The sequence below is a fragment of the Electrophorus electricus genome, chromosome 10 (assembly GCF_013358815.1).
Source record: "Electrophorus electricus isolate fEleEle1 chromosome 10, fEleEle1.pri, whole genome shotgun sequence".
Lineage (NCBI taxonomy): Eukaryota > Metazoa > Chordata > Actinopteri > Gymnotiformes > Gymnotidae > Electrophorus > Electrophorus electricus.
In genome coordinates this window covers 20444278-20515139 of record NC_049544.1, presented here as the reverse complement: position 1 = coordinate 20515139, position 70862 = coordinate 20444278, and the positions used below count along the sequence as shown (strand labels likewise).

The following is a 70862-nucleotide window of genomic DNA, read 5'->3' as shown; positions in this document are numbered from 1 at the left end:
CTTGCTTTCACTCGTGTATACACACACACACACACACACACACACACACACACACACTTTCTCTCTCTCTTTCTCTCTTATAGACACATTGTTTGTTTCTGTACTCTCCATTTCTTTGTTTTTGGTAGCTTCAGGCTGCATACCTCCATTATGCTGTGGTTGGCATATCTGGCTTTCCTGGATTGTGTGTGCATGTGAGAGTAAATGGTTTAACTCTCCTCTGCAATTCTGTGGTCATTTTACACTGCTACCTCAGTAAGAATGTGTGTCATGGGGGGAGGGGTGGGGTAGACAGACAGACCGAACAAGACAGACAGAGAGAGCCAGTTTCAGTAAGAAAGCCCTTGCACCTTTTCTTTCCTAGGCATGTTTGTGTGTATATCTGACATCCAGTTTACGCACCTACACCCAGAGGCAACTTAATCAGTAACACCTGTTTAGTGTTACAGTCCAGACACAGCAGTGTCAATGAAGGGTTTATGCACATAAGTATCGCTCCAGGCTTGAGGGTGGTGTGTCAGAAATATCCATTAACAGTTCGATTGGGGAAACGGTCACAGGGGATAGGTCTCGGGCGGCAGGCACGCTCCTCCCGCTGCTCCTCGGTGAAGGGGGGGGGGCGGGAGGATGACGAGCCTGCGGCGTTTTTGTCCCGAAGCTCTCGCGACACTGGAGCGGAGGGGGATGCGGAGGGCGTTTCACCGTATTCGGAGCTCCACCTGCTGGTGAGGTCAGCTAGTTGGGACTGTTGAGAATGAGCCCGTCAAAGACATGTGATCACCCTCCGGGTCACAGGGGGAAGAGCTGTCGGAGCTGAAAAGATTCATTCACCGCCTTGGCGGCTTTGATCCGCGTGTCCAAAGCTACATGTTTGTGTTGGCGCAAAAATGGGCCCAGTTATGAGAGAAATACGAATTACCCTTTTAAAAGCGGCTGGCGGTTCAGCACCTGCGCCTTCCTGTAGATCCCCGAGTGCTTTTGCGGAGTTAATGAATGTAAGTCACTGGGTTTCTTGAGGAGACGCACCCAGGAGGTTAGTTTAGTTTACCCGCCCTCTTTCCAATTTCACCCCCTTCTCTCTCTAGCCCCCTGAATGAATGTGGTGTTTCTCTGTTTGCTTTCAAAACAAACAAGGTGCCTGGGTGGAGCGTGATGTCCAGCGGAGTAAAAGTGCACACCCTCTCTCACAGAGAACATAACAGCATGTAAGCGCATTAGCTCCGCCCATTCCTGCTTGTTCTGCCCTTCGGACTTAAGAGACTACCCTTTACTTGTTTCAGAGATTACAAACCCGGCCCCTCTACCCCTCCCTCGCTCGCTCTCTCCGTCTCCCTCTCCTCTTCAAACCTCTTCTGTCGTTCCGAATGTGCCCGGATGGACGCGTAGCGTTTGCCTTGTTTTCCGGACCTCTGTGCACTGACCCTCTTCCCCTGGGTGTGCGACCCCAGGCTGAGACTATGGTTCTGGGCATGGCCTCCAGCGCTCCAGGGACCTCAGACCCTGGAGCTCCACCGTTCACACAGGTAACGTAGGTTTCGTGGTGTCATGGTGAGCTGGAGACCGAAGGGCCTCCTGACGCAGCGCGCACAACAAGCTGTTGGTGGGTTTTAGAGTGCTCGCTCTCTCTCTGGGTCTTAAGAGTTAGGACTGTGTTCATTGTCTTTGTGACTGCATACTTTTCATGGACGTGATCAAATGTTGATTGGCTGTTGTAATAAATTGGACCAGTTCACTCTGCTGCGATTTGGTCCGAGTCGCGTACAGTCGTTTAAACTGTGAATGTGCAGTATCTGTCTGACTTTTGGGTTCTGGGGAAGTTTGCGAGCACAACATGCTGACCCTATTTATTTCCCCCCTTGACTGGGTTTAACCCCTTCTTAGTGCATTAGGACATTGCTGTGGTAACCGTAGCATGGCGTTCCGTTCAGCCTGGCCTCAAGGGCTGGGATGTAGAAGGTTCTTTTTGCGAATTTAACGTCATGCCTGGTAAGTCAGTAATCCTCCTGTGACCGTCTCGGGGAACTGTGCTCAAATGTTTTACAGTAAGTTTTCGTGGAAATGAGTGCTCGATTGCCAAACAAACTCTGTCCCGCACGCACCTCTTTTCCTGGGGGTTTCCATCACCCGTCAGATTCTCTTCCCATGTGGCCGTTGGTTCGCTGGGATGTTTGTGTGTTGGAGCGGTGGAAGGTTCAGAGCCACAGCAGCTGGAGGGGTTTCAGCACTATCGGCCACCGACTCTTGCTGACGTTCCTCTGTTCAGCGTTGGGGATATTTTTATTTTATTTTTTTTCCTTGCGCACACGTGCACTTTCAGTACCCACACAAAGCACACAGACTGTAACGGTCCTGGGTGTCCTGTGTGTGGGTGTGTTATTCCAAAGTGTACACTGAATAGTAGTCCATGGTGTACAGTGATTTGTGTGTTTTGTGTGCGTTTCACCGAATAACTATTTCTGCAGCGTGGCGTTTTTTTAAATTTATGTGCAGTGGATTTTGGTGATTAGTTTAGCAAGTCAGATTTTTCCAAATTCAGATAAACTGTGTGTGTGTGTGTGTGTGTGTGTGTGTGTGTGTGTGTGTTTGCGTACAGCAGGCGGAAGTGTCAGACAGTGCATATCTGGGGTCGGAGAGCGCGTACAGCGAGTGCGAGACGTTTACAGATGAAGACACGGGTGCGCTGGTGCACCCCGAACTGCACGAAGATGTCGAGACAGACAGTGGTATCGAAAACACACTCACAGAGAACGAGGAGCGCAACAGGTAATACACACACGTGCAGTTGAAGGAGAGAACAACTGACTGAGCAGTATCGCCACACACACACACACACACTGTGTTGCAGCCTGAGACCTTGAACTAAATGGTGAACTGCATGTGCTGCAGTATCTTTTGCTGGTTCTCAGTGATATGAGGCAAGGCTATCTGGATGCAGTCAGAAAACGCATTCCTGTGTGTGTGTGTGTGTGTGTGTCTTGAGGTTATGCTGACTGTATGTATCCAGCCTTTGGGCTTTAGAGCCTTGCATCGTTTGCAGAGATGCACACACCACCTGTTAGAGTGACTCATCCACACCTCTGGTACATATCACTCACCCTAGATTAACCATGTCTGAGCGTATTTTACAACGGTTCTGTGTGGGCCAGTATACGTGTGTGTGTGTGCGCGCGCGCAAGTGTTGACACTGAATTCTGTTTCTGGAGTGCCGAGAATTTGGAACTGTGCTGAGCAAGTTGTTAGTGTGTCCTGTGTGTGCTTGGGTGGGTGGATGTTTGTGTGTTATCAGCTTGGGTAGCTGACTGTGCGGTGTCTTTATTTTTCTCTCAATAGCAGGAAGTCTGGACTGTGCTCTTTCCCTCTTCCTCATCCCTAGGGTCTGTCTATCAATCTGTCTCTCCCTCTGTCCCCCCCCCCCCCCCCCCCCCCCCCCCCCCCCCCCCCCGTTGGGGTTTTGGCTTTGAGCAAGTGTGTGTTCGTGTGCACGCGCATGCACGCTGTGCACATCCAGTGTTCTGCTCTGTCAGGTTCACGTTGTCTGGGCTAAATACGCTTCCAGTAAACTCAGACATAGCAGCTTTAATCCCTGCCCCGCCCCCTGGCTTCTATATCTGTTACAGATTCACCTGTCATGCTAGTTTGTTGCGTATACAAGTGCGCGCACACACACACACACACACACAGATTTACTGAGCTACCAGCTTATCTGGTCGTGACACCCCCTACAACCACAGTGGCACGGACACGCAGCTTGTGAAAGCACCGGGTGCATGAGGTGAAGAAGGTGGTTGTACTGGTCGTAACTGGAATTGTGCTTCTCCTGAAATCCGAAAATGGTTCTGGGAATACTGGCCCGAAAGGACTGCCTTCTGAATTGGACTTGGCTGTACTGGTTATGGACTGTATAATCTTTTTCGTGGTTTGCTTAATGTATTTTATAAGGCACTTTTCAAGGACCCCAAGGTTACAATTAACACACAGCTTTCACATCCAGTCCCACGCCGGTGAGAATATAAGGGGTGAATGAAATTGAAACAAGTGAAGATTCATTGTGTTGGCTAAGTGGAAAGCTTTGCTTACTCAATGAGAGACTGTAGCGTAGCCCTGACTCTGGGTCATCCAGTTATCTGGATTTTTGGTTCAGCAACGTCTGAGCGTCGCATGAAAACCTCGACACCCTGCGCTGCAGAAAAACGGTGCGTTTCATTGTTGAACAGGCAGCGCTGTTTGAAGACCCACTCGCAGGCATCGTCTCTGCCTGCTGGGTGGGGGTGTGTGGGTGGAGGTTGTGGGTGGGTGCATGTTTCTGATCGCCGTGCTCACGCCACCTAACAGCAGTAACATGAATAAGGCTGTCTGATTGGTGTTCACATAACATCATCCATGCAGTAAGGAAGAACCTAAACAGACATAATGGTCAGAGCGGTTAAGTTGCTTGAACTAGTTCTGATATTACAGTCCAAGAACATCATCCATTTTAATTTCTTTGGAAACTGTTAAAATTGATGCATAATGAATGGGCTGGCTATATCGAGTTTTGAAGAAGAAAAAAACTTTTATTTGAAGGTGCTAGAACAAACTTGCCCCCAGAATGATGATGATGATGATGATGATGATAATAATAATAATAATAATGATAATAATAAAAACACAGTTAAGCTATAACAGTTATTACTCAACACTACCATAATTGCTACAGATTCATTTAATGCCACAAATGTGTTCCAGCAGACAACATGTAGCTGCCTCTGATTCAGGGTTATTTTGGTCGGTTACTCCAGCTGGTTAAAATATGACTCATCAGCCTGTGGGGTTTCTCAGTAGTATTTCTCGTTGTTCTTCAGCGTGTGGCCTAAGCTGAATTTGTCTCTGGCTGTTTGGGTCACATTGCCATGGAGACCGTGCCAGGGTTCTGAGGTGGCCCATTTCTCTGTGAGTGGGTGGGTGGGTGTGTGTGTGTGTCACTTTTCTATTCTTCCATATGTGGCGTCAGAAGAAACAACATTTTGATGTATCCAAGACACCAAAGACACAGTGTACAAGTTCCATCATACACTTAACAAGGACCTCACGTGTGCAGATAGCGTGTGTGTCATCTGAACTTTATGCCTGTACGTCACCTAGGGCTAAAGTTCAGTTTTCACAAAGAGGGAAGACTACAGTTTTGTCGCAGCCAGCGCCTTAATATACACTGTAAGCCACATACGAACGGTGGAACCGTCCGGACCCGTTTAGAACAGCATCTACTCACTCACGTTATGTAGTTTGGTGTCGTTTTTCCATCATTGCGTTATTGATGCACAGCAAAGTTGTGCAAGCAAATCGTGTCTTTTTTTTTTCTTCATTTTGTTCATATAAGAACAAAAACATTGCATTGTAATAAATCTTTCATATTTACAAATTTAGAAGTTTAGTGTTTTTGTGTGTTTTAGTTTCTTCGGCTTTTTTCCTTTCTGTTCTTTTTCATGTGTTTGTTTGTTTGTTTATTTATTGCCTTCTGGCAGGTTCTCCCTTGGCGCTGATTTGCATGGTCACACCCTGGGTCCTGTGATTTGTGGAGAAGAGGAGCACTTTGAAGACTTTGGGGAGAGTAACTCTGCTGCAGACCTAATGCTGGCCAATCAAGAGGAGGGGAGGGCGGCGCCTGAGGGAGAGGGAGACCCGGAGCCACACCCACATCCTGTTAGCCCACTGCATCGCCCATCAATGCGAGTGCCACCCAGGTATACAGCGGCACTGACACAATAATCATACAGACATACACGCGTACCAAATGCATATTCAAGATTAGGACTATTGGACAGTGGTGTGTGCGTGTGAGCGTGCGAGTGCATCTTCACATTATGTTTAGCTTTTAAAATAGTCTCTGCGTTTAAGAATATGTATAATGCTTTGGTGTATTAATATAACCTTATTACCAAAAATAGCTGTCCACTGTGTGTGTGTGTGTGTGTGTGTGTGTGTGTGTGTGTGTGTGTGTGTGTGTGTGTGTGTGTGTGTGTCTGTGTGTATCAGCACATTTTGTTTAGCTTTAACATTAATTATAGACTCTGATGTTAAAAATAACTAATGCCTTGGTATATTAATACAATAGCTTCATAGCCACAAATAGCTGTCTACAGCTGTGAGAATCGTGTGTTTGTGTGTGTGTAAGAGAGCGAGAATGAGTAAATTTGACTTGGCATATAAGGGTGGTTACCTGTGCGTCAGTGTTAATTATAGTGCCGTTCACATTTAGAGCGTCTGTATTGATTAGCACAGTTGAAACAGATGGCAGGTTGAGAGGACAGGTGTGGTTGGTCCCACCCATGCAGCGCTGCACTTCTGAAGGCCGCTGCTTCTCTCCACCCTGACGCCTGCACATGCTAGCATACGTGTGCGCACACATTCGAGCGTTCTGCCATCCTGTGTGTGTGTGTGTGTGTGTGTGTGATGTGAGCAGTCAGCTGAGGCAAGCCATACATCTACTCAAGTGCACACTGAAGTGAAGCTTTTCCCGTTTTCAACATTATTGCACCCGTCTCTCTTGGATGATTTGAACTATATAAAGAAACTCTGGCGCGTGCGCGCACATGCATACACAAGTAAAATGCTGACTTTGGTCTGGACCTAAAATCTACAGGCTACAATTTATAATAAGCCAACAGTACTCGAATCAGGAAAGGCGTGAGCTCTGCTTTACACAAATGTGGGAGTGGGGGGTTGTGGGAGTGGGTGTGTCTCTGTATTATCCACTGAGGTAAACATGATGTCTACTCCACTGGTGTAGTTGATAACAGCCTCCATGTCTGTCTGAATCTTCTCTGATGCCCTTCAACATTAAACTGCTCCTTAAATCTCACCGTTCTGCACATCCTCTCTGTCTTATGCGGACATGCTGTTCTCCCTCACATCTCCTTTCCTCTCCCTCATTCTCTCTTACATTTCTCTTCTTCCATCTCTCCTCAGTTCCGCTCTACTGAGTTCCTTCCTGACCTCTCTTCTCCTCTCCTCGCATCAATTTTACTCTGCTAAATTCTTCTAATAAAAGTTCTCCGAATTTAAATTCTCTTCTCTCCTTTTCTCCTCTCCTGTCCTCCTCAGCTCTGACCTTTTTCCCGCTAGCTTCCAGAGCTTTCTGCAGTCGGAATCTCTGGAGTTCTTCTGCACGCACTGTCACAAACAGATCAGCCGCCTTGAGGATCTGTCTACGCGTCTGCACTTGCTAGAAATGAATAGGTAACAAGCATGCTGCCAAATTGTGTGTGTGTGTTTGCGCGCATATTTCCCCCATGTCCCCCAAATACACCCCACCCTCACAGCTTGTGCACATGCAGTGTGTCGTGTGTTTATAGCCAGTTCCTTAGGCCCCCTTTTTCGATTGCTTCCCAATTTTGTGCTGAGAATGTGTGTTGGACTGCATGAGCATACATACACAACACTGCTTAATAAATAAGCAACTTGTTTATTTTGTGTTCTGGGAAACCTCCAAAGCTTTTGATATAGGGTTCATCTCCGGTTATGAGCTCAGTATATCTGCAGTGTGTTGGTAGCAAACATTTATGCACCAGTGCCTGTGTGAAGTCTTTTTGAAGGTTTTGATTGGTCAGCTGGTGATGTTGGCTAGGGAAAAAAGGCTTCCGGTGGTGGTGATTGGTCCCATTAAAGTGTTCATGCTGAACGTAGCTTGTCCTCAGAAAGGACGTGAGGACGAGGCACTGTGGTGGAACCGAAGTGAAGGGTGAGGGACACACTTCTGGGTCAGAGGAACAGCGTGTTCATTTCCTGTTACCTTCCTGTAATTAGTGTTTAATAAAGGTTCTTCTGCCCCAGAGGGGGTTGGTAAAGAGCTGACCAATCAGAACTGCCCTCCACCATGCCTTTTTTGGTTCACAGGTTGGAGATGAAGGATTGGGGGGGGGGGGTTTGACCTTTGTCTCTTTCCTCCGTCAGTTTGTCTTCCTGACATATATATTTCCTGTTCTCTTCCTTTCTCCCTTATCTCCCTCTCTCTCTCTCCTGTTTTTTCCGACACCCATGTGATCTCCCCCCCCGTCTGCATCTCTTTCAGCTCCAGCAAAAGGTTGTCCAGTAAGAAGGCAGCAAGGTGAGACTCAACTGAACTTTTTGCAGTTAGTAACTGTCATATTAACCTTTCAATGTTTTGTTTTTATTTATTTTTTTAATAATACTGTAAAACGTGTTTCAATTGTGTGTGTGTGTGTTTAGGCATTTGCTGCAATCTGGTGGGCTGGATGGCATGAGCAGTCTTAGCCGAGACGTCCTAGACCTTGCTGACAGTGACATCACTGATAAGGTACCCTCACCCTCCCGGTATGCTAAAGAGATACGAATTACACAGCATAGACCCCTGTTAACTCCTCATAGATTCATACATCTTAAGTATCACGGTGACATCCAGATGGGGATTATCCAAATAACAAATGGAGACGTAAATGCATTTGAAACACATTAAATCTTCCCCTCTGAGTCATATTTGACAGCCAAATCCCCTTCTAGCACATCAACAAAAAAATGTACAATGCTTTGTTCCAACCTCACAATTGGACTGGTTGAGAAGCGTTCTAACCATGCTGGTATTTGTGATAACGGCACAGGTTTTTCACCGCATCAGCCCCAGCTGATGCACCCAACCCTTAGATAGTTTTGCGCATATACAAACTGGGAAACAAATGCAATCAAAGACTTATACAAGATATGACTTGACCCTCAACTTACCACAGGTGCATCAAATCCCTTATCCCTTATTTTACCTTGAAAATTATGAGGTGGGCTGTTGTGATGGTCAAACACACAGAGCCCACGGTGAAGCCAGCTGGGGCTGTTTGATGCCAGCGCATTCCACAGAGGAATGGACATGTTTAACATATGTAAACACTGCAGTAGCTCTAATAAGTAAAGGTAAGGTCAGCGTAAAAAACACAGGGAGTTGGCGTCTTCAGAATTGCCATTTTCATAAAGGATCTCTCTGATCTAGCACGTTGGTGGCCAGTCTGCAGATTTGTGTTTTGCACTCTTTTAATCGACTTTTCTTCTACCTCACCAGAGACTCATTTGATTAAAAAGTATAAATGCAAATGCTTAAAATATTAAAATCACCAGGATACAATCGCGATACAAATCAGATAAAATTTACATATATTATCACTAGAAAGTCCATCACACTGGATAGTTATATCATAAACTGTCCTTAGCTAAGAGCTGCCTTTCTATGGTTTCTAGTTTTATCTGAATCTGAAGGTCGTGTGTGTGTGTGTGTGCATGCTCAGGTGTTGCTGTTGGAGCGGCGTGTATGTGAGCTGGAGAAGGACTCCGAGGAGAGCGAGGAGCAGCACACTCGTCTCCGGCAGGAGAACCTGGCGCTGGTGCACCGCGCCAACGCCCTGGAGGAGCAGCTCAAGGAGCAGGAGCTTGGTGCTGAAGAGAACCTGCAGACCCTCACGCGCAGACACCGTGACACCCTCACCAAACTGCAGCGCGAACGAGACCTGGAAATTGAGAATCTGCAGGCCAGGTGTGTGGATGTGTGGGTGTGTGGAGGTGGGTCTGTTCTAGGAGTAGTAGGATTTTGCATACTGCTGCCACCTTCTGGCCAGAAAGCAGTTCCATTCCTTGCATTTGACTGTGTGTGTGTTGTGCGCAGGCTACACCTGTTGGATGAAGAGAACAGTGAGTTGAGGTCATGTGTACCCTGCCTGCGAGCCAACATTGAAAGACTGGAAGAGGTAACGAACACGTGTGCACACGCTGCTCAACACCGCTGTAAACGGTCTCCTTTATAACCACACGTTTGGGGCTGCTTTCCTGTACACACTGTCGCTTTATAAATTGTAGTGCAGTTTCAGCATTAAAATCAATACAGTTTAGTCTTGATCTGGGAAACCAACCTATGCTATACCTGTACACATGACTCAGTGTCTGTCTGTCTGTCTCTCTCTCTCTCTAGGAGAAAAGAAAGCTCCAGGATGAGATGGATGATGTCTCTGACAGATTAAATGAAGAAATGGAGTCTCGCAGGAAAATGGCAGACAAACTAAGCCACGAGCACCATAGCAACCAGAAAGAGAAGGAGAGTACGCAGGAGGTATGACTCTCTAAAGGTCAAGCTTCATAGGATTTCTCAGTTGGAGCTGTGTGTGTGTGTGTGGGGAATGTAGTTAAACTTCCTCTCTCGATGTCGTTCTGGCACGCTTTGTGTTTACACCTCTCTCTCTCTCTCTCTCTCTCTCTCTCTCTCTCACTCCACCCTTCTCTCCTTCTTTCCCTTTCTCTGCCCCCTCTGTTGCTGTCTGCCACCCTGGGTAGTTAATCGAGGACCTGCGGAAGCAGCTGGAGCACCTACAGCTGTTTAAGCTGGAGATGGAGGCGCGCCACGGCCGTATGCCTGGCGCCGGCCTACAGGAGTACAACACACACATGAGAGAGAATGAGCTAGAGCAGGAGATCCGCAGACTGAAACAGGCACGCGCACACACACACACACACAGATCCAGAGAGATCCAAACAGTGGCGCGCACGCGTGCCCCCAGTCGCAGTTTTTACTCTCCCCTCATATTCTCTTCCCCTCTCTCCCTCTCACTGTCTTTCTCCCTCTCCAGGATAACCGGAGTTTGAAGGAGCAGAATGATGAATTGAATGGCCAGATTATTAATCTGAGTATTCAGGGAGCCAAAAGTCTCTTTACCGAGTCCCTGTCCGAGTCCCTGGCTGCCGAGATCAACAACGTCTCTCGAGCAGAGGTGTGCATCATGCACGCGCCTACACACACACACCCCTTCATGAAAACTTATGATAACTCATATTACACATTTAGACACATACCTTTCATTTTAATCAAATGAGGTTGCATACACTGTGTGTGTGTGTGTGTGTGTGTGTGTGTGTGTGTGTGTGGTAGCTTATGGAGGCCATTCAGAAGCAGGAGGAAATAAACTACCGCCTGCAGGATTACATCGATCGCATCATCGTGGCCATCATGGAGTCCAACCCTTCCATACTAGAAGTGAAGTAATCACAATGGCAGCAGGCATTTAAGAACCCCCAGCCAATGGCAGGCCAGGATGTGAGGACTCCAGTGGACCCCAGTGTGCTTTCCAGATTAAAGTGGATTTATATTCCTGTTTTACAACTGCACCTCTGCTCTCGTCCCTATTCAGCAGCTCTGTTTGGACATTACTAATGAGTGCAATAGCTCTAGCAGGACCATGTTCTGTGGACAAATCACGTGTGTGTGTGTCTGTGTGTGCATGCGTGCGCATATGGCTGTTGGTTCCTGTGACTTCCCTATGTTGTGGGATTGAGGGGCCCAATCCCCCTCTCTCTGTGTGTGTGTGTGTGTGTGGTGTTCGTATGTGCACTATGTCTAAGAAATGCCCTCGGCTATTCACGCTACATGCACATTTAATGAGTTTAGCAAAACCACGCACTCACATACTAGGTTGCACACAAACCTACACCTGCTGAGACTGTAAATGTTTGGCTTTGGTTTTGCTTGAATTTAATCCTAGTCCAGCTCCATGAGTGAACCCATGTGAGGGATACCTTGTATCCTGAGGGAGGGTGTGGGGGAGTGTGGCTGTGTTCTCATATTGATGATGTCCTAATAAGAGTGAGATGACCACTGACAGTTGTTTGCTAATGTTGTTGTTGAACTCACAGAAGGTTTGGTGTATTCATGATATATGTTTACTCATTTGATTTGTTTATTTCATCTTGTCTATTTATTACAATGAAGCAGAAAGCAAAGGGTCGAAACGGACAAAATCCCACAAGTCATCTGAGGCCTCCCATCTGAGCATGGCTGTCCATGTTTCCGGCAGGAAAATAGCTGTTCTTTGCTGACAGGGAAGGTAGTGCTTTGTGGGAAGTGTAGTTCTGTGCCCATGTGTTTTCTTGCTGAGTGAGAGAAGCTGAACCCAGCGGACTTCCTCCTGTGGCCGGGATTATGAAGAGAGACTTTCAATTCTTGTACAATAAGAGACTTTTCTCATTACCTTTTGAAAAAATTATATATATACACTTTCCTCACATATCTGGATGAAAATGATTGCACTTTGAAAAGCAATTTGAAGCGTCCTTCGGTTGCTTGGACACCTTGTGACATTTTTGCTGAATTCTGATGGAGAGAGGAGGGCGATGGGATGAAGACAAGCTCATGACAACTACTAAGAAGAGTATGTTCACACATGTTATGCACACACAAGCTCACTGTATGGAAATTGTATTCTGTAAATGTTTTTTCCTCATCTCACCATTTCTGTTGGTACTTTTATAGACGAGGAAAGGAGATTTAGTTTAAAGTTGTCTTCTAACCCCTCACGCTCATTTTGGCCATGTGATGGGCTGTGTGTGTGTTATGTATATATATGTGTCTGTGTGTGTGTGTGTGTGTGTGTGTGTCTAGCTCGACTGGGACAGGTATGGAGAGCTTTGATTGTGCGTATTAAACTACTGTCAGCCTAGTTTTAGGATCAGTTTATGCACATAACACAGAGTAAATATAAAGGCAAACAGGCAGATCTGATCCCATGTCAGTGTGGGCCTTGGGGACCCCTCCGGTTTCTCCGCTGGTACGAGGTCGAGAGCCAGAAACTTGAGAACGTTCATACTGAGAGTATGGATGTCAAAGGCACGTTTCTCTTTTTGAAGGGTTATGGGGATTACATTGTTGCTTTTCTCATTTTTGTAATGTTTTCTCAGTTTTCCTCAGCTCTACACTACACACTCACTCCAAACCAAACATGCTTTTTTTGGGGGGGGGTGTTAATCCCTTTTGCTCTTCCAGTACTCGTATCGACCAAAAAGTGCTTAGATCTGCTCTGCTGAATTACGTTTTAGAGCTGTACAAATGTTACCCTTTCGCAGAATTTTAAAGACGCGAGCACACACACACACAACCCCACCCACCCAACAAATGCAACTATGTCTTTCTCCCCTAGTTAGTAGCCAGGGTCTGCTAGCGTGTGTGAGCGCGGGTCGCATCTTTTATTTCTCGGTCCGGATCTATTTTTCTCAAATTTCAACATGGAAATGTGCTCCAGGTGCAATGAATGCACACTGTTGCTGATGTGGAAATGGTAAATACTGATGAAGATGTGTATATAAATCCTCTTTTTGTGAATCTGCACTCACTTTCTAATGTCCAAAGAAAACATTTCACTGCTGAGCAGACGCTTCACTGGTCACTTAGAATACTAATTTTAGTTAAAAGTAAATGTTTTAAAAAAAGAAGAAAAAATCTTGTAATGAAGGATAAAATTGTAAAATGAAGTTTATTCTGATTATCAAGTAACCTGTGTAAATTAAGAGATCAGTATTGTCTTCTGCTGTAAGGATTTTTGGTTTGTTTTCATTTTCGGTTTCTTTTGAAGATGCCCCGCAAGATGCATCACTTACTGTTTGGGGGTCCTATAGATTTTCAAGTAATTGTACAAAAGTAACGAATAAATAAAATGAACATGCTCTGCTGACTTCGCCTTTCCTTTGATGAATGCACATAGAGTGATTGCTTGTGAATGCAATACATAAGCTCTAACCAGGCAACGCAATGCAACAGACCCTTCATTGCTACTGGGAAGCGTTGGTTCCAGCAGTCCCAGCTGCGCAGTGCATGATGGGTCTGGCACTTCGAGCTGGGTGGATGCGATGCAGTGAAAGCTGAGCCAAGATGAATTTTATGCAAATGAATCATCAATGCTAAGCATCTCTTTAATCACACGCACAAACACAGCAGCTGTCTTCTGACTGGCGCCAACAATATGTTTGAAACATTTGTTCTGTTTTCAAACGTTCTGGTGGACTATGGAGGGAAAATCTGGTATTGCAGTATCAGGATTCCCTGTATTTGTTTTATTCAACCCTGCTAAATTATAGGAAAAAAAATGTATATATTAAAATATATAACATATATAAATTTTACTAGAAGTTAGCCTGTCTTATTCTTCTCACTTGATAGTGGTGAACCTTTTACAAATTTTGACCACATAGAGCAGTGTCTCTTGGTTCCCAATGTATCAGAAATGTGCAAATATAGGTTTGAGAATTAAAAGACCATGCTACTGTCATGTCACTAAAAACAAAGAGTTGATCTTATGTCCTTCAACAGCATTTGTTCATGAAGCTTTACAGACCTGTGCAATTATAGCAAGCCAGAACAAATATGGGTTGTAATAACGTGCCAAACGATGTTTCTCAGTGACCGCGTTCTCCAGATTTTACCAGTCCTGATGATGAGAGATCCAGTGAACCCAAATGTATACTGATATCGGGTTTCGGGCTGACTCATTTGCCTTGAGGGCATCTTCTGTACCACAGGCCCACGGGCCTATATGTGCTTGGATACTGATTCGCCATTTAGGGCTATATTTTTAATGTTTTGAAGCTGAGACGAAATCTTAATTTTGATTGGATGAACACTTTGTTCACACCCACATGTGGTCCAGCTGCAGATGACATAGCATGTGCGAGCACAAGCAGCGATGGACACTCCCTCAGACACTCCTTGCTCTAATTGCTTGTTTTGATTATTATTTTAATTATTTGATTTGTTTTGATTATTATTAAGTGCTTTTTAATGAGTTATCTACTGCTGCTTTAATCAAAGCAAAGAAAGGCATGAGTTGCAGCAGAACGATCTCAGAAATGCATTTTTTTTTCATTCATACATTGCAAGAGAGTAAAATGATAAATTAAATAAAAATGGCAAATGCATGGTAAAATAAATTGTTGCTTTCAACAGAATCGGACCCAAAACTAAACAAGTTGTGTCCAGTCAGTTACCTCAAAACAGTGACGCTGTGTTTGCAGCATTATAAATCCAAAAATACAGGCTGTTATAAACCTTATAAATCCTATCAGAATTATCGTTATCTATTTTTCTTTTTAATTAAATTATTAATTAGTTGTTATCATAACATTTTTTTTACATTTACCTGTAGTCTAATTCTTGCCTTTTTTTATGGTAAATTGTAACAATAGAGTTAAATCTGAATCTGAATTATGTAATGCCATTAGGTATTCTGTTTCTATATCTATCACTTCTGTTAAGTGCCTAACTAGTAAAGCAGAATGAATGTTAAGGCATTACGTGTCTTGAGTGATATTGTCTCTCTTTTCCGTAATTTATAGATATTTTTTCTGCAATTATGGGCTCTTTTGTATGACTTTTTAAAGCCCAGAATAGTGAGGTTATTGTTCATTAAAGAATTAAAGCTACAGCGGGCAGTTATGCAAAAGCATTACAATCCTGGGTTCTTCAATCTATAAGTGCCTGCCATGCTATGCGTTGCACTTTAGTGTCTGGCTTTATCCTATGACCTGTTCCTGCTGGACAGGGTGGCACTACTGAATCCGGGGGCAGCTTTTCCTACATGTAAAGGGCACCCTAAAAAAAGAACAGCAGTTTGTTCCATAGCTCACAGACTCGGGTTATCCTCCTGAAGGACATGGAGAGGCTCGAGCAGACTCGTCTGTTTCGCCTGCAGCAAGGTACGTCCAGGAGAAACATTCTCCACTACGAAAGGTTATTATTCATTGCACTTGAAACTGTGCAACAGATATTATTACAACCCAGATTTTGCTTATTCTATACTTTTGTCCATCTGGGTCTTACTGAAATATACACCTCTTGCTCTAAAAGTGTTTTATGTTTCATTTATTTTGCATGACTCAGTGTAACTTTGAAATGCCAAAATATCACATGGCTCTCTAATTACATGCAGAAGAAATTGGAAAGGATATGTGTGATATTTTTATTTAGCTTTTGAGTCCTGTACCAAACACTGAGCAGTTCATACAATCAGCCACAAACTAGTGTCCATTAAGTGTGTTGTTGGCATGGTTTATATGTAAAGTATGATGTTAAGTTTGAGATCATGTGTTATAACAGAAGGTAGCACTCAAATTATAACTGCATAAACGACATCTTGGAATCAGAGGGATGTAAGTGACATTTTGGGTGAAAAACATCAAATTAACGCTCTTGATCTATCTAATGGCAAAAAGGAGCTGATACAGATATTGATCCACTTTTTCAAAAATTACAAATATATATGTCATATGTTAAAAAACACACATAGTTTGACTAAAGTGTGCTGTTCTGTAAAATTTGTCAAATGTTTCCAAACTCTCAAAAACAGACATGTATTTAAGAAAGCTTAAAGAGGTTGTGTTTAGAATGTTCTTATGTTCAAACTTGTTTTCTATGGGTACTGTGTACAATTTGTCTGTCTATATGTCTGTAGTGTTGTCTTGTATGTTAATCCTGTTTAACACTTGCTAAACTTGTAACTTCTGCCTGTGGTATATTGTTGGAATCTGTAAGGAGCAACAGGAAACTCATTGCAATCTGTGTACTTGAAAATAGAGGGGTTTGACTTTGAAGTTCTTTTCCCTCCGCATTGTTTTGTCAAGGCTTTGAGCTTCAGTTTCGTCTGGGGCCCACCCTGCAGGGCAGGTGTGTGCGTGTCTTCACTAACTACCCATCACCAGGGACAACGTTCAACAACCAGGAGTTCCAAGCTCTGGAGTGGATCGTCCCTACAGGTACGCCGGATGACTCGGATAAGTACTGCAAGCTGGACCTCGACATTGCCGGCTCCTACCGGTATTACTTTGATTGTGGGTGAGTATTGGAACATGTTACGGTCCCTCTCTGCTTCTGGCTACATGCGAAACACTCCCGTGGCCCAGACTGGAACAAAAAGCATGTTTGTGTGCCACTGTCAGGGATGAGAAGATGGAAGGCAGTGGCTATATCTTGGTGGAACCCGTGTTGCGTGTGGGCCATAAGGACAGGATACTGAATCTGGACAGCATCAGCGTTCAGTCCTACTTGGCCAAGTGCCTGGGTCCGCTGGGTGAATGGAAAGACCGACTCAAGGTGGCCAAGGAAACTGGTGAGAGTCTGACAAGCACGTCCAGCATGAATGTGGATAATGATACTGGTTTATCAGGATGAAAACCATACTAAAGTGCTCAAGTACCAGTCCTGCAGTTATCTGTAACACAGTTTAGCAAGATGCTGTAAGACTTGCACTACTTACAGCACACGTGAAGTCTAAGGCTGATGTTTTGGTACTTGGTCTCATCATTTTGTAATTGATACTAATGCACTCATATGTTTTCCTTTTCCATGCAGTTGTATGTTTGTTCTTCTTGTGTGTTCTGTAAATGTGTCCCTTCCTGTGGTGACCTCTTGGCTGCTACATGATTTTAGTTTTAATGGGTGCTTAGTTTAAGCCTATGCATGAGGAGAAGTTTCTGCCTGGAGCATGTGGGCACGAGACCAGCTATGGGACGACACGCACACCGATACCTGCCTTTGCTGCAGAGTAGCTCTGAAGAACCTGCTCTCTTCATGCAGGCTACAGTATGATCCACCTGACACCGCTACAGAAGCTTGGCCAGTCACGTTCCTGCTACTCCATCGCTGACCAGCTGGAGCTGAACCCTGACTTTTCCCCACCTGGGAGGAGCTACACTTGGATGGACGTAGGGAACCTGATGGAGATGATCAGGAAGGAGTGGAGCATCATCTGTATCACTGACCTTGTGTACAACCATACAGGTGTCAAGCTAACGAGGGGCCGAGGGGTTGTTCTGCTGACTGGCAGTCTGAAAAACAATAATGTCCTTAGATCTTCTCTCCAAAGCAGTTTCCCAAACTTTGAGCAAGTGTCATCTAGGGCAGTGGTAGCTCATTGGTTAATGTGCTTGACTAGTAATCAGAAGGTTTCCAGTTCAAGTCCCACCACTGCCACGTATAATAACAGTTTATTATTTTTGTCTTTATGGCGCACCCCTAGAGCAAACCCTTGACCTTTTACAGTTGATGGTCCCAGGCTGAGCTGTGTGTGTGTGTGTGTGTGTGTGTGTGTGTGTGTGTGTGTGTGTGTGTGTGTGTGTGTGTGCTGCTTGGCCCGCCTGCAGCTAACAAACAAAGCCTAGCTTAGCTTCTTTGGACTGGAGGGTGGAGAGAGGTGCAGCTGTCCTGGCTGTGTCACATGCTGTGAAGCTGATGGTTCAATTGAAGGTCCACCATAGCAGCTTGGCTGAAAAAACAAGGCGTGCATGTTTTTTTTTTCCCCCCACTGCCAAAAAATCAAGCCGTCTGTTGGTACAGGTCGTCAGGGAGTCCAGCCAGGCAGTGTGTGGCCATTGCTTGTGTCTGGGTGACAATGGTGTGCTCTTTTGCCATTTCACTGACACTGCAGAGTTCTAAAAGTGGAGTCCAGTGTTATGCCTGACATGACGGTGTTTCGTTCTGTCCTCACTCGGTGCGCTGAGAGGTTATAGTCAAGTTCAGAAGTGTAATATGATTAATGGAAGTTTGAGTAATATAAAAACAGTACAGGGGCCACCCTATCATCATTAACACATTACTATATTATTATATTATAAATGACACCATCAATAACCCTGTTTTGTAGTATGTTTCATATTCTATTGATATAAATAGTTAAGAGACAAGCTGAGATATGAACAGATAATTCATCTGTTATGGTGACCTATGATGTGATTGGCAACAACAGTGCTTATGTTTGTGGATTGGTCCAGCATGTTCCTCACTTGGTCAGTGACTCTTGGTCAGTGGACACAGTGGATTTCTTAATGGCATTACATGCAAAATCCTAGTGAAGGCCTTACTCTTGAGAACTGAGCCCAATATGCAGTCTGTACAAGTCAGAAACTCAGACCACAACTACTCTAAAAATCGTCTCACTATCACTGTCCTGTCCACAACTGCCGCTTTCAAATGCAGATGCTCTGATACAACCTTTAAGGCATTGTGTCCACACTGATTGTGGACACCATATGGCAAAGCTGATGAGGACTCACTTTTCCAAACACATTCAAATTAATTCTTTAAAATGTATTCGTCGGTGTTTTATGTATGTTCATCAGATCATTAAGTAACTGTCAGGAGGGCTTTCAGAGCGATGCATCCTAGTACGTCTGTGCTCACCTTGGTGTGTGTGCTATTTCTAAAACAAGGGCTCTGATTAAACTCTGCCTGCATATTCAGTTGGGGGCTGGTTATTCTCAAGGTTCTCCTCATAAATAGCAGGGGTGTGAGCACACGGCCCATCTCTGCTCTCTACCTTCATAGACTAATCGTGTGGTCAGACTGATAGCACCATTCAGCTTAATTGCACCATCAAACCGCTGATGGTACAAATTCAATCATTTATATGGATGAACCTAATCTCTATAATTGATTTGGTTGCCTACCGTGACCCTATACAGATGTGACGATCATTAAAAAAAGCACAGTCAGCAGATTATTCCATAAGGTCGAGTTGAGTTACAGTGCGTTTATTGTCACTTTCGCCAGCGGCTGACAGCGAGTGGCTGAGGCTCCACCCGGAGTGTGGCTACAACCTGGCGAACTCCCCCCACTTGATGCCGGCCTGGCTGCTGGACAGAGCCCTGTGGCACCTGGGCCGCGACGTGGCCGAAGGGAAGCACAGCGAAGAAGGCTTGCCAGCCCTCATCACGGAGGAGAAGCAGCTTGATGTGAGTTTGGCCTTTTCATGCCCTGGTTCAGAACAGCTGGAAATTTCATTCTACCAATCCACCAAAGATCTGATTGAGACCAAATATTTTTAAGCTCTGCTTAAATGAAGACCCTAAAATGAGGAACCCAGAACAATGGGGCCAAGTGTAATAAATACTACAGTATATATTACAGTATTTACATTGGTTACATAGTCTTATGTATCATGATATGCATCATGTACATTCGGCTTGAAAGAATCACATTGCAGCCTTCAGAATGAACTCCTTGATCAGAATCGATGTATCATTTATGCTCTTATTCTAAGCAGCATTAGCCTTAATGTAGAGATCCATGCCTGAACCATTAAAATCAAAATATACCTTGCTTGCCTAGGAAGACTCTTTATATAGCCATGCAGAAGTAGGAGAATGGTGGAAAACACAAGGCTGCTGTGTAGAGCCGTTAGAATAAGGATACACTGCTCCAGTCTCGTGTGACAAAGCTGTGGGTGGTTTTCTTTTTTCTTTTTTTTACCGTTTTCCCTGATCTGACCCTGTCAGTTCAGTGCCTCAAAGAACTGCGAAGGCTTTTATAAGTGACATCTATTGTTATTAGAAAACGGAAGTAAGCAGAAGTGTGCAATTAAATGGGATTCCCGCTGTACCTGAGTTGATGGCTGTCTGTTTAAGCAGAGAGGCCTGGAGGTCCCTGTGGTTTGAATGCATAGTCATAAATTACAGATTGACCAATTCCAGAACATTAGAGTTTTACCAACCCTATAACATATGCCAGTCTCTTTTGTATTCTGAGCATTTTATGCTTCTTAAAGCATTCAACTTTAGGCACATCAGATCTGGTACTGACCAAGCAGAATTTAGGAGAGATGCCTTTGGATAATGCTGCTGGGATTTAGACTAGTGCTCTTTCATCTGCTGTAGGAAATAGGCCCTGGTCAATAGTAATGAAATGTTAGCGTGTCACGATCGCTCTCTATAGTCCTTTCTGGTGTGGTCTCTGTCTCTAGACCCTGCAAGGGCTCCTGTGGCAGGGCATCTTTCCTCGGCTGAAGCTCTGGGAGTTTTTCCAGGTGGACGTGGGCAAAGCAGTGGAGCAGTTTAAAGAGATGCTGCAGGCTGGTGAGTGCTCTGAGCATCCTGTCGCAACACCTGTGACCTGAGCGCAGACTGAAACACCACTGACGGCCAGCTTGTATGCTATTGTATGATGGTGGTGTGGAGTAGGTGAAGAACCAGTTGGGCCACAGATGACCGAGTCACACAAGATGAAGATCATACAGGACCCTCAGTACAAGCGCTTTGGGAACACTGTGGACATGAAGATGGCACTGGAGATGTTTGGCAGACCCACGTGAGATATTTATCCTAAGACATGCCAGTTCCTTCAATCTCGAATAGCAGTCACAGGGGACTGTGAACATCCGTACTCTGAGTGGGTTGGAGATTAGATGGACATTTTGTAAGGGTGTAAATGAACATGGTGTTTGGTTACTGAGCGGTGTATCTTAGTACCTTGTGTTTTGACATATCATGGTGTTTCCAAACCCGAGCTAAACTTTGGTTCCCACGATTTAACTGACACCGAGTTCCATGGCGGTACATAGGCTACTATTTGCTTGTTAATTTTAAAGTTTTTATTTGTATTTATTTCCACTATTGAATATGTTCTATGAATCAGTTTGGGGAAACGAGTGCATTTAACATCTTATTAACTTATTTAGCTACCTAGCTTATTTACACTGAAGGCTACTTGGTAATAACACTATAATTTATCAATCCATTCCAGGCTGTTAAGTTACCCTAATGACACTTATCAGAAACCCCAACAATTTCTGAAATAATTCTAAGCATCTTTGTTTTGTTTACTTTCCGACATATTTACAAAGATGCATCATGAAGAGCTGGGAAGTTTGAAGCTACGGCAGTTAGTTTCTCCTCCATCACTATAATAGGAATCAAAAAAGGGGCATAACTGTTTCAAAGATAAAGCAATAGCACCTTGTTCAGTCCCATAGGTAATCGCCTGATTACGTCAATTCCTAATTTGCATGAACTTTGCACAACTTTGTAGCATCGTCAGCCCCGCCCACTTTTGCATCGCAGTGTGCGTGTTGCCACCATATATTCGGTATATGTATATATTGTTTATTGGATTTACAACCAACTCTTGAGAATAAGATTATGTGTATATATGGTTACATTTAACAGTTACTAAACCTGCAACCTGCACGTTGACTTTTATCAAAGTCCTTTTTTGTAACAGGAATGGCCCAGTGGCAGTCCAAGTTTTCTGTGACTGGTTTAAGAAAGCCCTGGAAGAAGTGAACTTGGAGTGCTATGAGGAAATGTGCAAACATCACGAGCAGGTCCGCCTCAGTTTGCTGACGTGTCTTCCCAGTCCTTCCCAGGATCCTCTACTGTACCTGTGAATTTCAGCACTAGGGACATCAATATGCTGGTTTCCTCATTCAGGCTGTAAACTGCATAATGGATGTCGTGCGCTACGAGCGTCTCGCAGTGAATGGCCCCCGGCTCGGCCCAGTCACGAGGACGCACCCACTAGTAGCCAGGTGAGCACTGCGCACACGTACGCACGTTAGACAGCTCTTTGGTGAATTGTCTGGTGATTCGACGTCAGGCCTCTTTTCCAATGCAGATACTTCACCTTCCCCTTTGAGGACATGGCCATGGATAAGGAACAGCTGCTGTTGCAGAATGCTGATGACGCATGTCACTTCCTGGCCCACGACGGATGGGTGATGGGGGATGGCCCGCTCAGGAGCTCTGCAGAACCAGGTGGAACGCTAGAGATGTTAGAGAGAGACCCTTCACTCCCACAAATGAAAACTGGCAACAGTTGAGGGATTTTTTTAAACTTATGGAGACAAGGACAAAAGTCTTTATTATTTATTGTTGGACCTCCAGTGCTTTCTTCAAAAAACATCCCAATGTCCGGTGTATAGCTTAACCCCCCTCTCTCCAAAAGACTCGGACGTGTACCTGCGGAGGGAGTTGGTCTGCTGGAGTGACAGGGTCAAGCTGCGCTATGGCAACAAACCGGAGGACTGTCCATATCTCTGGGCCCACATGAAGAAGTACACGGAGATCACGGTCAAACACTTCTACGGCGTGCGACTGGACAACTGTCACTCCACACCTCTCCACGTGGCTGAGGTATGCTGGGATACAGCTGGGCCAAATATGAGATCGTGAATACGTTCTTTTTGAGGTGTTTTATCTTAAAAGGTATCAAATACTCTAATGTGTAACTCTGCTGTCACGACATATGACATTGTGATCATCAGTAGTATGAGGATTTATAATACGCAACTGCTATATTCCTGTAAAATGACAAATTTTTAGAAACATTTAGACATATCTGTAAAAGTTTGAATATCTCTAGGGCTGTGGCTCTCAATCCAGTTTCTGAGGACCCTCGGCCAGTACATGTTGTGGTTTTCTCTAGCCCTCAGCCCACCTGAACATTCCATCGCTGGCTGCCTGGTTTGGAACCACTGCTGCAAAAGGGGCAGCACTTAGCCACTAGCAGCTCACAGCCACGACCTCTATGTTGGGCTCTAGGTGATGACAGCTGCCACCAGGGCAGTCAGGTCAAATCTGCGTGCAGCAGCCGAACTCTCTGTGAGCTGTGAGCGGACTGACAGTAAATTTGATAACCACCTGGTGCATTCCTGGTCTCATCAGAGGTGCTGAGGAACGCTGGGAGAGCATCTGTGTGGGGTGCTAAATATGTTCTTCGTGTTCTCTTTTTCCAGCTTTTCTCACTTTCATTTTTTACTCAGTATGCAATTGATACAATTTACCGTACCGTTTCTCATCGGTTCTTCTCATCTTGATGTGCTTTCATTTGCATGTTTTCGCTCTGCCTCGTTACTGATGAACGCGTGTGCACCCACCACTTAAATCCTGCTGCTGAGTTTGTTAACCCTTGGGCCTAGAAACCTGTCAATGAGTTTTCATACCCATCTCTTGTTTCCATCTTGCGCATGTACTCACCTACTTGCTGACGCTCCCACATCTGTCTCTTGCCATTTTCTCTTTCTGTCTCTTTTGGTCTCACCTTCTCGCTGCCACACGTGTGTGCGCACGCTTATGTGTGTGTGTGTGTGTGTGTGTGTGACTGCAGTACATGTTGAGGAGTGCTCGGGACCACCGGCCTGATCTGTACGTTGCGGCGGAGTTTGTAACGGGGAGCGAGGAGCTGGACAACGCCTTCGTTGCTCAGCTTGGCATTACCTCCCTCATCCGGGGTAAGAGGGAGAGAGATAAACCAGGATAACACTCTGGGTTCTGACTAGGGCTGCGCAATATATCGTTTGTAAATCAGTATCGCAATATTGGCTTTAGTGATACTGGAAAAAGAATGCATTATGCATTTCACAAAATTATCTCAGATGTTTCAGATGATTGGTCCAAGGGCATTATGATGAATTTCAGCATTCACATGAATAATGCAGTCTAACCTTTAACTATGACCAGTACAATGGTTTACCAACACATGTCTCGATTCCAATATTTAACAGTGTATTCAGTGTCATTTTTTTCTGTCATACAGGCTTAGTTGTGAGTCCTCTAAAGGTCATAGTAGTATTGAGTTAAGGCACCTTGCAGTGTTCATGGCATGAGTAGTGTTCATGGTAAGGAATCAGTCTCTGCAGCATCAGTGAATTCAAGCACACTGCACAGTGTTGTTTAGTCCTTTTAGTTCTCTACCAAACCATACTGCATGGACCCGCCAACCCAAATAATACCACTGGTGCCATCCAGGCTGGAAGTTGCACATTTTGATGCAAGCAGTATTTCTGGCTAATAAATCATTCCAAACATCTACAAGTTAAGTTCATATACAATGTGATTAGTTTACCTAGAAAACCACACTTGACCAACATGCTAATAATATGGATTGACTCTTGCTGTGACTCCCACAGAGGCAATGAGTGCAAGTGACAGCCAAGAGGAAGTCCGGATGGTGTACCAGTCTGGTGGGGACCCCGTGGGTTCATTTGACCAGCCCAGCCTAAGGCCTTTGGTTCCAGGCAAGGCACCCACCATGTTCCTGGACATCAACCATGATAACAAGTGCCCTGTCCAGGTTCGTAAGAAAAGAGATGGTCTATACCTGTAGATCTGCCCTTCTGCAGAGTTTAGTTCCAGCCTTCCAGGGTCTAATATGGAGAGGCTAGTGATACCTTGGTTAACTATTAACTTTCTGAGGTGAGGTTAGGGCTCTGAATAAACTCTATAGACCTCCAGGACAGGAGTTGTATAACCCTGGCCTAAGGAATGATTAAACAATGTAGTGTCCTTAATTAATGATTAGTAAGATTGGCTTTCCAAAGTAGGTTCAACTTCTATAAATGTTTGTAGCTTTGGGTGAAGTCTTGTATGGAGTTTAGCATCACAATAAAGACTGTCAGGAGATTTAAAAAAAAAAGTGCTTAAGACATAATGCAACATACAACAAAAACTCGGAAAACAGATACTGCAGGTTTGATGCACATGTGTGCAAATACAATGAGCCATAGATAAGTAGAATTACTACTTGGTGAGCTACAGGCCCTATACACCATTACAAGGCCAATGATTAGCTTATTAAACATGATACAGCACGTTTCAGTCTCCAGTATCACAAGATGGCTATTAAAGTTATTAATGCAGCATATCTGTTTACTGGCTATAATTGGAAGTCCAATAACAAACATGCCTAACATTTATGATTTACTAACTGTTTTTGAGAAGGTGTATATGGGAATTCATTCAAAAGTGGCAGCAAGAACTAGAATCCTGTAAAATGGTCTTTGTCCCTATGTGATTATGCGAACACTTCCCCAAAAGCATCCATTTAGCCTTATTTACATTATCTAAAGCCTTTGAATACACATTTCTTGGGCAAGTACAGGTATAATGAATCACCACTAAATTTGTCTGAGCAGGCAGTGTGTTTCATGTGTTAAAGGTGCGCTCCGTCTACGACTGCCTCCCTAGCTCTGCCGTCGTGTCTATGGCCTGCTGTGCCACAGGCAGTACTAGAGGATACGACGAGTTAGTCCCTCACAAGGTAAGAGTTAGCGTTCTGTACTAGTTCAGAGCCAGAGGTCAGCTGCTGAACTTATAGGTGCATTATGTTTTGCCTCAGATTTCCGTAGTTGAGGAGGAGCGGTTGTATACCAAGTGGAACGCCGACACACTATCATCCTCTCTCTGGGAGGTGAACCTCCAGACAGGCATTATGGCAGGGAAGCTGGCCCTCAACAGGCTGCACCAAGAGCTGGCCGAGAAGGATTTCACACAGGTCTCCATGACACACTCATGCACGCATGCATGCAGGCCTGTGTGGAAAATGAGTTTGGCTTGAACCTTGACACTTCTGGAGTGTTAAAGTTCCAGGCTTAAGGTGTGTGTGTGTGTGTGTGTGTGTATGTGTGTGTGTGTGCGCGTGTGTGCGCGTGTGTGCGCGTGTGTGCGTGCGCACATGCCTATTTTCAGGTCTATGTAGACCAGCTGGATGAAGACACTATAGCAGTAACCAGACACTGCCGAAGCACACACCAGTCTGTGGTGACTGTGTGTCGAACCGCCTTCAAAGACCCCAAAACACACCACTACAGAGAGAGAGTTTCTCCCATGCTCATACCAGGTGAGCACTCAAATACACACAAACCATCTGAACTAGTTAGATCACACACATCTGGCATGTTTAGGAATGCTGACATACATGATGAGCAGTAACACTGTCTCATCACTGATCACTTCATCTGCACACGTGCGCAGAGACAGTGACCCAATATGACCTCCAAACCTGTATCGGCTATGCTCCTCTGCCCTCCTGCTATACAGGTCAGATAGAGGAGGTGATCCTGGAGGCACGAACGGTCGAGAGAGGTGCCGGCCCGTATGTGAAAGACAAGCAGTGTGTTAACGGCCTTCCTGACTACACGGTTGAGCTCCAGGAACACCTCCAGGTAACTCGAGACTGGGTGCCGTGAACTGCTGAAATGTTACATCACCCGGAAAGAATGGCATCACACTGGCAAGACTCATGACATGGGCAAATGGGCTGTGACTCATTCGCCCTGCATGAAAACGTGCTGCGATGCTTCTCTGTTTGGACCTAGCACTTATGCACTCTGATTAGTCATAATTCGCACCCATTTGCATAGTACCAAGAATGCTCAACGCAAAAGACACACGTGCAATGAGAAACGAGTGGCTTACCTGTTTCTCATTGAGTGTATTGAGAGTTACGCTAGAGACTGCCCTCTGGTGGAATGTCCTGCTGAGTGCTGAAGCACCCACGAGAGCACGGGGTAGTCTCGTGGGGAATTTCTAATGAATTGACTCGTTAACTGAGAAGGCCTTTTGTTGTCTTGATTTTAGCTGAAGGACAGCAAAATTGTGAGGCAGGGAAATGCCTCAGTAAAGGGCTGCAGTGAGTTTGTCCAGGAGATCGTGTTTGATCAGCTCACTCCAGGCAGTGTGATTGCTTTCAGGTAAATGCACACTTACACATGCACTCAGACCCCTGACACTGATCGCAGCCCTAAAACAAACATGAAGACTAACTTGATTTTGCTCATTAAAGTGCAGTGTACATAAAGTCTACATAAATGCTTTGACACATGATCTTTATCATGAATTGCATTTCTTATTTCTTGGTCCGTGACAGGGGTGCCCATGTCTCTCCTGCCTTTCAGAGTGTAGTTTCAACTCTGTTCTAACCCACCTAATCCAGTTTGTCAAGCCCCTCAGTAGCATCGTAATCTTAGAGCCAGATGTGCTAGATTAAGGCTGGAACTAAACTCTGCAGGACAGTAGGTCCCTACAAGCAGACCTGGGCACTCTTAGTCTATGAGATTAAATGTATGTATATCTTGGTGACCTATAACTATGTTTAGATGTTTTCTATGTGGATTCTGACCAATAACTACTCACTGGTTCTAATTAACTTGAATTCCACCGCCAATTGATTACACAAATAATGACTATTACAAGTTGTTCATTTGTTATATGGTCTCGAACAGAGGAGGATGGGATCCCCTTCTGAGCCTTGGTTCCTCTTAAGGTTTCTTTCTTCAGCATTTATGGGGTTCTTTCCTGCCAAATTTTCCTGTCGAATTTATTTATATAACGCTTTTTACAACAGATGTTGTCACAAAGCAGCTTTACAAATGTTCGAGTTCAAGTGAGCAAACCAAGGGCGACAGTGGCAAGGAAAATCTCCCTAGAGCATGAGGAAGAAACCTTGAGAGGAACCAAGACTCCTCTGGCCTCATTAGGGGCCTGGACCAAGATTCTCTGTACAGCTTTACATCTCTGTAAAGGTGCCATGTGACATCTGTTGTAAAGAACACTACACACACACACACACACACACATATTTTGAAGCGAAGTGAATTGAATGTGACTGTGTGACAGGGTGAGCCTGGACCCCCAGTCTCAGGATGCAGTGGGCTTCCTACGTGCTCAGCTCTCCCAGTTCCATCGCCTGTACCAGACAGGAAGCCTGAGTGACCCTGATCTCCCTGCCATCCTGAAGGTTTCCCTGGAATTGTACGCATACTACATTACTGTGCATTCTCTCCATGTTAGCTGGTCGCTACAGTCTCATGTCAAAGCTGTTCTCTACATTGTCTGGTGTCAGCTGTTCTCTACGCTGTAGTCTCATGTTGAAGCTGTTCTCTGCACTGTCTCATGTCAGCTGGACTCTACACTGGTAATCACATGTCGAAGCTGTTCTGTACGCTGTATTCTTGTGTCAGTTGTTCTCTACACTGTAGTCTCGTGTCGAAGCTGTTCTCTACGCTGTAGTCTCATGGCAAAGCTGTTCTCTACACTGTCTCGTGTCAGCTGTTCTCTACGCTGCTGTCTCGTGTCAGCTGTTCTCTACGCTGCTGTCTCGTGTCAGTTGTTCTCTACGCTGTAGTCTTATGTCGAAGCTGTTCTCTACGCTGTAGTCTCGTGTCGAAGCTGTTCTCTACGCTGTAGTCTCGTGTCGAAGCTGTTCTCTATGCTGTCGTCTCATGGCAAAGCTGTTTTCTATGCTGTCTCGTGTCAGCTGTTCTCTATGCTGTAGTCTCGTGTTGAAGCTGTTCTCTACGCTGTCTCGTGTCAGCTGTTCTCTACACTATAGTCTCATGTCGAAGCTGTTCTCTATGCTGTCTCGTGTCAGCTGTTCTCTATGCTGTAGTCTCATGTCGAAGCTGACTTTGGCTGAACTGAACATGTTGCTGTTCCGCTGCGATGCTGAGGAGCGGGAGGATGGTGGAGGGTGCTACAACATACCATCCTGGATGGCCCTAAAGTATGGTGGCCTTCAAGGTACAAAGTTCCCACCCAGAACTGCACATCTTCAGAATTCAACCACTACTGTCCAATTTTACTCACTGCAAAATGAATTTCCATGTGTGGTCTGCTGGAATGCGCGTTCCTTTTCTGGATATAGGGTTTGTGTCAGTGCTGTCAGACATTCGACCCAGCAACAACCTAGGCCACCCATTCTGTGACAACCTGAGGCAAGGAGATTGGATGCTTGATTACATTAGCTCTCGTCTCTTAAATAAAGGTGGAGCTTTGCAGGAGGTAGGATGTGAACATGTTTTTTTCTGTTCCTCAGAATATTATATATATATATATATATATATATATATATATATATATATATATATATATATATATATATATTTATATATATATATATATATATATATAAACATATTTACGTTTTAAATTTCTTACTCACAGGTGGGGAAATGGTTCCACAGCATGTTTACCTACCTTAAGTGCATCCCACGGTACCTTGTGCCATGTTATTTCGATGCCATCATTGTCGGGGCGTACGCTACGGCTGTGAATGCTGTGTTCAGCAAGATGTCAAGGTCTGGTCTGTTGTACTTGGTTGATTTTAAGTCCAGCTGCACATACAGTACTGTGCAGAAGTTTTAGGCAGGTGTGAAAGTGCTAATAGTTTATTTTTGTCAATTAGCAAAATACAAATTGAATGAACAAAAGAGAAATCCACATCAATATTTGGTGTGACCACCCTTTGCTTTCAAAACAGCATAACCTTTTCTAGGTACACACAGTTTTTGAAGGAACTCCTCAGGGAGGTTGTGGTATGAGAACTAACCACAGATGATCTGTGGATGTAGGCTTGCTCAAATCCTTCTGTCTCTTCATGTAATCCCAGATAGACTTGATGATGTTGAGATCAGGGCCAAATCATCATATCAACACACAGGATTCCCTGTTCTTCTTTACGCTGAAGATAGTTCTTAATAACATTGGTTGCATGTTTGTGGTCACTGTCCTGCTGCAGAATAAATTTGGAGCGAATCAGATGCCTCACTGATGGTATTGCATGATGGGTAAGTATCTGCCTGTATTTCTCAGCATTGAGGACACCATTAATCCTAACCACATCTCCACCTCCATTTGCTGAAACGGAGCCCCAAACATGCAAAGAACGTCCACCATGCTGCGCTGTTGCCTGCAGGTACTCATTTTTTGTATAACTCTCCAGTCCTTCAGCGAACAAACTGCCTTCTGTTACAGCCAAATGTTTCAAATTTAGACTCATCATTCCAGAGCACCTGTTGCCATTTTTCTGCCCCCATTTCCTATGTTTTCGTGCATAATTGAGGTGCTTGGCCTTGTTTCCATATCAGCAATATGTTTTTTTTGGCCCCCGGTTATTTCATGAAGTCCACTTCTGGCCAGACTTCTCGGAACAGTACATCATTCTCTCTGGGTCCCACTGTTTTCTGCCAGTTTTGAGCTGTTGGCACTGCTGGACATCTTCAGATTTCGAAGGGAATTTAGCACAATGTGTCTTTCCTGCTGCACTAAGTTTCCTCGTCCAACCATTGCATCTGGGGTCCTGAGTGTTGCCTGTTTTTTTGTGCTTCATCAAAAGAGCTTGTACAGGACATATTGAACACCCTGTCTGCTTCGAAATCTTTACCTAGGAGAGGCCTTGCTGATGCTGTATAACTACCTTGTGTCTTGTTGCTGTGCTCAGTCTTGGCATGGTGCCACGGTCTTCCACAACCTCACCTTTGTAGCAGAGTTTGGCTGTTCCTCACCCTGTTTTAAGCCTCCTACACAGCTGTTTCTGTTTCAGTTAATTCGGTTAAAAGGGTTTCAACCTACTTATAAAAATGATGATCATTATTGGTTAAACATACACCTGACTATAATCCTACAAATTCCCTAGAAGAATTGATGCTGTTTTGAAGGCAAAGGTTAGTCACACTAAATATTGATTACATTTTTCTTTTATTCAATCACTTTGCATTTTGTTAATTGACAAAATAAACTATTAACGCTTCTATTTTTGAAAGCATTCTTACTTTTTTTGCACCATTTTTTCCTCACCTGCCTAAAACCTTTGCCCAGTACTATACGTTAAAGCTGTCCATATTTTGTTTCAAGCGCTGCACTAATGTTGACAAAAGCAGCCAACATTACAGTCTGATTAAGTCTTGAATGTTAGAGCTGAACTACAGCGGTAGATGCTGTGGGATGTCATGTGGGTGTGTACACTCTGACTGGCCCTGGAAATGGCAGTTTTGTGCAGCATGGTGTGACCTCAGTGAAGCAGCTGGCACTCGCCTCGGTGCAGATGTGTGGCGTGGGGCGGGTGCCCGCCCTGCCCCCGCTCTCTCCCGCCCTGGAGGATGTCCCGCATCGTCTCAACCCCATCTCCCAGCAGAAGGAGCAGTGCTGTGTGTCTCTGGCTGCAGGTACCCCCAGTCAGACATCTACGGCAGGAGACAGTCTACTCTGTCTCTGTGTGTATACAATGTGTGTGGAAAGAGAGCATGGGTCTGATTTTTCTATTTTTAAGTGGCTAATTAGTTAATCCAGAAGAAATGCATCAACATGAATATTAATTCAATATCAAATACTTACATTTTAAAACTTAATTCAGAATTTTGTCTTGCAAAGATATGATATGAGTTTTAAACCTCAGAACTAGCACAGAAGGGAAAAATATATATATATAAAATGTAAATGGTCTGCATGTGCACACTAGGCCTGGAAGAAGAACTTCTCGATCCCATGTAGCTGAGTTCTGGAACGTTCTCCTTCCTCACAGGGCTGCCTCAGTTCTCATCAGGCATGTTCCGCTGCTGGGGCCGGGACACGTTCATAGCGCTGCGTGGGCTCATGCTTATCACAGGCAGACACGTGGACGCGAGGTATGCTTCAGCCTGTACCAATCCAGCATTTCCCACAAACGGAAACGTTTTACACAGAAGTGTTAACAAGGGCTAGTTGGCACTGTGCAAACAAAGTAATGCAAAGCAGCTCCCACTAGTTTTATTAGCCTTATAAAAAAATCTTTAGCACTTTGCAAAGAATGTCATGCTAACTCGTCTCCACTAGCTAGCGTAGCTAGCTACACCTTAGCAAGGTTTATCTTGTAGGGTTCCCTCTCTCCAGGAACATCATCCTGGCCTTTGCTGGCACCTTGAGGCACGGTCTGATTCCCAACCTACTGGGACAGGGCGTGGGAGCACGCTACAACTCCCGGGATGCCGTGTGGTGGTGGCTACAGTGCATCCAAGACTACTGTGTCATGGTGCCCCATGGTACTAACATCCTGTCTAGCCCCGTGTCACGCATGTACCCCATGGACAACTCGGAACCTCAGCCTGCAGGCACTGTGGTGAGGACCAAGGAACAGTGAGCGGCGAATGCTTTTGACACCTGCTGTCATTCAGCAAGGATGTCAAAGCATCAGTTGCAACTTTGCCACAGAATGGTTGCTAAGATCTTGAATGCTGTGTCTTCACCCTCTGTGCTTGTGATTCCTCTTTCTCAGGATCAGCCTCTGCACGATGTCATCCAGGAGGCCATGCAGCATCACATGCAAGGAATTGAGTTCCGAGAGCGGAATGCCGGACTGCAGATCGACTGCAAGATGCGAGACGAAGGTTGGCTTCCTTTTTTTTTTTAAACCGATTTTCAACGCTATGCTCTGTGAATACCCATCATCCTTTGGTTCTGTCCTTATGGTACACATCTGTCAGGGTTCAACGTTGAGGCTAAAGTCAACCTGGACACGGGCTTCGTGTACGGGGGAAATCGCTTCAACTGTGGGACATGGATGGACAAAATGGGTGAGAGTGACAAAGCCAACAATCGTGGGATACCAGCCACACCCAGGTACCATGGTCGTAATAGATCATTTTCATTCATTGCCTTCTTTTTCCTGATTGCTGGAATCAAGCTCTCAAGGGATACCTGACAGGTGTCCTGGCGATTTATATGGCAGGTCAACGGTGTGTGTTTGATTTCTAGGGATGGTTCTGCAGTGGAGATTGTAGGTCTTTGCAAGTCTGCCGTACGCTGGTTAATGCAGTTGAACAGGAACGGTCACTTCCCCTACTCCTCTGTCAGCGTCTGTAGAGACGGTATGTCCCACAGCCTGTATTACATTAAACACATACACACACATATGACCAATTTACACACGTATAACCAATTTGTATCAGCTGATGACTCATCATGTGCATTATGGATATAAATTTCTTTATTGAGGCATGACCAATATGTGCTTTTTTTTGCCAGGTGAAATCTTCACAATGACCTATGAGGAGTGGAACCAGAGAATTCAGGACAACTTTGAAAAGATATTCTATCTGTCACCTGATCTCGAGGACCCACATGAACAATACCCAGACCTGGTGCACAAGAGGGGCATTTACAAAGACAGCTACGGCGCCTCCAGCCCCTGGTGTGACTATCAGCTTAGGCCCAACTTCACCATTGCCATGGTGGTGGTAAGCCCTTATGGTGGTGGTAATCTCAGACGAAGGTCACCAGATATAAAGGAGTGCAAAGTTGAGTTTCCAAAGTGGACTTCATGCAGGTTGGGTTCTTTTTAAAGTGGACTTTGGTTTTTGTTTTTGTGTGTGTGTGTGTGTGTGTATGTGTGTGTGTGTGTGTGATTTTTTTCCAGGCGCCCGAAATGTTTACTGTTGAAAAGGCATGGGGAGCTTTAGAGATCGTGGAAAAGAAGCTGATTGGGCCTTTGGGAATAAAGACCTTAGACCCAGAGTGAGTGGCACTAGCATTTTTGAACATACTTGCTGCTGCATTCATCCACGAGTGGAAGCTTGTAGACTTGAGATGCAAGTCAGCTTTACACTTTGTAATATCTGTGACAGGACCTGATAACACCTTATAACAAAAAATTGTAAGATGTATAATTTAAAGTTTGTCATCTGATACGTTCACTTATACTGAAATGGACGGGGTTAAAAATTGTGCTGCAGCCAACCACTAGAGGACATCAGACACATAGTGGTTTCACTTTTCACCTGATGTCATCCATTTTTTGTCCTCTGAATTGTGACAGCAACGAGAATGCCTTCTTGACATTTCCTTTTGGCAAAAATTATCCACATATGGATATTAAAAGCAGAATATTGTGATTTTCTATCATCGTAGGTTTATCATCAGAAAAATTTATGGTATAACTGCAGCTGAAATATTGCCCAAATTCCATGACAGACTGTGATCACGCTGCTGGAATTTAGACCATATTATAAGGATTTTTAGGTGATAAACTGCTGTTTATTTGTAGTTGGTGTGTGGGTTGTGTCTACTACTTGGTGGTTGTTTTTAGTTGTGTATCACTGCAGCGGTCACCCTGAGACATTTTGGAGTAAAATGTCAAACACTGCCAGAAGACAACTGTAAGCTCTCTTAAGTCTCAGAGGCACTAAATCGGCTGTCTTGGAGCATGGCACATTACAGATTTTAAATCACTACCAAAAATGTTTGATGATCTGTAACTGTTGTTTGCAACAACATAATTGTCATAATTGCACAGTGTAAAGCAACCTTTACCCATAAAACATTTTAAGCAAGATTTATTACACAACTTAATTGTTAGGAGAACCCATCTCCCAACATGACATGCACATAAAATATGACAAATATGGCCCCTGGTTAGTTATTCTGCACCAACAATTGGAATGGAATCAGCCCTTAGAGTTGAGGAAGGGCGCTGTGTGGGGAAAGGTAATGTCAGATATTTTCTTTTCAGTGAAATCAAATATCTATATGCTTGTAAAGGCATGGAAGCCTTTTCCTACAGACCTGGTGTGTATAATCAATAACAGTATATTTAGTGATCCCATAGTGTCGTTTCAAATCTAGATGCTACAGTAGACCTCGGCAAATGTTGTCTCAGCAAGACTAGACCCAGTTTCCAGATTTCCCAAACTCTCCACTTCTTTAATTCATGTTAATGGTTTGACGCTCGACAGTGACATGGTTTATTGCGGTGTCTACGACAACGCCTTGGACAATGACAACTACAACCTTGCCAAGGGCTTCAACTACCACCAAGGACCTGTATGTTGTCTCTCCATCATTACATGCAGATGATAGTGCTTGTACAACCCCGGGCAAAAATAAAAGAACCACAACCCCTCTTTTTTACTTTACAGCAAATAAACAAATCACAGATATGACACAATTTTTGCTTAATATCTTTGTGAGCTTTACCTCTAACATACCTCAAATAGATTAAATTATTTCAGTGAATCGCATGACTTTGTCCAGATCATCATCTAGGTGTTGTGACTCCATCATTTTTGCTACGGGTTGTAGGAGACAAAAGTATTTATGAGGCATTTCAAACACGTGAATGCTTTGCGTTTCTTTTTCAGGAATGGCTTTGGCCAGTTGGCTACTTCTTAAGAGCCAAACTCTACTTTGCAAAGCAAATGGGCCAAGAGGTGTATGATCACCATGTGTGTCAGGTGAAGAACATTTTGTCCCGGCATCACATCCACTTAGAAAGGTATGCTAAAGTTCTGACACAAATAATAACACAAGCATAGCTCAAACCCGTAGGCAAGTTCTTCGTAAAGTAGTCTCACCATTTCTCTTTTTGTTCTGGGGTTTATTTTTGGGGTGGGCACATAGATCCTCTTGGAAAGGCTTACCTGAGCTGACCAATGAAAATGGACAATACTGCCCTTACGGTTGTGAGACTCGGGCCTGGTCGATTGCCACTATCCTGGAAGTCTCATACGATCTCTGTGACGTGAAGACCTCAGGATCTGTACCCCTGTAACCTGACAGGCAGGAGTTTTTTTTCCCCCTTCAGTGACTGCTTCTAACGTCCTGTAGAAGCCACAAAGAAGGCCTTTACACACACTTTCTGTTCAACGACTTCACCCTTCTTCCTCTCGTCCTATCCAGGCTGACATAAAAATAACTGAAAACCACCTGTTCATATACAGACACCGGTTAGTGGTTGCTACACTCCTAGAGTTGCTTACCCACACAAAGGAAGGAGAACTATATGTATTGATGAGAAGAATGTTAACACATTCTAAACTGCAGCGTAGAAGCAAAAAATGAAAAGTTCATACTGCTCTGTTGTCCATTAACATGCTTTAAAGGGGCTTGATCATTACTTCCTGATGTTTTAAAGCGAATTGGTCTGAAGCTCTGAGGCTGAGAGCTGCAGTGTTTATCCTGACCCTTGTCCTCTGTTAGCTCACCAGACATGTGAACCTCACATTTTTGAGTCCTAGATCTCCTGGTTCACTCCCTCTGCTAGTATTCTAATAACTTTGTCAGATCATGAAGGGCTTAATAATTAATTGACAAGGTGGACCATGCGTGTGGAAGCAGGGAGAGCACAAACAACACAAGGTGGGTTAACCTCAGGACTACAACTAGGAAGTCCTGGTTACAGACTCATATTCTATTACATATAGAAATCACAAGCTACAACTCTTATACTGTGGGGGAGGATGGTAACTGTTGCGGTAACTGTTACATAACTGTTGCCAGAGTACATTTACGTAATAGAGATTTTACTGTATGCGTTTAAGGAGGCAGTCACTTTGTGTGTATTCTCCAGCAAAGAAGCTCTCTACTGCTCTGCTTTCAAATCTTGAACAAGATTCATGGCGTTCCTTATGTCTGTGGTTTGACAGGAGTGGATAAAATGAGGTTTTCGTGGAATTTATCTCTTTGCAAAGTCACGCCTAGGCCTGTCAGATTTGTTTTAGGACAAACGGCCCATTCTTTGACCTCATTTTCTTCCTCTGTGGTTCATTAATAAAAGCAACATAGAATAAACTGACTGAGAACTACCCTTTGCTTTTTCAAGGTCTGTAAACCTATGTTTCTAAATTAAAGGGAGGTCATTTTCTGCATACTGAATATTAGGAGTTTGAAGGTGTTTGGAGATTCTGAAAAATATAGGTTAAAATGATGCGATTAAATGATGTCTGTCCTTTTGGGAATTCTTTGATTCAGGCACTGATGTAGGATGTATGTACTTCTCATGCAGACAATCTTTCACAAAGGAGAATCATATAGTTTAACAATATTCATAGTCAAATATTTGCTCTCTTCCTTTGTAAAAATTATTATATAAACCATGCATGAACCCCCATGTGATTAAATGTCTCTTCAGATTTTCCAGTTATATTACTGTTTTACTCTGTTTGTCAAGCAGCACCATTGAAATTAATGTTTAAACGTCCGCAGCCTATCACATCAAGTTGTGGTCAACTGGTCCCAACTGTGCTAATGCTAGCAGGAGTGTATTTCCTTAGTGGTGGTGTCCTACTACTGCTATAGAGATTTCACATGCAGTTGATCCCTAAACCAAGGTGAGTAAATGAGTATTTCAAATTAGTGGTGAACTGTGAAGAGCACAGCAAGTTGCAATGTTTTATTTCTTTAAACACGTATTTACTAATACATACATGTATACATCATACATACTTCTCTCGGCTGTGGACATCATGCAGACTAATTAGAGAAATTTTGAATACCTGGGAATTAGGTGATAGTTGTTTTCTGGGTTCTTCTAATTAAAATAAGCAGATTTATTGTGAATTGTTTAGTGGAGACTGATTGATTGGCAAGCCTTATGCAATGTTGTAGGGAAGGTCACTTACACCACATGTAACTGGTCATATTATCTAAGTTACATATATATATATATATATATACACACACATATATACATGTATTGAGACAGTGTCTGTTCCCTGATCTAAACAAAAATACAGAAAAACGGGGGAGGGGGGGAGTCTTATTAATTAGTATTAAAGTAAAGGACACACAGAACACTGCCAGAAGTTTTGATCTAAAGCTAAAACTACTAAACATTGTATCTCTAATGTCTATATAATTAATGGAATCATCACCGGTGATAGATTTAATGTACTCTAACAGATACTTGGATCAGGCCAAATGAGTAAATAGCATTAAATGAAGAAAGTCCTTCTAGCTACAGCTATATGTGCACCGCCCTTGTCTAACGGAGGTGACTGGTTATGATTTCCTTAGAAATTCTTTTTATTAAAAAAACGATGTAGCCAGTGAAAAGAAGTCCACTCAGCCTTGGTTGCAAGTTAGTATCTTCAGGCCACCAGGATTCAGAATTTATTTATTTATTTATTACTTATTTATATGTTTTAACCTGTTAAACCTGTTTAATATTACTGAAGAATGTGTAAAGGTTTCTTACTAGAACTAGAAATTATTAGTCTTATTTTAGCATTGCATTAGCTCCCAGTAAAATTTCATATTGATTGTAAAATACTTCTATTAACCTACAAAGCACTGAACTATCTTTTCCCACAGTACCTTAGCGAATTCATGGTGCACTATGATCAATTTCGTCTGCTTAGATCAAAAGGTACAGGCTCCTTATTAGTGCCTTGAATAAGGAAATCTACTACAGGGGGCTCAGTCTTTTCCTATAAAGACCCAACAATATGGTGGTCGAGGCTATATAGATATATAGATAGAAAGCCCCCAAACTACACTACAGCAGGGATACTAATTTATTGGAACTCTGATACCCTAGTCATTGTCTGAGACTACTGGTACAATGGGATGCTCATATCAATGTTGAAACAGCCTCTTGCTGTTTCAGGGAGGTTTTTCTTGCCATTATTGTCTTGATTCTTGTAAAACTGCTTTGTCACAGCACTTGCAGAGATTTAAATAAAACTGAATTGATGTGACAAGTCCTCAAGGTGTTTTTAGGGTGTTCACCCTATATTAGGAGGCTTATAGTCTTGATCCATTCCATAGGGTGCTTAGACCTCATCCAACTAATCAGATCCTCAGGCTGGTTTCACAACTGTACAAAAAGGTTTGGTCAACAGCTTGATCAAACCATTGTTTATTAAAAGCTCTTAGCACTCCTGGTGACTTCAGTGAGAAGTAAATATCAGGGTATGAGAAGTGTTATATAAAGTATTTTGAAACTGCCTTTCCTATTATGAGGTGTTGAAAAGGTTTGACATTTTTTATTCTTAAACTCACCTTGCTCAAATAATTTTTGCAAGACAAGGATGTTGTTTTGAGGCGGTATCTGTCAAAGCATTTCCCTTGGGAAGTGTAGTTGTTGGCCAGAGGAGGATGGGCCCCCCCCCTTTTGAGTCTTGGTTCCTCTCAAGGTTTCGTCATCATGCTTTATGGAGATTTTCTTCCCCAAGGTTGCACTTGGCTTGCTCACTGGGGGCTTGGACTCAGATATGTGTAAAGCTGCTTTGTAACAACGGTTATAGCTGTGCTTTTGCTGCGGCTATATAAAATGCTGGTATGAATTGCATTTAAGTAAAAATGTATACAGATTTTTAAAAATGGGTTAATTTAATGGTTAAGCAGAGACCAAGAAAATTAATTTGCAAATAATGTGTTCTAAATATATCGGCTGTCAAAAATGTGACCTACAAAAACGCGTAGGCATACTGATAGTTTAGTAGTTTCATTTGTTGACACTTGAAGCTCGCTGAAGACTTTGATTTTAATTACATAGCATTCATGTTACTGAGTCAAGCCTAACTTGCCTTTAAATCCATGAAGATTCAACCGTTAAACCTTTACAATTACGTTATAGTACAACATCGTTTGTTTCTAAATCAGTACACCTGATGAGCACTACAAATTTCATAGCTAAGAGAAAAGATCTTATTGAATGCGTTAAGATATTTAACCAAAAAAAAAAACCATTTTAATGCGGAAATATTCAAATCTGTCGTAGTTTTTAAGAAACTGTAATTCTCTAACGTCGTGGTCCCTAGAAACGTTAGGCCTGTATTTAAAAATGTATAATATATAAATAGCATATTTGATATTGTATTTTTGATTCTTTTTATATTTGAACTACAGATATCTGTTCACGCAGTTAAAGTGGCGAGGTGCGCGCTAAGACCAAGCAGCAGACCGGTCGCACTGCGCAGCCCGGAGGCGCTCTGGAGAGATATTTTACAGCTGTCTTTTCTCATTATAACAACCGCTCCAAATGAGAGCAGACGAGGTCTCCGTCTGCAAAGAAATCTGGTTAGTACCGTCCGACCTGGCTGGCAACCGTCTTGCAGCTGGGCAGTACAGGCGTACACGTGACGCGTGGTCAAACGTTAAGCCTGCACATGTTTTGCACGGTGCGCCTATATCCGTGTGCCTGTGCTGTGTAAACTCATTTGCAAAAAAAAAAAAAAAGTTTGATGATAACGCATGTGTTGTGACAGGCCGATAACTGCCTTGACATAAGGCTTGTGGATTTCTTCATAGAGCCTGTAAAACACAGATCAGCACGCGAGCGCTTAAAGTCAACGCATGTGTGGCTAATCAGCAATGACATTTTTATTCGCTTCAGGGGTCACTGCAGTAGTCAACACGTACCAAAGACGCGGAATTACATGAAAGCAAGCTACAGTTGATTTTGTTTTCTGTGATATTTTTTATAACATTTCATCATATCAACTAACAATGCATTTTTCTGTTGTTTTGGTACGCTGTAGGTCATGTACTCGATAATGCAGTGAGAAAATGATGTAAATATCCATTAAGCCTCTGTTCATTTTATTCCAGTAATAACGGTGCATTCTACTTATTCTTTGATTTGTACTTCATCTCTCAACAGTGAATTCTGACACACACACACATATCCACAAACACTGTCATAGTAGTAGACGTACAAGCTTTGGGAAAATACAGCCACAAACCAGCCGCCAAAAAGTGCTGTTTACACACAGATACTGAGATTGTAAAAATAGACAGTTGGATACACACACACACACACACACACACACACGGAGCGGCGAATGAGCAGAGAGAAGTGTAGCAGCAGGGCAGGTGTAAGCCGGAGTGGTCGGGCAGCGGTCAGCGCTTCTGCCCTCGCAGCAGCTCGGACGCCAGCTCAGAGATGTGGCGCCAGGCCTCCTGCGCGTGCCGCGACTCGGTGGTCCGCGAGCACACGGCGAAGCGCAGCACGAACGCGCCCGCCAGCTGACACGGCACCAGGTGAACGCGCCGCGCGCCGTTGATCCTCCTCAGCAGGAGCTCGTTAAGTTCGTTGGAGCCCTGGGCGCGGCGAAATAAAAGAAGTGAGGAATCAGCAAAAGCAGAGAGAGGGGGAAAAAAACAATACATTTTATATGAAAAACACAAGGATGTGTTGTATTCAAATCACCGTTTGAATTCTACATATTGCGCAGTAAATAAACACTGAGCTCGAACTAGTACATTCAGTGAAAGCAAAGCTGAGTTCACTGATTTCATACGAAAATTGCAGCAATTAATTTCCACATTACTTGCAGCTTTCCTCCTCCGACTGAAGTGACTCTTTTGTAATTTTGCTGAGAGAAGACTGTTTGTCACAGAAAGATGTTTAGGGCTCATGTAAGAGGGAGGCCGGAGCGGCTTTGGTTGGTACCTCACTCACCTTTAGTCTGAAGCAAACCAAGCCCAACACCACGTCCGCACAGATTTCGAAGCGCTCGTCATTTCGGACCAAACGCTCAAATTCCTTAGCCAGACCGACATGCTGAAACACCATCATTATTATTATTATTATTATTATTATTATTATTATTATTATTATAGTTGTGCTACATCCTACAGTTAAATACAAGGTAAATTAATAAAAACACTTGTACATTTCAGATAAAGCCATGTGACATTATTTTGAAGTCATTTACTACCCAGAAGTAGCAAACAATATTTCTGAAAGCAACTGTTTATTATTATTATTAGTTATTTATTAATTAATACATTATATATATATATATATATATATATATTTTTTTTTTTTTTTTTTTTTTTTTTTTAAATACAGTACAGCAGACATGAGATGTGGCTAGTGGTAGCTCAGTGTTAAGGTACTTGTAATCGGAAGGTTAATGGTTCAAACCCCACCACTGCCAAGTTGCCACTGTTGGGCCTCTGAGCAAGAGCAATTGAAGATTAAGGGCCAAGTTATACTCAGTCATAATTGTAAGTTGCTTTGGATAAAAGCATCAGCTAAATGCCATAAATGTAAATGAAGAATCGATTTGCTTTGTTGTCCTCAAATGAACCACTTTATGCGCCATATAATGGGTTCACCACATGAAGGTGGCTACGTTTAAAATAGATTTAGTACAAAATCTCTGACCCAGGCTACTAGGTGTCAGTATAATGGTTGTTTTATAAAGTGAAGAAGAAATCATCAGGAAAATATAATTAAAAATAGCTATCAGAAATGGTCAAAACACTCCTCTCCCCTCCTATTTCCTTATTCTCAGTCTGCATTGTACAGCGGCTCAGACCAGACTGGTAACAATTACATGACTCATTCAGACCGAACAACTGAATGATCAGTGCTAGATGTGAAATACAATGTGGTATTCAGTCTGTTAAAACTGACAAACCAGATACATGCCCTGTTTCATATGTGGCAGATAATCACAATATATTAATATTCATAATAATATACTATGAATACAGGCTCATGCAGATGTTGCACATGCAGAGCAAAATACATTTAAATATAAATATGTAATTTACTCTACACACCATTACAATTCATCTGTAATTATCATTTACCAGCTGGGACTCACACAGAGGGCATGTGATGGGAAGGTTCTTATTGGCTGTGCGAATGATGTGATTGACAGGCCAGGCCAATAGACGTGTTACCTTGCGGATGTATGCCTGCAGACCTCTCAGGCCGTACATGCGGAACACGAACCACAACTTCAGTGAACGGAACCTCCGACCCAGTGGAATCTGCCAGTGCTGCATAAGGACAAGAGACACATGAACGAACAAACAAACAAACAAACAAACAAACACACACACACACACACACACAGAGGGTTTCCATTGTACTATATATTGATATATTGTAACAAAATATCTTCACCTGTAGCTAATCTTAATGAACTTTGCTCTTGTAGGTATTGTTACGACCTTTGCTGGGTCGTTTTTTTTTTTTTTATTATCTGCTTATATGTATTTTGTTGCAGGTTATCTTGTCATGTTTCCATCGTTGTGCCAGGTGCTGACAATTGACGGTGATTGCAGCGTGTGGCCTGATTGGTCATCTGAACGGTTTTGTTTGGGGGCTGTGAGTATTCGAGGGTGTTGCGTTTAGTTCGGTTATGTCTCAGAGGATGTTGGTCATAGAGATGTAGGGAGATGACGGCATTTATTTTGGGTACTTTCTTTATTCTATGTTTTTGGTTTAGGGAGTTAGGGCATGTTTTTGTTGATCCTTTATGTTTGTTCTTTTTCTTGTTAGGCAAGTTATTTCATCGTTCCAGACCTGTTTGTTTGTTGTTTTGGCATCGTCATCTCCCGACATACACCCCTCTACGAATAAATACCACTTTTATTTTATTATTACTTTATTTTCCCCGTCTCTCCTTTTTTCTGTTACGGTCTAGAGCCTAGACCGGGTCGTAACAGTATTCTTATTTTATACTTTATTTTTGTTTAAAAAAATACCAGAGGGCATCATGTTCCCATATCGAAGTTGTCACGTTTCTGTCCATCATTGTGGGAACATCTAGTCCCCATAGTAAAGCAAAGCCCACATACAAACCCATATTATATATTTCTACACTTTTTATTGACAGTCTGATTAAATACAGCATCAAGGACAAACAGCTGTTGGAGAAATGACTGTAGATGCACTTAAACAGTATCACTCTTCTGTTGATACTGTACACACCTCCCCCCTACACACACACACACATAGCAGTCTCCTGCAGAAACATATACAATATCTTCATATTAAATACTTACTCTGTAATCTGTCACAAGCCCTGCAAAAAAAAACCAACAACAACCCAGAGATCATTTAGAAATCATTTCAATACGTGCATATTCAAATACTTGGTTTATACAAAACCTATTAGAAACTTGTGTTGTCTTGGCTGTTTATTGTTTAAAGTTCTAGGGTAAGTACATCCTGTTACAATGTCACTCTTGGTTTATTCTCTGATGTTCAGCATGTGAAAGTAAACAGCATTTAAAATGAGTTGAGCCCGTATCTTAGTGCTGTTGCTGATGACATACCTTTCAGCTGCCCTTTCACCGAGAAAAGCCTGGAGCTGGTGTAACTTCATTAGGCTTCTGCTGTTTGAGGTGGGACTGGCTATTGTTAACAAGCTATGGATATGGCTCTGAAGTGCGTGCGTGTGTGCACGTGTGTGTGTGTTTGCGTGGGCTCAGAGAGACAGGGCCAGCCTTTTGTTTTATTGTCATCACCATTAAGCGGGAGAGCCAGCTGCAGCACAGCTGTGATGGCTAAAGCACCAGCTACAGGAGCCCCCCCCATTGGAAATAACAGGGGAGCAACAGGCAGCAGACGGCATCATGGGTAATTAGAGCATGCGCTTTTGTAGAGCAGGAGTATGAGTGGCAGTGAATGACATGCAAATACCTGCCACTTTCAGGCACCTTACAAAGCAGTAGCACTTTGAAAAACATGCACACACAAACGCACGATAACACTTAACTCTCCATACAACTTTAAAGTCCTTTTAGGGGCACAGAATACGGTGTCCTTTTCTTTTTAAACTGGCAAATTAAATATTAAATTGAAATGAAAAAATACTATAATCACTGAGAATAGCACATATTCCATTAAAATTTTTGTTCAATAGGTTAAAACCGAAGACCTAACAAAAACTAAAACCTAAATGTTTGAACATTAACTCTGGTATAATTGCTATGCAAGTACCTGACTCTTGGTGGTCATGCTTCAGGTAAAGCGGGTCCATCTTAAAAGCACCAATGATGTCGGCTCTTCTCTTTACCCTAAACAAAAGTTAAACGAGGTTTTTCGTCAGATACTCATAAATGTTAGTTTTGGGTTTATGAGAAAGGTAATTAAAGGTGGGGGGGGGGGGGGCATGGTGCACTAGAGGGATATTCTAATATTAACTGCTCATACATGAGTGATATCTACACCGTGTGGGTCAGACCAAGTAGCTTGGCTGCTATGATGCTACAGCAAGTATTTGCTGTATATTAGTTTAGAAACGGCTTGCCCATTAAACCAGCCCAAAGTGGTTACAAGAACTATTATATGATGATTCATTGTGTATGATACAAGGAAGTAAACTAATATATACTGTTCTCAACTGCATTTCAGTGGGTAGCCATAATACTAGAAGCTCACGCTAGTGAGTTGGTGCATTTACCAAATTGTAATTGCATATAAAACTCATACTTGTTCAGTTTTATTATACACAGCAGGTAGCCTAATCTACAACTACAACAGACACAGGTAAAGCTCAGAGAGTAGCTCTGCTATTAAAGGGGACAGATTTTTCTCTCTTTCTTTTGGTGTGTTATATAGCTTTCTGTGCATGTAAACGGTCTGCAAAGTTACAAAGCCCAAAGCACACACCAGAGTGAGTAACTCTCTCCCAAAGAAACCACTTTACTCAAATGCCTAAAACACCTCGTTGGAATTTCAGTCATAGGTGATGACACACCTTCCATATTGCCTGCCTACTGGCAAGCTAGGCAGGGCCTCACATAACACAAGCACTGGAGACCGAGTTTGTTCAGTATCGTAAGCATGTGCTTTGCGTGCTCTGCCAAAAGTACCACAAAGAAGCCAGTGTTTGAATTTTATTTTTTACCACTGCTACATCTTGCAATTGTTTTACTGTGTGCTCTGTACTTTATGGAGGACTGCCTCAATAACCATGCACAGATCAGTGCTGGATTTTTGCATCTGTTCCACATCTACTCCTGAAGGATGGTGCAGTTTCAGTGGTGTGTTTGGGAAGATTCAGGTTCACAACCGGTATGTATGCATTAGTATTTGTGGATTTGTAATGTATTACAAGGTATTACAACATTCCATACTATGAGTGTTCAAGTGCAGAATTGTTGGCTGTAGCTAGCTTAACCCATTGCTCATGGTAGGCTTCTCGATTAACGAATCTAACTTGACAACTATAGGGTTATGATGGATTTGCTAATAAGCCACAGGCCCACTTTTACTTAATTGTATGAAATATGGCGATGGGTTTTTTCAACCGCTAGATGTCGAACAGTGTTCACATGTGGAGGGGTATTTATGATTACAAGCTGTAATGTTATATACTATGCCCAGTTCTGCCCATCTGCAGGCACTGGATGCCTATTTGCGGGACCGCCAACAGCTTGGAAAATACTGTAATGAGTGCTAACACCAGTGTTTACAACTGCTCAGGAGACAAGGGTCTGTTTTCAGAGTGCAAGTCGAGCGGAACGTGCAGCGGCGGAACAGCTCTGGCACCGTGAGCGAGCTGACCAATTAGCACAGACTGAGCTCATCAGAGAGGGGTGTTGAAGACACAAGACCTCTAACCGAGCTTTTCAGACAGATGGTGAAAAATGTTCAATATGAGGGAAATAATATGCTTTTGGGGCACTGGAGCATGTACCTCTATACTAGTAGATGCTAGTACTAGTAAAATGAACATTGAAAAGGAACATAATAGGTCCCCTTTAAATGAAATGATCCAGCACACTGCCCACACTGAGCCTTGCTGTTGTCCTGATTGCCTGGTGATGACACACAGGGCAGCTGTATTGGTCTCCTTGTTCTATGTATATCCATACTGACAGAAAAGACCTTAAAACACATTTGGTGGAAGTGATCTGAGCAAAACAAAAATGGAGCTTTAATGAAGAAAGCACGTAGAAGCCTCGTAAAGACGAAGCAACTCACCACATTGTGGAGCAGTCAAAGTTAACTAGGAGCCATTTATGAGGGTTAAAATTGAAGGAGTCAGCAAACTGGAAAACAGACAAAATGCAGAACACACTTTAACGTTTCACACAGTTGGCATAAACCCAACCCTCTTTGAAATGTTGAGTTGGAAAATAAAAATGTGGAGTGTAGGTTTTTTATACCTTTTTTTTAGTTTATTATTTTCTTTCATGCTTAGAACATCATTTTAAAAACACATTTGAAGTTTCGTTGTAAAACGTGCACAGAGTTTGCCTGGTTATTATATACATTCATTTGTGTTGTTTTTTTTTTTTACTGAGAAACAAGAATATAGTATGTAGAATCTTCTGTCTCACTCACTCACACACCCCCCTCTCTATCTGTGTTTTCCATCTGTTCTGTACCCTCCCCTTCACCAACATTCCCTGCATCAGGTGCAATAACAGTAGACTGATGGTTTGAGAATAAATCACAGGCTGTATGTGGGCAGCCCGACTGTTGCCATGCCAGAAGGACCTTCCCAGAATTCGCTTCCTGGCAACCAGAGCCAACACAGGAAATGACCTCCCACCGTCATTCAGGGTTATGATAAAACCTTGGCCTTTTGTAGCAGAAACCGCAGATCTGGTGTTGTTTGAACTGCTGATAATAAACAGGGAGATTTTGTGCGAGAGGGAAAGGGAGGGGCTTATCTTAAGGTCTGCGTACACCTCAGGAAATTACTTTACCCTTATCTCCAAGATACTCAGCTGGGTGCCACAGCGACTCAGACTCTCTTTAATTTCCCGCCAATTTCTCTGCAGACAGCTCACAGGAGCTAGCATAATTTTTGACATTTGAATACTTTTGTTTGCGCGCACACACACCACAATTCCTGCTGCCCTCTGACTGATAGCTTGCGTCAGCGTAGCTCAGCTACAATTAAGACTGCGGTTACCACAGCAACCTTTCTGGAGTTGCCCTGCGGCTCAGCAGTCAGGATGGGTGACGATTCTCACCTCCACGCCATCCAAGAGAGGGCGGAACTCAGGGCAAATGAACGCACTCCCTGCGTACGCCGCGTCAATGTGCATCCACATGCCCTCTGCGTTACCTGTGGTGGTACAGACAAGAAAACAAAGTCTTCCTGCTCAGTGTGACTGCATTTAATGTGTTGTAAAACAGTAAAGCAACTGGCAGTGTGCACGGACTGACGGGCGTACTCACATATTGGGCCAAGCTCGGTGATGCGGTCGAACGCGCATGAGGGAGTGGTTCCTAGTGTGGCACAGAACTGGCCAGAATCAAATTCACAAAGAGAATTCAGTCTCTGTCACATGAATCTCAGTCTCAGTCACGTGATGCACATATCCGTCACATGAATCTCAGTCTCTGCCACATGAAGCGCGTGATGTCACCTTTGTCACTAATGAATATGAATGCTGGTTGTTTTAAATATTTTCTAATCCTTATATATCTAAGATACTATGCAATCACAGTTCTCTTCCACCTTGAAGGCCTGTTTGCCAAAACACATTGGTTTGAAATAAAAAAGTGTGGACACCCTAGTCTAGTATAGCACACAGGTGAGACTGACATGACGTGCCCTAACCGTGCCCTCTGGAGCAGCTGAATGGTGTGGAAGAGGATGAGGGGAGCTTACGTAAAACGGGATGAGGCCTGATGCTTTGTCCTCTTCCAGGGTTTTCCGAAACGTCTCCCCACACACGGCAAACTTGCCATCAGTTGACATTTTTTTCATTCTCACACCTCCGATTAGACCTGCCCTCTCAACTGAGGAATGAGCCTGTGGGCACAGATTATATGATGTACATTTAAATATACATTACTAATATTAATATACATTTAACTATATAATAATGCATTATTTATTCTAAAACTATGCAAATTATTTGCCTGACGTAATTCCAATGCTCACACAAACCACCATATTATCTTACGTTTTCCTAGCTTTATGTGTATCTTTGTCACACAGCAGTCTGGCCTCTACTGAGCTCTGGCATTTCAGACTTTCTTTGAAAAAACTAAGCACTTAACATTTCACATTTAAAAGGCAGGTTGACCAGTAAGAACGGGCACAGTCCTGATCCTGAGGAGAGCCCTTCGTCATGTGGCCCTAAGAGAGGACTGCTGTCTAGTTTTCAACTGGACCAAGCATCTAATCCATATTCATCAGCACTAACTAGTTAGCAGCAGAGAAGGATAAAAAATAAGTGTGTGTGCAGAATATGAAACTAACTAGGTAATGCAAACATCACAGATCAAAGACCCCCAAGCTGTTAGTGTTTCTCGCTGTCATCGAAATTTACATTTCTACATGTTTTTAAATTGATCAATAAATTTGTTTTCAGTAGCTTGAGTTTATTTGGAAAGTCAAAAGGTTCAAATTAGGACCTTCCATGCTGGAATCCACAGAATCTTACCTGATCTGAGGAGTAGGCCACTAGTTTGGAGATGATTTCGACTTCAGAGCGCTGAGGATCATGAGCTTGAATCTGCTTGACTATCCTGGAGCGAGCGGCGAGAAGTGCTACCAGAGTAGCTTCGCTGGCAGTACCCTAAAACCAAACACAAACATCTGTCACATAAACAGCTGTGACAGGAACACAGGCATCTACTCATGTTCAACCTCCAACATGTCGAGTCAAGTCAAATTTATTTATACAACGCTTTTCACAACAGGTGTTGTCACAAAGCATCTTTACAAATGTCCGAGTCCAAGCCAAGGGCGAGAGTGTCAAGTAAAATCTCCCTAGAGCATGAGGAAGAAACCTTGAGAGGAACCAAGGCTCAATGGGGGGGTTTGTCCTCTGGCCGACAACGGACATTACAATAGCAACAATATAAAAAGTATAAACAGCAGAATAATCCTGATCATGAAGATGGACAAACATCCAAAACATCGTTACTGCAGATGACTGGCTGCATGTCGAGTTATTCCATTGAGAATATTTCCACCCAAAGTGCTGATGCTAACTGTGAATGAAACGCAGCAAAGGGTCAGTCGGCGTCATGTGAATGACACGCAAAGTGGCGTCATATGAGTGACATTGTGCTAAATCACGTCTTGAGTGACCTCATGCTACTTGGAATCATATGAATGAGATTGTGCTAAGTGGCTAAGTGCACCATCATTTATTCAAGTGCCGTCATATGGTTGACATTGTGCTAAGTGCCTGTCATATGAGTGACACCTGCTAGCTGCATTCACTGCAGACTGCAGGTTTCTTCTTTTAATTGGTGCATAATCACAATGTTATCTTGCTGATGTACTGGGCATTGAACATGCTGTGAACACATTTGATCAGTCTACATATTTACATTTACAGCATTTAGCTGACACGTTTATCCAAAGCAACTTACAATTATGACTAAATACAACTTGCGCAGTTGAGGGTTAAGGGTTAAGGGCCTTGCTCAGGGGCCCAGCAGTGGCAACTTGGCGGTAGTGGGGCTTGAAGTGGAAACCTTCAGATTACTAGTTAAGTACCTTAACAACTGAGCTACCACTGCCTCCATGATATGGTCTTACTACTGTTCTATCTAAAATCACCCCTCAAATAATGCAAAGGTCAGCAAGGAATATGAGGACAGTTTCACACTAGAGTTCTTTGTTCCAGATCCGCTTGCTCTGCGAGTTTGGTACGTTTGGTCAAGTGTGAAAGCACTTTGAGTCTGGGAGTGGCAGAGAACTGACCTCTGGTCCTGAAATCGATGAGTCTGTCCAAGGAAAATCATAAAAAGCAGTAAACAGATGAACCATTTCGCACACAGAAATGTGACGTATGGAACTGCGCAATCAATACACACGAATTCTTCTGTGTGAGAGCAACCAGCAACAGAGACCCTCCCCCAACCAAGAGCAGAATCGGTCCTGGGTGCCGACTCGGATATTTGGAACAAGTGTGACAACACTCTAAAACTGCCCCTCTCTATCACTCAGGACTCAAAGCAGTGTGCATATTAAAGATTGATTTGATATTTGCAATGACATGTTCAACATGTTTGGACGTGAGCCAGCACTGACGGCGCAGATGCACCCGTGTTGGGTTTGAGTGGGCTGTCTTTCTCTCCCCATGAACAGGGAGGTGCTCCACTTCAAGCAGGTTCACCGCGTTTCGAGCCGGGTGCCTGTGCCGACGATGCTTGCTTTGATCTCTCTGTCTCTCTCTGAGCTCAAAACACACATCCACAACCTCATCACCACAGCGAAACACTTGAAGTGGGGGTGGGGCACTGCTGTGTGACCTCTCACTTATGCAAACATTTCAGGTAAAAAAAATCTTTACTGTTTTTATTAAAATAAGATATGATGTCTGAAATATTGGGAATATTACATCTAATAATTTTTTTTTTTGGCAGGACTACATTACTGTGGAAAAAATAGCAAAGCAGTGAAATAATCTGTTATTTGTAACAATATTTCCAAATAACTTTAATCTGCTTTAAATTTACAACTAAAACCTGCTGCAATTTTTTTATTATGCACTGTGTAATATATTATTTAATTTTTGCATCTTTTTTTTAATGTATCTTTTATTCATGTTTAATTTTATTTCTTTAATTTCAATTGGGTTTTAATCATTAATCTTTATCTAAATATATTTTCTTATTTTAATTCATTTTGAATATTTCAGTATTTAATTTGTTTTCTAAAATATATTTAACTATGTAAATAAATTGTTTTTAACATTTTCTTTTTTTTATATATATATATATATATTTTTGTAAAAAACCTTCCAGAGGAGATGGATTTCAGGGTGTAATAAGCTTTATTTTTCTTCTATGTAATTGTGAGAGGGAGCTGCCTCAGCCTGGGTTTGCGTCCTGGGTGGGGTGGCTGCCTTCGGCCTTCGTTATAGTAATATTTATTTTCTGTAAAGCACTTTGTAAACTGTTTTTAAAAGTGCTATACAAAAAGTTAAATACAGTTCTAGGCTACTGCTCTGTTCCCTAATGATGGTGTTGGGAATCATCTAATTTCAGCCAATCAGTATGACTATACACGCCAGAATATTAATACACTGCAACAGAACTGTCTATCAAATACAAGGAACAATCAATCAGAAGCTACTCAATGGCATTCCAGCATGAAACATGTTATTTCTGGAATTATGAGACCTCTGGTCTATTTAAATGAATGTGATAAATTAAGCAGTAAAGCAAGCAATAAGTAAGGCAATTGAAACTAATAGATTAATGTTCTGTGTCAGTGAGATCCTCATATTAAAAGGTCCTCATAACAAAAGGTCATTGCTCAAAAAAACCCCCCAAAAAACAAAACAAAACCAGAGGCATTATAAATAGATAAAAATACATTTCTGAATGTCTATTACAAGCACCAGCCTAGATGTGCTAGTTAAACGCGAATGATTGTCTGCTATCATTGTTCTGCCTGCCTCCCTATGTCCATCTCAGCATCGTTTCTAATGCCCACAGGCTGCTTCCCACCTCATCCAGAACACAGCAAGTGCAGTTAGTTGCCATAGTGAGTTTCAATGAAAGGCCCAGAGACAAAACAGAGGGATGCACTCACCCAGACACACACACATAGACGCACACACACCAAAGCACACGCACACATTCGCACGCGCCAACACACGAATACCTAAAAAGACACAAAACATCGAATGAGTCAAAAACAATGATGCATTATCAGTGAGCAGTACCGCGTTGGGTTTCCGGCAGTCAGAAGGAGCCCAGCTGCACGAAGCTGAACTCAAGGCTAAATTAAGGTAAAGTGTCCTCATCTCATGCCACCACGACGCCTTCGCCTGACACAGTAAAAGCCAATTTCCCAGCAGGCTGCCGATCTTTGCAGCACACAAACAGAAATCAATGACCGAGAGATTGTTGTTTTGGAGAGCAGTCGACGTTTCCGTGCAAGTGCTATGTTTTGTTTTGCTTTTAAAATTTAAAATCAAATTGTCCGAAACATTCTCAGTGCGCGAATCAAATAAGGCATGGCCCGTGATAGATGCTTGAAGTGACATTCAAGCGACATTCGTGTCGCTGTGAAAACACCATTAACTCAAGGCCTGCCCTTTGGGTTGAAACACAAACATGTTTAACACACGAGTCAAGAACCCAATGCAATTTGATGACCCCAGAGCAGTACTTTTATAAACCCTCAGTTTGACATACTAGACACAGAATTATAAGAAGGCCTAAACCATAAATTTACAATGAATGAAGAGCAACATAGTGTAGGTACTCCAGTTAAAAATACAATTTACCAAGTACCATTTTTGACATTTTGTACTAATTATCGCGTAGACTTTTATAGATCTTGTGAACAGAAAAAGGTTCACACCAACCTGTCAAATAAATTCACTTTCAGACCTCAGGAACCTTTGTACATGATACATTTTTTACATTTACTTTTGATACTTATGTAGGATTTTAATATAGATTCAAGACTTTTGGATGGACCTTTGAATGCAGGACATTCTATTTCAACAGTAATTTTTACTAGTAAGCTATTTTAACTTGTACTTACAGGGTGGCTTGTATACTTGTTCCATCACTGAAAAGGATGCAGAAGGTCTGGGGGCTGATCTGAATCAGAAAGTCTGGAAGCTCACCTGAATCACTCCACCACCTTGGCCTTCGGTGCCAGCTAGAAAATCCTTCGGCAGTCTGAGCATCTTCCCAAGCCAATCAAGCATCACCGTCTCCAGCTCAGTACAGGCCGGACTGGCTGCCTGTGGCGTGTCCGCCATAGAGCACATCGGCAGAACACACAAACGAGGTTCAGTTTTAAGCTCATTCCATTTATGTGTTTATGTATTAATGAAAACGACTGATCCATGCAAAATTGTAGCATTTTGGCAACACGGGGTTCTCCATGTGAATGAAGCACATTTGAAAGGGGGAAAAAAAGGAAGTGAAGAGGGGATGATGGATGGATGGAAGGAGGGAGGTGTGGAGGGATGGAAAAGTGAAAGGATGGACAGAGAGCTGCAGGGATGGATGGATGGACAGATGAGTGGATAAGGCGTACCCAGGAGAAGCCGATGCAGCCAATTGCCCCGCATAGCATATCTGCTAACATGGCAGGGAAGGAGCTGGCCGTAGGGAAATATGCAAAGAAGAACGGGCTGTGCCAGTGGGTGACCTGCATTAAGACACCACCGTCACCCGCCACATTACACAGGCATAACAAAGCATCCTGGGAGTCTACAAACATACAGACTCCTGGGAGTCTACATCCTGGGAGTCTACAAACATACAGACTCACAATTTCATTGAACAAATCACGATTGAAAGCGTTACACGTCATAGTCAAGTGTTGAACATTAACTTTGCCGTTTGTCTTGATGCATCAGGCAGGATTGTGGTTGATGGGGAAATTGTACTGTTGTTCCTCGTGTTCTATGCTAGATTAAAAGAAATTCCATAGGAGGAAGAAAAACAATGCTGGACAGCGTGGGTCTGTCTTCCCCTTACAGCATGTTCACATTATGAATCATTCCTTAGCAGTTATATGTGTAAATAACCAGGCTTAAAACTGGTCCAAGGGAAACGGTAACTTTTAACTAATCTAATTAGGACAGCGAAAGAAGATAACACTAAAACCCGACTTAAACTGTTGGGATTAAACACTGACTTTCCCTGATTGCTGACATTGGAAGGTCTTTGTAATGTCTCCAGAATTATGAGACTATTCAGAAGAGAAACAACTGGTATAAAACAGTATATCCTCTTAGACATTTAGTATATTAAGGGAGCGTTTTTTTTACCTTAAAAAGTAACATTTCATTATTTTATTCACAAGTGTAAGTGAATTCATTCACCTCCAGCAGAATGGCTAGAGGTGTTTAATGAATGAGGACTTTCCTCCTATTTTCAATTGTCTTAGTCACAAGCTATGATTAAGAAGTGAAGGAGAATGACTGGGTTTTTAGGAGGAGCCTTCTCAACAATTTGAATAATATTCATCTAATACATACAGGCATATCTAACAGCAAACACCATCTTAATTTCTAGTTGAGCTACAACATACTCTATGTAAACAGACTAACAGACTGAATAAACATCCTCTCGTGAGGTAAATTTCATCCCCTGAATGATCCAAACTTGTTTATTCATTAGAGGGGTTTTTTTTGCCTCCGTGTTGCTTTAAACTGGCTGATAGTGTCCAACTGTATAGATCAAAAGGAAAATACACTTAGGCCTCTTTAATGGCTTAATAGAAAAATATTTTAAAATCTCAATTTGTAGATCTATACATACTTAACACAGTGCGTCGGCTCACTCCACTCAGAAATATGCTTCCGTGACAATGCAAGCTGGTGGCACTGACATAGTGTTACAAAATGGACGAAGCCAGTGAGAATCAAGTTGCCTCTCACCCCTGGCATGATCACCCTCTCGATATCCTGGATCACATCCTCATAGGCCTCCGGCTCGTCTGGAGCTTCCTCGGGAATGAGGGACCTCAGGTAGCCGGGCTCCACATCTGGGTAGACCTGCCTCTGCTCTATGGTTTCCAGGTAGTCAGCCACGTAGTCCACCATCTCCTTCCCACGCTTCCGGAACTCCGTGATGTCCATCTTGGTGACTGGGTAGAGCAGAGGGGAAGGGCACATGCTGTTCAAACTCAGAAGCAATCGTTTCTGTCGTAAGCAACATCGGCGTATACAGGTTGCATGTTGCACCGTGCCTTTGTGACAGCCAACATCCAGCTCTTTGCTGTCAGTTTATGACCACAGGGTCACTGTAGGCTGGATATTTTTGGAGTAGCAGACCCCATTTAGCATTTAGACCCAACAATGCTGACATCTCGTGTATAAACCTCAGTGATACCACCATGCACCATGTATGCACTCTCAGGAGCTCAGTACCCACTACAGTTCAGCAGTCACGTGAGTCCCTGCATCATTAAAAATTATGGTCTACCATCAAATGATTTTCTGGCCAGTGGTGATGCTTTGGTCAGAACCTGACCAGAGATGACCAAGGTAGGGCAGAGCTGATGAATTGGGCATAGCTGGTATTCTAGTGCCATTGTGATGTGTTAAATGGTATAAGAAATTAAATGAGTCCAGGCACAGAATGATCAATGCTGGATTCACTTTCAGGGCAAATCCCCTGGATCAGCATTTCACTGCTTTAAAACAGCTACTTGATTCACACCTAATCTCATGGAATAAGGAAAAATAAATAAATAATTAAAAGAAAGAAACCAAAAAAAAACCCTCACAGCAATATTATATACTGTATATATACCTGGAAGGTGATAAGGTATTCAGTGACTCTTCTACAGAAACATCCCAAATCCAGCCCGAGTCTTCCTCTCCTCTAACCCTCATATTTGCTATCTGGTCTTCTGGGAATGCAAATATCCCATTTAACCTCTTGCTTGCAGTTCCTCTACCCAAGAGTTTGGAAGGGCCACAAGATTCTTCAACCATGCTGTCTGCCAGCTTTTGGTCTTTCTAATATTCTGTGTACTCACTACCAGCACCAGTTATAATGTTCACCCAATCTGGCCATTCACCAAGTCTGGCCACATCTGTATAAGGCCTCATTTTCTCTGGTTTCTTTGCTGGATTTGTCCAGCTTGATGTGGGCCAAAACGAGAGGCAGTGTACCTTATGTGGTCCAGAATGGTTTAAAGCAGGTACATTGCATTGACATTCACACTGTTTTGTAAGCACTCTTGTTCAGAGTGACTCGTGCTAGCATAAATAGGTTAGTGTCAAAGTTATGAACACATCGACGGTACAACAGTACACCTGCTATGGAGTTTCCTTGACCTTTTGAGAAGAGAGAGAGAAAAAGAGAAAGAAGAGTTGCTGAATATACTACTAATTACTACCAATTATCAGCAAGTAGTAAACCGTAAAAAAGAATTGCTGAATATACTACTAATTCATTCAGCTCTCAAATTTTCAAGCAGTTTCAAATCAATACCTTACTCATAAAAGAAAGCCATCCATCATAATAAAAGCAATGTCAGAATCTCATCTCACAGGCAACAGTGTGCAAATGTACATCAGTGAGATATTTAAGTTTACGGAAGCTGGCCATTCCAATAAAGTGTGTGGTCAGTCTATTTCTTTTCCTTTTTAACTCTTATTATTGTTCTCTCAATCTGACATACAGTCTGTATTCAACCAGTAGGACACATTTGCACCCATTCGAAGCTGGTCACTCTCATTTAGGCAGGAACGTGCCTGAAGAGTAGTGGTTCTTTATTCATGAAAAGCCGTAGTATGATTGTTACCACGGAGCAGCTGTCTAGCATCAAGTCAGAAAAGGAACTGGAATCTCTAGACACCTCACAAATTTATTTGATGTTTTTTATTCATTTGGTTACAATATGATTTAACAAATTTAACCACCACAAAGCTCAAAGTGCTAGAATATTATTATTTGTTCTATTTACTTTTTATACATGTTGTATTCTGTATAATTTACTGTTTTCTACAGGGCAAAATGAATATTTTGAGATATCTTCCAAAGTCCATGGACAGAGTGTGTGATGGATGTGACATACCACTCTTTCACATCAGTCCTGGGCCTCTGAGAGCTCTGGGTGAAAGTGAGGCCTGGTATGGCCAAACCCAACCATGACCAAACCTTTCAAATCTAATACCTGGATTTACTGAATGCTTAACAATGACATTATAGAGTGGAGCCAAAGTTAGCCAGTTAGCTAGCAAGCTGTACTTGCCACAAAACAGAGCTAAACCTTGACTAGATTACGCTACAGCAGATGCTGATGGTCTGTCAGGGTTTATTTCCACAACTCAGCTATCTTAAAAGTGAGTTTGCACATAGGCAAGTTAGGCCAAGAAATCAGGTTCCAAGTGCAGCTATTTTACAGTCACACATTTTATCACTAATCGAGGTGACATCGTCAATGCAAGCGTCATTGTATGCTTAGGAGTGGGATTTTGTGTAGTTATATAGGATAAAGTTGATTGATCCTCGAATGCCATTGGTTATTCATCTGTTGGAGGTGGTCTTCTGATGGTTATTGATTAACTGGTTACCTGGGTCTTGAGACCCAATCTCGGTCGCAGGTTGTAGGCTGACCTTTGATTGGTTGTTCGGAATGTATGGCCCAGGTCCAGCTTGCCGTCTTCTGGCTGTGCATTGATTGACAGAATGCTGGTTAGAACAATAGAACAGAATGTCCTAATCAAGGGATTAAACTTTAATTTCAAAGATGCAGCAAACAGAGAATGGCTGACTTGGAACATGAAATCGGACAATCTACTAGAACAAATACAACGTGAAATACGACAAACAGTAGTACTGGCATTATACCTCAAACACACGCGCAAAGTGCATGCGCTCACCAAAACTGAGCATAACGCACTGAATAACATGAACATATATTCAGCAATTCTCTCTTACTATTTACTACTTGCTGCTAATTAGTAGTATATTCAGCAATTCTTTCTTACTATTTACTACTTGCTGATAATTGGTAGTAATTAGTAATATATTCAACAACTCTTCTTTCTCTTTTTCTCTTTCTCTCCTCAAAAGGTCAAGGAAACTCCATATCAGGTGTACTGTTGTACCATCGATGTGTTCATAACTTTGACACTAACCTATTTATGCTAGCACGAGTCACTCTGGACAAGAGTGCTTACCAAACAGTGTGAATGTCAATGCAATGTACCTGCTTTAAACCATCTGGACCACATAAGATACACTGCCTCTCTTTACTATTGCTATTATTGCTAAGAAATGATCAAAAACTAATCAAAAGAAGGTGGTGTCTGTGCGTATTAACAGTGACATCTGCAGCATGGGTTACTTTCAAGCATCACAGAACCTTCTGACTTGGTATGGACCTCACAAAAGAAACCACAGAAGAAGCATCAGGTACACCACCACAAGGAAGCTAAGAGAAGAAAGTGATAGGATTGCAAGCAACAGCACCTACCCCCATACCCCTACCCCGATGAGCTAGTGGAATACATGCCAGGGTTTATAAGGTGCTTTGTATCTGAAAAGACTGATTTGGAGTCCCACATAAGCCCCCCATTATGCGTGTTGTATGTGTTTGTGCGTCAGCTGCTCAAGAAAACTTCTTTGTTGTCTGTTCTTCTGATTTGCCTTTGGTCTGCACATGTACACTACCCGAAGTGGCCCCAGTGTGCAGAATGAAGCAATCTTCAAGCAATCCACCATCGTCCCCGTCCCGAAGAAACCTCGACCCTCCAACCTCAGTGACTACCGCCCTGTTGCCCTCACATTGGCCGTGATGAAGTGCTTTGAAAAGCTAGTCAGAGACTTCATCACATCTTCACTGCCAGCCTCCATGGACCCACTACAGTTTGCATACCGCCACAACCGCTCCACTGACGATGCAATTGCGCATCTGCTTCACACTACACTGACTCACCTGGACGAAGGGAGGGGAAATTGTGTTAAAATGCTGTTTGTCGACTACAGTTCAGCATTTAACACCATCATCCCCTCCCTACTCACTACTAAGTTGGGGGATCTAGGACTGCATACATCTCTGTGCGACTGGATCTCCAACTTCCTAACAGACAGACCACAATCAGTACGGGTGGGCAACTGTGCCTCATCCACCCTCACCCTCAGCACTGGAGCTCCTCAGGGTTGTGTCCTAAGCCCCCTGCTCTACTCACTGTACACCTACGACTGCACAGCCACTTCCAGCTCCACCATCATTGTCAAGTTTGTTGACGACACCGTTGTCATGGGTCTGATCTCGGACAACGACGAGAGGGCCTACCTGGAGGAGATTAAACACCTGGAAAACTGGTGCCAGGAAAATAATCTCCTCCTAAACGTCAATAAGGCAAAGGAGCTGATCGTGGATTGCAGCAAGAAGCAGGAGCGGCACTACCAACCTGTGAGGATCAGTGGAACCACGGTGGAGAGAGTAGATAGTTTCAGGTACCTTGGTGTTCACATCTCGCATGACCTGTCCTGGTCCCGCCATACCAACTCCCTGGCAAAGAAGGCTCGTCAGCGTCTTTACCACCTCAGACGCCTAAGAAACTTCAGACTGCCCTCCAAGGTACTGCAGAACTTCTACACCTGCACTATCGAGAGCATCCTCACGGGGAACATCACAGTCTGGTTTGGGAATAGCACCAAGCAGGACAGACAAGCACTCCAAAGAGTAGTGCTTTCAGCAGAGCGCATTACTCACACGGAACTTCTTGACCTGCAGACCATCTACTACAAGCGGTGCCAGACCAAGGCCAGGAAGATTGTGAAGGACCCCACCCATCCCAACAATAGGCTCTTCTCTCTGTTGAGGTGAGGAATGCGCTTTCGCTCCCTGAAGACCAAGACAGAGAGACTGAAGAGGAGCTTCTTCCCACAGGCCATTCGGGGAAACTGATAAACTGTGGGGACCACCACCACCATGTAACATAACTGTGTATATATATTATATATATATATATATATATACATATTTATTTATTTATTTATTTTCAATTACCTTGTAACAAAAACTGTAAATATGTTATTCTACAAAATGGATCTGTACATTCTGTACATTGTGTACACAGCCATATACATTGTACATTGTGTATATAATCATAATATACATATATTGTACATACATTGTTAATATATTTTGTACATATATAGAATATATATATATATTTCACATATATAGAATATCTATATTTCTCTATGCACCTGTTTTCTTTTTCCTCAGTTTGGACAGAGCACTCTCAACCATTTCACTGCGAATTATACTGTGTATGACTATGTATGTGACAAATAAACCAAACTTGAAACTTGAATGAACCACATTCAGAGAATGTCTGTAGCATGATATGAAGGTGCAATTACACAGGATATTAATCTGCCGAGCACAGTTCCTCCTGATTCTCTCAAGTAAACACCTTCTTTACCTTAATCCACAATAATACCTTAATCCATAATAATGCAGGTGAGGTGTGGGGCGTGTATGTGTGTTGTGCATGTGTGGGTATAGGTCATCAGCTCACCCACAGGGCTACAGGTCTATTTGATTACATGACACCATTAATACCATTAAAGCTCTTAAATGGTCACTCCCCGCCCCACCCCCTGACCACTGAAACAATTATATACACATGTACAACCACAAACCCACACCTAAAGCTCAATTGCTTTACATTCTCACTGAACTGTAACATAATGAGCAGACCATCTTAGCAGACCAAACTGGACGAGCACTAATCTCGTACAGTGCATAGCCACTGTAATCACACAGATCAGGCAGTTCTGCAGACTGATACACCACCACAAAGGCTTGGCTTTCAAATGACCATCTCACATAAAGCTATGGTCTATATTGTTTTGATTAAGTTTACATTGTTGTTTGTTTGGTTTTTTTTTTGAAGATGGCAAAAAGGTGGAATGTAAAATGACATCAAACGCAAGCTTGTGAACACAGCATGTATGTAAATTCATTTGATCCCTTCCAGACAAGACCCTTGTTCAGCAAGCAATGATGCACACTCACCATGAACCTTGCCCTCTGGTCCAATCATTCAACAAGTGTTATAACTCTGTTTTCTCTATCACTCCCTCTCCCTTCCCCTCTGTTTGCACCTGGTCCCAAACCTGGAATGACAGAGGGGCAGCCAACTTACCAGGTCAGTCCAAAGAGAGTAGTCTTCCTAGTCCTTCTCCACCTCCCTCTGCTCACTGTTCACAGGCGTTCCTTCTGTGTATGGCAAATGCAACGCATGAACTCTCATGTGTACACACACACACGCGCACACACACACACAGAAGAGCAACAGAGTGGTGAAGAGGAGGCTGGGTCTTTATCTGCGCGACGCACCTTTCAGCCAGCCAATCAGAGCAGGGGTTTTGGTCAGAGCATGCATGCAGCCAAGGCAGGAAGAGCTGATTCACGAGGACTTAATGAGATCCTATTTCCATTCCTTTCTCACACACACACACACACACACACACACACACACACACACAAATAGATGCATAAACATACAGTAACTTGTTGAAGATTTATCATCCAACTACTTGCGCTGTGTTTCACCCAAGGGTCCCTCCTTTTTGAAAGACATGTATGAGGAAGACAAAAACAGCAAAGATTATGGTCCCTAGAACACACCCCTGCCTTACACCAGGTAGACACCGCAGAGCAGATTAGTGACCTCCTGTGGTCACTCAATCATTTAACAGGTGCCGATTACCGGCAAATGAGTTGGTGTACTCAGTTATCTTTGCCATTTTACTAAACCCAAAGAGGGTGTAGAAAGGTATATACACCATGTGCACAATTATTAGGGAAGTGGTATTTTTGAGGATTCATTTCATTATTGAACAGCTACAGTGCTCTCGGCCAATCCAGTGCTAATAAACCTTAAATCTGAATATTTAAGAAAGTAAGAGTGAGGTTTTGGCTTTCTTAGGAGAAAATCTGTGTGTGCATAATTATTGGGCAACTATTAGTGTGAAGAATTATTATGCAACTAAATGAAAAAACTAAATTTTCCCATCTCACTTGTATATTTTCATCTGTTAAAGTGAGAATAATAAACAACTCAAAATGTACAAATAAACATTTAAAGAAATATCAGTGACCAGTGATCACCCTTCTTTTCAATAACAGTCATAAGCCTTCCATTCAATAAGCATTCAAGTTTATACAGCTTGGAGTTGGAAAATATGCATAAAATGATGATATGGTCAAAATACTGACTTGCCTAATAATTCTGTACACAGTGTACAATAATTTCTTGACTTTGATATTGGAGGGGTTTTATTTGGTATAGCTGAGCTAGGAATATCAAATCTATGGTACTTCAGATTCACTCAAGTGCTTCAACAAGTTTTCAGAATCTGTACAAGGCTGAAGTTAATTTGGCTGTGAGCTGAACCAGGGCTGGAACTGTTCTTCAGCTTGAAGAACCAGTATGTTCTTCCATCTTCTATGTCTTAACATGTGGCTCAACAAGAGGTGCAGCTGGCAAGCACTAAACTTTTGAGCTTTTTCAACCTAATGGCCTCCACCTCCACAGGTTTAGGGTGCGAGACTATTTAATTTTTTCCTACCATAAGTTTCTTGCGAGGGGCTAAAAGTGAACCCTATGACAATTGATGAGTTCCTGGAAGACCACCTGAACACACTTCAGCCGGCTCTTCTTGCCACATCACGGGGTGACAGACAGGAGGGGCAGTGTGACTCATCAGTGCCAAAACACGCAGTGCTCAAGAACATGACCGGCGCCGCAGTGCTGGCTACACGGTCTCAAGAATGATGATAAGGATTCTGTCATCAAACTGCCTGTCCAATCATTGTCCTCCAAGGGCATGTTGCAGGACAAAAGCCACACATCTCCGACCTCCAGACACACCAGAGACACCGTCATCATCCGATATCAGTATCTCACCTCTAATGTCCCCACTAGTGAGCTTTTTCAGAAAAGATGGAAGCTTTGGTGTGTGAGAAGACTAAACAATTTTCCCAGTCAATTGCTTCTAGGCCACAGGTTTCAACCAAGAGAGGCTGGGCCCCTCCACCTCCAAAATCCCTCCAACCTGCCCTCCAGCTCTACCACCCATTCCTGTTCTGATTGGAAATGAACAGAGCTCATTTAAGTCACATTGTACGGCAGCCTGCTTCTACAGCAGTTCCCCACCTGCACCTCGCTAATTTGGTTCCAAAGCCCAACATTATAACTCTAGTTCTTAACATTAACTTCCTCACACTTAAATCATTTCTAATTAATAATCACATTAATTCACATAAACTGAATTTCATGTTCTTGAAATACATTTCTAGAGGAAGCTAAAATCATCTAAAGTCATCTACATGTAGTCCTATGTGTGGCCTTCACCTGATCACGGATGTAGACTACATATCTGTGCTGGTGCTGCTCGATTTTAGTTCTGAATTTGATACTTCCCATCCTCTTAGATAGACTGGAAAACTGGGTACCTGGAACCCAGGGTTACCTGGAAGGATCCATAACTGGTTCAGAGCATACTCGGAAGGATTAACAAGAGCGATCATGAATTTCAAAATGCGTTCTGGCATTGTGTTGTTCCACAAGGGTCTAAAGTTGGGCCCCTCCTGTTCAGTCTTTATATACTTCCACTAGGCCAAATCCTTAAAAACAGTATAATAGGTTATGATAGCTATACATGACATATTTCTAGCTGTCTCCCTCAAATAACTACAGCTCTATTGATACTTTCTACTTTGTGTCAGTATTGAGAACTAATTAATAACTGGATTAGATAATGCTTCCTACAACTAAATAATGAAAGACAGATGTGATTATATTTGACAGTAAAGTTGAAAGACTCATAGCGCTCATATTGACAAGTATAAAACCAAGACAGAGATCTGCATAACAATGGATTTAGATTTGAGCCTCAGAGATCACATCAAATCAGTAACTATGTATTTTACTGTCTTAAGAAAATATCAAAGTAAAAAATTTCAAGTCTAAGCAGGATCTAGAGAGACTAACTCATTCTGGAATACTGTAAGGGTCTTTATACTGGCCTTCTCAAGTCCATAGTTAAAACAGTTATTTTATTCCAAATGCATCTGCTAAAATGCTTACCAGAACTGAAAGAGAACTGATCACATTACTCCCATTCTAAAATCCTTATACTGGCTGCCAATTCAGTACATAATTAATTTAATTCTTTTAATTATATATACACACATCTCTGAATAGCTGAAATTCATCTCCAATTTACTTGTACAAACCCAATAGGCCTCTCAGATTGATACCAACCAATCAGCTAGCAATGTCTAGGATCAATCATGGAGAGGAAACTTTTAGTCATGCTGCCAAAAGTTGGAATAATCTTTTTTATGATGTAAAACATGTCTCAAATGTAGCCATTTTAGGCAAAATTTAGTTTTCATTCTTAGTTCATTCTTTTTTTCTTTTATCTTTTCACTTTGCATTTTTAATTTAATGTATTTTAATGCTTTAACATTTATTTTAGTTCCTAGTTTATGTATATCTTTCATTTTGACACCTTCTAAAAAACATTTAGAAAAATTGAAAAACCTTTTCATTTCTAACATTTCTTAGTTCCAAGTTTAATTTCTGTTTCTCCTTGCAGTTTAAATATCTTGCAATTCATTCTGTATTATTGCATTCTCTCGCCTTTATATATATATATATATATATATATTTATATATATATACACACACACACATACACACACCATGTTATTTAATTATTTTAAACTATTTTGCAGAAAACATTCCTGAAATATTAGACTGTGTAGTATATATACACTATGTCTGTGTAAAGAACTGCCATTATGTAATAGAAGTACTGCACAAATTAACTTGCCTTTCAACGATCATGTAACGGGACTCGAACCAGGTCCGATAGGTGATGACACCAACAGTCTACAGCTACAACATTTTAATAATGGTGGGCTCGTGTGCAAAACAGTTAGATCTTAGAACAGGTAAAACGAGAGGAAAAACTAAACACCGCGCCAAGTGTGGGGAAACGGGAGAACAAAGGATGCCACGGGAAGAATGGCAGCTCCGATGCACTGGGGAAAACCAAACTAAAACTTCCCAAACAAAACCTGAAAATGGGGAGAAACTTTAATGGATAAGGGGAGTCTCGGGAGAGAGACAGACTTGAGAGGGAACACATAAAAACACAGACACACTCGCAGAGCAGAAGACAGGTGTAACACAAGGGCTTACAGACCTCAATACTCGAAGTTATCGGCTAGGCGCTTGGCTCAAAACTTGCTAAAACCCAGCACCGTGTGACTGGGTCACTGGGCTTATATAGATCTAGCCCAGCTGTTGGGTATCAAGCCTGATTAGTAGCGTGCCTGACTCAAGGCCTCGGCCTGGTATCAACTCTTACAGGCCAGGAGAGGAGACATCTTATCAAGGAATGCTATTTGTGCCAGCAGCATTTCTGTGACATTACTAGAGCTAGAACTTATAACATGGTCGGGTTAAGGGTGACATGCACACGTGCATGAATGCATACATGCAGACAGACACTCGATTTTCATCATGTAATACCTCAATTTCTATTGACACGGTGAAGGTATTAGGAAAAACTCTGGATATATGAGTATAAATACAAATACTACTAAAGGCAGCACAGCTTAATGCCAAGTATAAATAGTCATCGCATGAAAAGCCCTGATCAAACAATAAGTACAGGAAAGCTAGGTCATGACAGTGCACCTCAGTGAGGACAAAACCAGCACTGACTGTGCGTTTATCCTAAACAATGTAACAGATATTGATATTTTGGTGGCAAACGTTTCATCACCAGTCGAGGTGACGTCCTCAGTGCGAGCGTCATAGTGTGCTTAGTGGTGGGATTTAATTAATTAATTAATTTTTATTAAAAAAAACAAATTTTAAGTAGATATTGCCTGCCACCTAGTGGCGATGATGTAGACAACGGTTGGGTTTTTGCATTTGTCTATTCACCTAGTAACTGACCTTGGTAACCAATCGCTATTTTCTGGCCAAAATAAGAGTCTCCATATCAACCCATATGTCTAGTTATTTTAAAAGAAGTACATATGTAAACAATGTAAAAGATGTAAAATTATATTTTGCATCGGTTAAGGGAAAAAGGTGGAAATTTTGTTTACAATCTAAACACATACATATATGAACACCCTTTCTGAGTAATAAGATTAATGGTGGTAGAATTTATAAAAAGAATCCATCCATATTACTTGAATTCTTACTCTGGATTTTACTGAACTAAAAGAGAGTTGACCAGTCCAGTCTAATAAATGGTTAGCCCTCTTGAAACAGTGTTTTTTGCATTCCCACCTAAATGTCTCATGCACATACAAAATTAAAATGTTTTTCGTACATATTTTCATGTGTGAAGGAAATGCACCTACCTCAGAATTTCACATCACAATGGAAAGTCTCAGAGGAAGATTACAAGATTAGGTGTTTATGTTGTGATATTTTATCTCAAAATGCTTCTTTGCCTTGTTGCACTTCAAGAGAAAAGATCAGGTCTTTTTGTTGCCTATTGAATATGAGCCCAAAAAAATAAACACAAAGGCATTTTAGATGTTGATAGATCTGCAAGTTAACTGTTAACTGACTCACAGCTGTTCTTATTTTCATAAGCCATGTTTCCCGTGGCCTTGATGGAGTTATGAAAACACAGCAGGTTACACTGTTCATATGTGTTTGCAAAAACAGTATTTACAAGTGTATATACAGTATAAAATTATATTTAAAGCATTAACTCTGCCAAATGTATCTCACTCGTGTAAGCATCCAATAAAAGGTTGACAGTGTAAGCATCCTCAGTTAACTTGAAATCAGATTCCAGAATAGGCAGATTAAAATTTATGGGACCCTATTGGGTAATTATAGAGTAGGTGTGCATAATGAAGTGACGATTCAGTCTGTGTGCGTGCACGTGTCACTAGAGAAAGGATCTGTGTTGTGGTGGAACTTACACACCTGGAAAGAGGACACAAGCATGGCCCGGGTTATAGCAATGTATTAATGTTTTATTCTAATTACAATAAACAGAATATAGCAGTCCCTTGTCTGTACAAAAATACCTGAAAAGGTTACAATTAGGATATGTAAGCCATTCAGCTATTTACAGAACCAAGCAAAAGCACATCAATACGGGATCTCTGAAAGAGGAAAGATCTTTTTCCATTGCTTTTGCTTTCCCTGAAAGACATATATTCATATATATTTATATATACAGTCACTCTCAGGAGATGCAAAGCGCATACGTTCTTGTCACTAGGGGAAAGGTCTGTGTGGTGCGGTGAAGTCTTGCTCCTGGTAAATTCTGGAAGTTCAGGGCTCTAAGCCTCACCAGTACCATGTGCTCACTGCTGGGGCACCCAGTGCTCACTGCTGGGGCACTGTGACCTCACAATCACGCGCTTCTTTCCTTGGAATTGTGACCTCACCAGGACCCACTGCTCTCTGCTGGGCATTGTGACCTCAGTCATGCAAATGAAGCCAAAGTCACCCTTTCCTGCTCTTAAAATAATCTCCACTATGCTAATCAAATCTAGGAACAGCTGCCCTCCTCCATATAATTGTGTTTATTAGCATATGAAAAGGCAGAAAGCGGTCCTAGATCTGAAGTCTGACACATACAGACGCCCGTGTCGCTATGTCGGACGGAGGACGTCTCACTTAAGGGACGCTGAGCGAGGCTTGTTGAGAAGGGGGATCCTGGGTGGTGTTTCGGGCACCTGCCAGATTTTTGCCTTCAAGACATAAATGGGACTAAAATACTAAAAAGACTCGATAGGTTTCAATACATTGTAGAGTGTTATGACTGATAGCTTTTTCAAAACAAGTATAGAAGTGTTTGGTATATCCTGAAACTCAATGAAAAGACCACCACAAGTTGTCAAAGGAAAAGAGAGGGGAAACTACAGAGACTAGCGGTCCAAGGGACCGGGCCTCATTGAACTCCATGTCAACCCTGAGCAACCCAGTTACATTCATTTCTCTTAAATATAAAAACTGACATTTAATTCACTGATATACCCTCAAGGGTTCACACACGTCATGTTACCAGCTCATCTGAACAACAGGACAGTAGGCTAAGAATTTAAAAGAAAACATTAAGAAAAATCTCATTTTTGACCTTTCAAATGTATTTGATCAGCCAAGCCATGTTTTTGGTGTCCACAACTTTGCTTTAGTGTTTTTATTTTGCACTGTGTTTATGAAGCTAAAGCAGCCGATAATAGCATCAGGAACTGGCTGATCAAATACATTTGAGGTGAGTGGAAAACTTGCATACATTTGCTCTGTCCGACACCATGCCTTTAAGTGTAGATTTTGATTCATGGAAAAAAACCAAAAAAAAACCAAAAAAAAAACACTGTACTGAGTATCCATGAGTTCATTAGCATTTTCATAAGTGTATTCAGTGACTAACAAAAAAACAAAACAAAACATCAATTTAGCTTAAAAGTGACCTTTGACCACTTTTGTTCTCCTGGGCCTCCAGTTTTTTTACCAGCTTAACTGAAACTTAAGCGGTCTTTAAGGTCATATAACATGACAAGAAATTTAAACACAATATTAACACTCTACTAAATAATAAAAAAGTACAAAGTCAAGTTTCTTCATTTTGTAAGCCATTATGAATTAAAATAGTCAAAACATCGTGATTGGAAACCTAAAATACAGTGTGATATCTATAGGCTGTTTATATAGCTAGCTGTATGTATTTGTTATTGAGTTGCATATTACATGATAAAGCTAAATTTGAAACAAATGTACTCAAATCAGGAATTTGAGTTCAATCTGACATATTAATGAGTGTTCTAATTCAGATCATAGAAGATTTTTAGGAACAAAAACAACTCTGGGATAGAGTGAGCATACATCAATAGCTAAATACTCGGACTGACTGAAAGAGTTAGGAATTCAAACTAGCCATCGTGCAACACCTTGTACAAGATATCCAACTCATTCATGTAAGCAGAGTCAAAACTAGATTGGTCTGGGAGCTCACACAATCCATAAATCAAATAAACTTTACACTAATGTCTATGATCTGAACAAGCTCCTGTACCATAATGGAGAAGGTCTTTGTGCTCCACTTTAAGGAATTCACCGTTTAGGACCAGAGTAACAACCATACCTTCGTATAATGTTCGGGTCGCAATAGTGTTTAAAAAGAGAATGCACTAAATCTGACAACTGGCTAATGTAAACAGTTACTTCGATGCCAGTTTACTCCTTGATCTGGAGAAATAACAGAACGTGGCGTTGCCGCTTTCCTACAGACGTGTACCGTTAGCCGTTGAGTGCGATTGTGGCGATTGGAAGTAGAGGAAGTGCTTATTGACCACGGTGGTCACGCAGTCTCTAGTATCGAATGCCCGAAATACAAAGTGCTAAAAAAAAAAAAAAAGAACGAAGTCCAAACGGTTCGTTTTCTTTCTGGTCTACCGACCAGACCTGTGACCGTCTGCAAGTCCCCAGACGGCCAAAGAAGGAACCCCCCCCCCCCCCCCGAAAAAACCCCCAAGACAAAACAGGGCCACTGTCTCCCTGTCCCTGTCGTCTTGTTCTGCCGTTAATCTAATCGTGTCCAAATCTCATTCGGAGACGAAACAGCACTTTAAATGAATATGTAGATGAATATTTGTGAACTCAATGGTAATGAAGACAAGTTCAATGTAATAGTACAATACTACAGTAGATGAAAAAGTAAAAAGTTATGATGTATGGTGTATAAAAAAAATCTTTAATAAAATCAAATAAAAGACATGAGGCTCATCAAATTCATAAAAAAGGAGAGAAAAACAGTACTGAACAGCGCTGAGAAATTCACTAAATTTCAAGTAAACATTCAATCCAGATAAATAAATAGACTTGTGGAAACAATACTCAAAACTGATTGCATCCTTTGCATTTTGTGTGTAATAATGGTCACTCGGTTGAGCGTGTAGACACCCGGCTTTGCCTCCCTTTCTAGCTTAATGTGTTATAGGCAATCATTAAGAGATGGCTCTTCAGTAAAAGTTGTGTTACGCTTTAAAAAACGATTTCTACAAATCTATCTGTTTACTGCTACCGCTGAATAAGGCAGAACAGAGAAACGGAACTGCCCGCACTCCGGTAGGTTCCGCAGCTGAGTTGGGCGGGGGGGGGGGGGGGGATTGAAGGAAAGCGAGAAAGAAAAAAAAAAAAAAAAAAAAAGTGTCACTCATACAGGTGATAAACCCCGAGGTTGACAGCAGCGCAGGAGACTCCTGTCTTTTAGTCACGCCCCTGACAGATATCTGTAAGGACCTCCCTGCAGGGGAGCTTTCCCGCTGAGCTCGGTTTCGTCATCAAGGTGTCCTTCCTAATGGATGCCGATGTCTGTCCCTGCACCAATTCCGCAGAGGGTATTTACTCCATTCAGCCAGTAGAGGGAGCTCCAGATATCATTATGGCACAAAACGGTGACGGATCATTTGGGCACTGGTTGAGGCAATCTGCCTTCCTATTAACATGGAGTCAAAACAAAAACAACAACAAAAAACAAAAACAAACCAGGTGCCAAAGGGAACTTGTGGTGAGGTGTTTTGACAAACCATGAGCGTTGGGAGAGGTGAAGGATTCTTCCAAACAAAAGAGCTTCTGATTATCTCAAACAGGATGACTGAATCAGGGCCTCTTACACTGGTGAAGAGCCCTACGAAATACCTACGTACGCTGACTGCACCCGAGTTTACCAGCGGATAAAGGCGTTTTGGTGACCAAGACATGAGCGCTTCCTTTCAGTTGCTTCGTCATGGTCCCGTTTGCAGTCATCTCTGAAGCACAAAGGTTCCCCTGCAGTGTCCTTGCGTGTGGAAGCCCCGTCCCTACCC

General features: G+C 42.5%; 4 protein-coding genes and 1 long non-coding RNA gene across 11 annotated transcripts in view; 3 read left to right on the top strand and 2 right to left on the bottom strand.

Moving 5' to 3' along the window:
- rab11fip3 (RAB11 family interacting protein 3 (class II)) overlaps positions 1–13466 on the top strand; it is a 26261-nt gene extending 12795 nt beyond the window's left edge. The window contains exons 4-14 of one of the 2 annotated variants that reach the window (XM_027024763.2): positions 2594–2763; positions 5502–5720; positions 7081–7215; positions 8048–8083; positions 8206–8293; positions 9267–9511; positions 9641–9722; positions 9944–10081; positions 10303–10458; positions 10596–10736; positions 10895–13466. In XM_027024763.2, the coding sequence (XP_026880564.2) occupies positions 2594–2763; positions 5502–5720; positions 7081–7215; positions 8048–8083; positions 8206–8293; positions 9267–9511; positions 9641–9722; positions 9944–10081; positions 10303–10458; positions 10596–10736; positions 10895–11008 (1524 nt within the window). In that variant the 3' untranslated portion in view covers positions 11009–13466. The remainder of the gene's footprint in view (positions 1–2593; positions 2764–5501; positions 5721–7080; positions 7216–8047; positions 8084–8205; positions 8294–9266; positions 9512–9640; positions 9723–9943; positions 10082–10302; positions 10459–10595; positions 10737–10894) is intronic. The other variant, XM_027024764.2, reaches the window with a different exon arrangement.
- A 1938-nt stretch (positions 13467–15404) lies between these two features.
- On the top strand, positions 15405–36965 carry LOC113586563 (glycogen debranching enzyme-like). The gene is made up of 33 exons (XM_035530531.1): positions 15405–15483; positions 16408–16618; positions 16723–16892; positions 17360–17563; positions 19331–19512; positions 20520–20631; positions 20737–20863; positions 21776–21878; positions 21985–22082; positions 22169–22308; positions 22499–22686; positions 23660–23783; positions 24462–24625; positions 25490–25591; positions 25670–25825; positions 26020–26170; positions 26371–26495; positions 26911–27023; positions 27949–28083; positions 28721–28851; positions 28976–29112; positions 29275–29408; positions 31099–31274; positions 31631–31733; positions 31978–32203; positions 32360–32471; positions 32568–32703; positions 32839–32951; positions 33109–33320; positions 33500–33597; positions 34815–34902; positions 35220–35353; positions 35479–36965. Exons 1-33 carry the CDS (start codon positions 15441–15443, stop codon positions 35627–35629), a joined length of 4599 nt encoding a protein of 1532 aa, XP_035386424.1. The 5' UTR covers positions 15405–15440; the 3' UTR covers positions 35630–36965.
- A 2099-nt stretch (positions 36966–39064) lies between these two features.
- Positions 39065–51109, top strand: LOC113586564. Of its 2 annotated transcripts, none has more exons than XR_003411631.2 (4): positions 39065–39136; positions 39709–39879; positions 50625–50812; positions 50903–51109. It is a non-coding gene; the product is annotated as an uncharacterized LOC113586564 (long non-coding RNA). The 2 variants fall into 2 exon arrangements; XR_004776556.1 differs by lacking the exons at positions 39065–39136; positions 39709–39879 and adding exons at positions 43635–44185; positions 45509–45625.
- ddc (dopa decarboxylase) lies at positions 39906–61278 on the bottom strand. Of its 2 annotated transcripts, XM_027024759.2 has the most exons (14): positions 61138–61278; positions 54895–55103; positions 53544–53657; positions 53125–53244; positions 48964–49098; positions 48183–48326; positions 47747–47813; positions 47539–47633; positions 46538–46605; positions 44549–44625; positions 43609–43628; positions 42499–42597; positions 41264–41365; positions 39906–40902 (listed from the first exon to the last, which is right to left on the bottom strand). In XM_027024759.2, exons 2-14 carry the CDS (start codon positions 55093–55095, stop codon positions 40702–40704), a joined length of 1443 nt encoding a protein of 480 aa, XP_026880560.1. In that variant the 5' UTR covers positions 55096–55103; positions 61138–61278; the 3' UTR covers positions 39906–40701. The 2 variants fall into 2 exon arrangements, with proteins under 2 accessions (XP_026880560.1, XP_026880561.1); XM_027024760.2 differs by lacking the exons at positions 53125–53244; positions 53544–53657.
- A 5720-nt stretch (positions 61279–66998) lies between these two features.
- Positions 66999–70862, bottom strand: part of grb10b (growth factor receptor-bound protein 10b) — a 52659-nt gene continuing 48795 nt past the window's right edge. For all 4 annotated transcript variants that reach the window (XM_027024768.2, XM_027024767.2, XM_027024769.2 and 1 more), the window contains exon 17: positions 66999–70862. This exon is cut by the window's right edge and continues 228 nt beyond it. The gene's annotated coding sequence lies outside the window, so the exon portion shown is untranslated.

Excerpts from the sequence above, each read along its gene's own strand:
- ddc (XM_027024759.2), bottom strand. The coding sequence starts at position 55,095 with ATGGACATCACGGAGTTCCGGAAGCGTGGGAAGGAGATGGTGGACTAC. Across the intron at positions 48,327-48,963 it reads TGGCCTACTCCTCAGATCAG|GCTCATTCCTCAGTTGAGAG; the intron begins GTAAGATTCTGT and ends CTGTGCCCACAG. Across the intron at positions 44,626-46,537 it reads TTTGACTGCTCCACAATGTG|GGTAAAGAGAAGAGCCGACA; the intron begins GTGAGTTGCTTC and ends ACTTTTGTTTAG.
- LOC113586563 (XM_035530531.1), top strand. The coding sequence starts at position 15,441 with ATGGAGAGGCTCGAGCAGACTCGTCTGTTTCGCCTGCAGCAAG. Across the intron at positions 20,632-20,736 it reads TAAAGAGATGCTGCAGGCTG|GTGAAGAACCAGTTGGGCCA; the intron begins GTGAGTGCTCTG and ends GGTGTGGAGTAG. Across the intron at positions 32,204-32,359 it reads CTCAGCCTGCAGGCACTGTG|GATCAGCCTCTGCACGATGT; the intron begins GTGAGGACCAAG and ends CCTCTTTCTCAG.